We start from the raw sequence: 72,089 nt of genomic DNA on the forward strand, positions 1-72,089 counted from the left end.
CATTAATTGATTGCCCAATAAGTGTCTTCTTATCGCAGGTTAGGGCTCCCGAGGCCACAGAAACCTCCTGCCTGGGTTCAAGGATGGGCAGCGGGTCATTTTTGGTGGCACTGGTGTAGCCTATTCGGCCATAGGAGCAGAGGGCAGAAGTAGAGATCAGACCACTCGTGAGCTTATCTTCATAGTCCCTTGTTGGCGCATCCATGGTTTTAAGTCGATCTTCCTCCACGTACTCTGGGATTGAAAAAAGTTTACAGAGCTCTTTCTCCAAACTGTGGTAATGGTCTCGTATCGCCTGGGTTATTGAGTGTTCCCATTTGTCTAGAGCCTCCATTATCTCCGTGCAATTATATTATGCTGGTTTAGAGACAAAGTGCCTTCCCGTAGCTGCTTTGAGAGAGTAGATGATTCCTACGTGAGGATGAGAAAGGTTCTTACAGTGTCTTGCGGGATATCACTGTACCATAACGACAGGGGCACGCTGGGTCCCTGCCGGGGGGTTAAATTATAGGCCGCAACCCTTATTGTATTCCGGTAGACTGGAATGAGCTCCAAATCTGGAAAATAATGGTATCCTTCGAAAGGGCTTTCTCTGCTGTATAAGATAAAGGTACTAATAATACTCAATGGAGCGTTAAAATTTGACTTATGAGCAGATTGATGTGGTGAGATGGAGCAGCAAGCAATCTAACGACCTGTCATGGCCGCAACCCGGAAGTTCCCCCAAATTTGCTAAATATATCTCTGATAAAAAAGAGAAAAAAATTGATAGAGACCTTTCTGACTATGCTAAAGGTACATTGTATACATGGAGCCATAAACAAATTACTAACTCAGATTCAGATGTCTCTGAATGCGACATGACAGACACTGAATTTTCAGAAAGTGAAAGCACAGTAAGAACACCTATATCTATATTAAGCAATAAAAATAAAATTAAACCACATATCACCAAAGAGAGTATCCCTTTAGGAATACAACTCGGAGGGGAAGGGGCAAGCAAACCTTGCACGAGGTGTCAAGTTCAATTCAGCCAGAGATCCCAGTACAACAGGAAGAAACACTAGAGTCTGGCTTAAATATTATTAATCTATCAGATAAAACACTCACTTATACACACATCTCAGTGCTCCGTAAGGGACTGTCATTTGTACCCACCAACTAAATCAACAAATTTGAAGCCATTAAAGATACTCATTTATTTGCCAAAAAATTGTTACTTTAAAAATATTTTTCTAATAGTGCAGATATAGGTTCACTCAATCAAGCTGACCTGATAGCCTTAGATGACCTTATTACTCTGCTGGGGGATTCTGAACCAGTAGGGAAAACTTTGACTATTGATGATAATTGGCGAGATATCCTGCACACACAATAACATTTTGTTCCACCCAATAATATTTCACCACATACTGTCACATTTTTAAATTTGGTCTGCAATGACATTTTATCTATTAGACACTGCAAAAATATTCCAACCACCAATTTATATAAATTGGAAGTGGATGCTCTCAAGGAAATGTCTGAGTGAACAGATGTCCAAATTAATAATAGTGTCAAGGGAGGTAACATTGTGATATGGCCAACACCGATGTATATTGCAGAAGCCAACAAACAATTAAGTAATACTAAGAATTATAAACGCCTACTGGGGAATCCAACTGAAATGTTTTTGGAACAATATAATAAGTTAATCAAATATGCTTTTAAAGAAGGTTGCATTGACAAAAAAGAACATAAATTCCTCGAATTCAAAAATCCTAAGGTTGCCACCCTATATCTGTTACCCAAAATCCATAAGGACATTCAATGTCCGCCGGGGAGACAAATCGTGTCTGGGATTGTGTCTCTTACGGAACTGGCTAGCAGATATTTGGATGCGAGACTCAGGTATATGGTGGAAGTTCTCCCCTCACATACAAGGGATACCATGCACATATTAAACAAAATACAGAATATATCTGTTACACCTAACTCATTGTTGGTAACTTGCGATGTTGAGTCGCTTTATAAGAGTATAAAAACAGAATGGGGTTGTAAAGCAGTAGCTTATTTTCTTGAGAAAAACTCAGAGATAAACGTAGAAACGAAGGATTTTCTTATTAAACTGCTTAAATTTGTTTTAACCCATAATTATTTTGTATTTGATGACAAATTCTTTTTACAGATATGTGTCAAAGTTAAATGTATTACAAAATTGAATACAGGTATTTATTGATTGTATCCATAGGGAAGATATATTTTCCATGATTATGTTCATAGGAGAGATATTCAAGTATTTTGTTGATTCAATTTATATAGATCTCTTCAGAGTTGCAATTTATTACAAGAATTAACCAAAATTATTTTGTTCATTGAGTCCATGTGGTTGGAGAGTTTTTAATAAAAAGATCCACTTGCTTTCTGCACACAGTAGTGATTTTTTTAAATTTCCACCTCTGATTCCTAAAAATTATTTTTTGGATTTCACTTGTTTAGATTGATGTATCTGTAGAAAATGTCTTGCCTCTGAAGGAATCTTTTTTCCATCTTTGAGATCTTTTTTTAGCATTCTTTATATTCCTTAAGTATTCTTGGAGTCTTGTCCTGATCTTTCTTGTTGTCATACCAACATAAATGTTGTCAAATTTGCACTTGAAGGCATAGATCATTCCTTCAGTGTGACAGTCTATGTATGCATACATTTTATGGCGTTTGACAAATCTGTGATATCATTGGTTTTTAACATCAAACTGCATGTACTGCATGTGCCGCATTTGAAGGAGCCGTGTGCTAAGGAACTTCTGTTTTTTTGTCCTTGATAATGACTGGGGTTGATCATATCTTTTAGGTTTCTTGCTCTTCTATAGCCCACTTGAACTTTGTCTCCCAAGAATTTGGATAAGATTGGGTCAGATTTTAAAATATGTCAATTGTCATTTAGGATTTCCAAGATTTCCCTTGAATTGGGATTGTAAATTGTGATAAATCTTACTTGGTTTTCTGTTTTTTTTTCATCTTATTATCTAGCAGGGTTTGTCTGGGTGTGGATCTGGCTCTGAATTCAGCTTTTTTTTATGGATCTTTTACTGTAACCTCTTGCTATTAGTCTCTCTCTCTTAGTTCTTTGGCTCTCTGTTTGTAGTTTTGTTCTGTTGAACAATTTCTTCTCATGCGTAAAAACTCTCCAGTAGGTAACGCCTTGATGGTGTTTGGGGCATGGACACTTGAGCTTTATAAAAGACTGTTACTGGCTGTCTTTTTCTTATGGACGTCAGTATTTAGTTCTCCAATTAAATTTTTGGTGATTATGAAATCTAGGAAAGTTATTGAGTTCAAATAAACATCATAGGTTAGCTGAATATTCAATTTGTTGTTGTTTAGATGGTTTAAGAATTGGTCTAACTTTTCTTTTGGGCCCTCCCATAGGAACAGCACATCATCGATGTAGCGTTTAACCAGAGAAGTATGTGTTGCATGTAATCATCATTTGAGTGAGATAAAACTGTATTTTGTTCCCACCAACCTAGAAACAAATTGGCATAGGTGGGATCGCAAGAGGTGCCCATGTCTGTGCCAAAAATTTGTATGTAATATTGTGATAAAAAGTGAAAAAAATTATGTTTCAGGATAAAGTTTAAAAGTTGAAGAATAAAATCATTGTGTTCTGCATTTTCTTCAGATCACATTTTTAGAAAATATTTTGTTGCTTTGAGGCCTAGATCATGTTATATACTCGTATATAAGGATTCAACGTCAGCTTTTACTAACCAAGTGGAGGGGTTTATATGAAAATGTTCCAATTGTTTTAGTACATCCCTTGTGTTTTGTACATATGAACTTAGCGGAGGAATGTATTCTCTTAACCTAAAGTCCACATACTGACTCGCTTTTTCTGTTAGGCTGTTGATGCCTGATATTATTGGGTGGCCAGGTGGTTGATTAATATTTTTGTGGATTTTTGGAATTAAATAGAGGGTAGGTGTTGTTGGGTTGGGATTGTTGATAAACAGATGTTCTTTTGGTGTAATTATTTTTAGTTTTTTGGCTGAATCTATTAATATTGTATATTGTTATAGATATTCTTGCATAGGGTTACAGCTTAATTTCTTGTAGCAAGAACAGTCTTCTAGTTGTAGTTCTGCTTCTTTCAGATACGATTCAGTTTCTCAGATCACAACATTACCTCCTTTGTCCAAAGTTCAATGATTACATCATGCCAGTTTTTCATTTCTGCCAAGGCTTTATGTTCATGTTTGGTTACATTTTTTGGAGTGTTAATTTCTTCAAGTTTAGTTAGTTTGGTACACACCACCTGGTTAAACAACTCAAATTGAGGGCAGTTTTTTGTTTTTGGCATAAATTTGTATTTATTTTTAATTCCAACTCTCCAATGTGTCTCTTTAGGAGGTTCGTTTTTTTTTAACAGTTCTTCTAGGGTTTCTAAGGTTTCTCTTTCATCCTCTGACTAAGCTTCTTTATCATTAGTGTCTATGTTGTTTCTGTAAAGTCTTTTGAGCGCTATTTTTCTCAGAAAGAGTTGGAGATCTTTGATTATTTTGAATTTGTCCATTATTGGTGTGGGGCAAAACAACATTCCCTTAGATAGCACATTGTTGTGATGTACTGTTAATTTTTTATCTTATAGATTTATTATTCTCATTGTTTCACTCTTATTTGTGAAAAGGGGCTCGGGGACCCTGCACTATTGTTTGTGGCCTTGTTTGTTTTGTTTGTTCTGAGTCTGGTTTCTCATTTGTCTTTTTGTTTTTTCCCCCTGCCTCTTCTGGTACGTTTATTTCTGAAGAGGCACCCTCTTCTAAAAAATCCTTACGTTTCATGCCTTTTGACATTGTATTGGATACTGAGGTAGTTGCTTGTGGTTCTGTGTCAGTGTCTGGGTTGTCTAACTCTTCCCCTTCGGTGTCGGACACATCACTTTGTATGACATTGGCCCGCAAGGGTCTGTCTTTTTTGGGGTTAGTTTTCTTTTCCACTTGTAAACTTTTTTTATTTTCAAAATCAGACTTATCCCTGCTGAGTTTTCCTTGTTTAGTTTGTTTCTTATTCGTGTTTGTTATTTCTTGTTCGTATTTTTCTAATTCCTGCTGATATTTTTTATAGGCATTTTCAAAATCTTTGTATGATTCAAATTATTTTAATTGTACATTCAATTCTTAAATTTGTGTTTCTAGTAAATCATACTCTGATTTGTTGTGTTTGATTAGTATTTTCCTAAATTTTTCTGAGCACTCAGTGAGTGCTTCTTCCCATTCTGTGCTCAAATTGGGATTATGAAATTCAAATGCAGGAAATAGTTGTATACGTAGGCCTCTAGGTATAAGTTTTAGCTCAAGATATTTTTCAAAAAATTGTGGTTCCACCATAGTTTATCTTGCCTGTGCATGTTTTTGTGAATATTTCTAAGTGCTTGGTTCATTCTGTCTTGAATATTATCTACTGATGCTTGAGGATTTTTTAACACCTCATTTAGGTCAGCTTCTCTTTTTTTGCTGTCTTGACAGTCTATCTAATTCCCATTTAGATTACATTTTGTTCTGAGACTGCGTATTAGCGTAACAGTTCTGATAATTAGTATATCTTTATGTTACGTTTAGAGTTGTGTGCTCTATTGGTGTAGAAACCTGATAATCAGGCAAGAATAGTATTAATTCTGAAAAGAGAGAACGGGACCAATGGCACTACTAGTGGGATGTATAGACTCTTAGTAGCTTTGATCTATAAATGACTTCTGTATATAGAAGAATGTATCATTGAGCAAAGTGGTGCTGTGTATTAACTTAAAATTTGGAAAAACATAAGGGGTAAAGAAACCTCCTACGACAGAATACATGTGTAGCACTCAAAGAGTCACAAGACAATATGTATCATAGAGATATAATTTCTATAGAAAGGTAATACTGATTCTGAGTCTAGACTCAGAATCAGTATTACCTTTCTATAGATATGATATCTCTATGATACATATTGTCTTGTGACTCTTTGAGTGCTACACATGTATTCTGTCGTAGGAGGTTTCTTTACCCCTTATGTTTTTACTTATTTAAACATGTATATGTATGTATCTTTATGTTAAAGCAAATTATTGCGCTCCACTTGCATTCCGGCCCTTAGTCATTTGAAATTATGTTTTTGACTATTGTATCCTCGCTTATACTGAAAATTTCAATACTTAAAGGGACACTTAACCCAAAAGTTTTCTTTTGTGATTCAGGTAGAGCATGCAATTTTAAGCAACTTTCTAATTTACTCCTACTATCAAATTGTCTTCATTCTCTTAGTATCTTTTTTTGAAAAGCAAGAATGTAAGTTTAGATGCCAGCCCATTTTTGGTGAACAACTTGGGTTGTCTATGCTGATTGGCCAGCACCAATAAACAAGTGCTATCCAAGGTTCTGAACAAACAATTGGCTGGCTTCTTAGCATAGATGCCTTCTTTTTCAAATCAAGATAGCAAGAGAACGAAGAAAAAAATGATAATAGGAGTAAATTAGAAAGTTGCTTAAAACTGCATGCTCTATCTAAATCACGAAATAAAAAAAATTGGGTTCAGTGTCCCTTTAAGTAATGGTTATAGAAAAGTTATGCAACCAAGAAGGTTTAGAAAAAATTGCACATTGGGGTGGGATACATATTAGTATTTCATTGTTCTCTCTAAATATTGGTATTGATTCAGAAACAGATATTCCATATACAAAATAAATGAGCAACCTCTATACATTTTAAACTATATGGCTGGTATAACAATTTATTGAAAATATTAATAACTTAAAACAAAAAGAAATAAAACAAAAATATTTCACATAGCCTGATTAATTAAATAATAAATAAATATGTGGAGTGACATATGTAGATAAGCCCTATTGAGAATGGGGAAAACATGACAATGGCAAAGGAGCCCACCCCTATATCAGAAAGTTTCAACAGAAAAATCCCCTTATGTTAATTCTTTGTTTTTGCTGTCCCATCTCATAATTTTAATTTCTATTCCTATCATACTGTTCCAGTTGTCCAGTGATGATCAGCAAAAATTGTGTTAAATTAATAATAAAAATATAATTTATGCATACCTGATAAATTAATTTCTTTCATGGTGGTGAGAGTCCACAAACCCATGCTCCTGAGAATTACTATTCCCTACCACTAGGAGGAGTCAAAGATTCACAATCCCCAAGAACATTATAAAACCCCACCTCACCAGTACCTCAGTCTAATGTATAGCTGAGCACAAACAGGAAGGAATATTAATAAGAGTCAACACAAATAAGAGAAGAGAAAAAATAATTTGCACAAAAAAGGAGAAAAAAAGGAAAAAAATAACCCAGAAAACAACAGGGTGGGGTCTCATAGACTCTCACCACCATCAATTTATAAGGTAAGCATAAATGATCTTTTCTTTCATAGAAGTGGTGAGAGTCCACAATCCATTACTTCTGGGAACTAATAGCCAAGTTGTGGAGTCCAAGAGTAATATCAGAAAAAGGTGGGATCTAAAAAACATATTTTTTTCACTGAGAAACTAAACCTTTAACCCTAACAGAGCCTAAAAAAGGCAATAAAAATAACCAGCAGGCAAAATTACATCAACCTGAGACAACTGCCTGAAGGACACCCTACCAAAAGCTGCCTCAGAAGAAGCAAAAACATTAAAATGGTAGAAAAAATATGCCAAGAAGACCATATAGCTGACTAGCAAAAATTGATCCACAGATAAAACATTCTAAAAACACAAGAAGTGGTAACTACTCTGAAAAAAATTAGCAGAAAGCCATCTAGGTGGAGGCTGACCTGCATCAAAGAAAACGATATGAATCAAAAGCTTCAACCAAGAAGCCAATGAAACCGCCAAAATATCTAAAACCAGCAAAAGGAACAAAATAAAAAGTTTTCCTGAAAATTTTAGTAGTGTTCACCTAACACTACAAAGCTCTAACAGAATCCAAAACATGAAGAGAGCAGTCTGAATAATAAAGAAGGAACAATAATGTCCCAACGTATATAGACAGAAAACATAACCTTATCCTAAAGAAAAATAAGATAAGGAGGAATACAATAAAGAGTAGAGACTCTACTAACAGATGAAATAGCTAAATGAAACAAAACTTCATGAAAGAAGTTTAATATCCACCTGATGCCTAGGCCCAAAAGGAGAAACCTGCAAAATTCGCAAGACCAAATAAAGGTTCCCTGGAGGAATAATTAAATAAAAACGTAATTCTAGGCCAGGGTGGGTCTATCAAAGTGGGGAGGAGATATAAGAGCGCTAACAGCCAATACCCAATATGAAGGGAAATAAATAACTATTGAACACCAAATAATATTTGAAGAATTTATTAAAATAAATTTGAAAGGGAGGTAGTAAATTGGTTGTATAAGTATCTATCTTATTTAAACTGTGTGATTAATTCCCTTTTGATGGGCTAAATAAACAATCATAAATAATTTTATGGATAATTAAAGACAATTCTATTTATAAAATGCTATATATTGCAATGTTCGGTTGGCCAACCTTAATTTTTATGCTCTTACGGGCATAAAGAAAAAAATGCTAGGATTAAACCACAAATGTTAAAAAGATTAGCAATATTCTTAAAGAACATAACTAAAAAAGGACATAAAACTGACCCTTCAAAAAAAAAATGGCAGATAAACCCTTATCCAAACCATCCTGTAAAAATAGCAAGAAATCTGGAAATTCAAAAGGAATAACAAGAAAAACTTAATTTGAACCCTAAGAAATAAACTGTGAAATGTCAGCACAATCATTTTTTTTCAAAGTTTTGCAGCTATAGGAACTGAAATTTAAAAAGAATCTTTGTTCAATCTTTAATTTAAATCAAATTAAAAAAAAATAAAGGGGCATTAAACACTAAATAAATGATTGCTTGAATGATGTATGCAGGGCAAATATTAGCCTAAGAATAATTTGTACATGTATCATTTTAAAAATTATATTAGCTGTTCAAATATTGAAAAAAATTTAGGGTAAAGTTAATGCTCATAAAGCAATGGTTGAAGCTATATTTTAACTTAGGTGACCTTTTCTGCTGAGACCAATAAGGAATGGTTATAAACAGCTTACTAAAGTGTACAACCAATGACTGTGTTGAATATAGCTGTTTTTTAGCACTTCCATTTTTAACATGAATTGGAAAGCCCTCAATATTCAGAATTAAATTACAGGAAAAACATTTACTTAAACAGCTTATATTAATATATTGAGGTGTTTAATGTCCCTTTAATACATTTTATAACAGCCTTTTTTTAAATGAACATAAGACACACATTATAATGTCTGATTGAGCTGCAAAATCCTTGGGAAAATAGCTTATAAAATTATATTTAGCGCTCTCTCTCAAATGAACAGGAAGCTAATATTTTACAGTGTGATGTTTTGTTTAATCTCCTTTGTTATCCAGCAATAATGAGCTTCTATAGTGACACAATTAAATTTATATACCCAAGTAATTCTTAGCCATTTTAACTTTAATCTTTCTCTTTTATAATCTCTTAATTTTTCTGTGTTCAAGGATTAAATTAAAATATCAGTTCTTTGGGCATCATATGTCAGAGGAATTCATGCTGAATATTATTAAGTTACAAACTGGTAATCAGCTTGTCAGAATATGTTTTAATGAACTGAACTGCAGTAGTTAGATGAGTCATGTTAATATGTGGCATACCTCTCTATTGGAAAACACACACACACACACACACACATATATATATATATATATATACTTGGAACTCAGCATTCTTAATTCTGTATTTGGTAATTAGTAAATATGTGTTTATATGTGTATTTTCAGAGTTCTAATAATTTTTACAGACAGGTAAAGGTTCACATTAATGCTACAGTGGTGTTCTTGTCAGTTAACTGTCTGATTCATGAATCAACAAAGTGTTCTTGACCAATCCTGACCACACTTGAAAGGTTCCTGTCTATCATTTTTTTTTCTCTTTTTGTCTGCTATGCCTGTACTTGTACAAACAAAATTAGACATTATTTATTTTTGTGCTGCTCCTAGCTTGTAGCAGTAGCAATAGCTACTATAGCAAATGTATTTAAAGGGACGGTCTAGACCCAATACTTATTCTTTATTACTTTTTGTTACATACCAGACAAGTATCTTGTAACAGGTTCCACATCTATATGTTTGTAAGAAGTACATGAAACTTTTAAACAATCATTTGCCTAGATTTAGAGTTTTGTCGGTAAAGACCTGCGGTGCTAACGAGCCTTTTTTTCTAGCACACCCTTAAGACAACGCTGGTATTACGAGTTGTCTGAATGGCTGCGTTAGCCTCAGAAAAGTGAGCGTTGAGCATAATTTAGCTCCACTTCAACCCTCAATACCAGGGTTGCTTACGGTAGCGGTAAGATGGAAAAACGTGCTCGTGCACGATATCCCCATAGGAAACAATGGGGCTGAGCAAGCTGAAAAAAAAACCTAACACCTGCAAAAAAGCAGGGAAATGAATTTTATGTCTACACCTAACACCCTAACATGAACCCTGAGTCTAAACACCCCAAATCTTACACTTATTAACCCCTAATCTGCCGCCACTGCTATCGCTGACATCTGCATAATGTTATTAACCCCTAATCTGCCGACCGGACATCGCCGCCACCTACATTATCCCTATGAACCCCTAATCTGCTGCCCCTAACATCGCCGACACCTATATTATATTTATTACCCCCTAATCTTCCCCCCCCAACGTCGCCGCCACCTACCTACACTTATTAACCCCTAATCTGCTGACCGGACATCGCCGCCACTATAATAAATGTATTAACCCCTAAACCGCCACACTCCCACCTCGCAAACACTATAATACATTTTATTAACCCCTAATCTGTCCTCCCTAACATCGCCAACACCTACCTACAATTATTAACCCCTAATCTCCCGCCCCCAATGTCGCCGCTACTATAATAAAGTTATTAACCCCTAAACCTAAGTCTAACCCTAACCCTAACACCCCCCAAAATTAAATATAATTTAAATAAAACAAACTAAATTTACTATCATTAAATAAATTATTCCTATTTAAAACTAAATACTTACCTATAAAATAAACCCTAATATAGCTACAATATAACTAATAGTTACATTGTAGCTATTTTAGGATTTATATTTATTTTATAGGCAACTTTGTATTTATTTTAACTAGGTACAATAGCTATTAAATAGTTAATAACTATTTAATAGCTACCTATTTAAAATAATTACAAAATTACCTGTAAAATAAATCCTAACCTAAGTTACAAATACACCTAACACTACACTATCAATAAATTAATTAAATAAATTACCTACAATTATCTAAACTAAAATACAATTAAATAAACTATAATACAAAAAACCCCCCACTAAATAACAGAAAATAAAAAAATTACAAGAAGTTTAAACTAATTACACCTAATCTAAGCCCCCTAATAAAATAAAAAAGCCCCCCAAAATAATAAAATGCCCTACCCTATCCTAAATTACAAAGTAATCAGCTCTTTTACCAGCCCTTAAAAGGGCTTTTTGCTGGGCATTGCCCCAAAGTAATCAGCTCTTTTACCTTTAAAAAAAAAATACAATCCCCCCCCAACATTACATCCTACCACCCACACACCCCTACTCTAAAACTCACCCGATCACACCTTAAAAAAACCTAACACTACCCCCCTGAAGATTACCCTACCTTGAGTCGTCTTCAGCCAGCCGGCCACCGATGGGACAGAAGAGGACATCCGGAGCGGCAGAAGTCTTGATCCGATCGGGGCAGAAGAGGTCCTCCAAGCGGCAGATGTCTTCATCCAAGTGGCATCTTCTATCTTCAATCAATCACTTAAGCCCTATTTTGCGCTCCACTCGTAATCTGGCCCTATATGTAAGCAAATAAGATTTCATTGAAGAAATATTCATAAGAAAAAATACTTTGTTTCTTTAAATCTTAAAATTGGTACTATGAGAGCTCAAGATAATTTTTGGAAGATTATTGCCAATTTTGGCGAACACCTCAAACATTATTGCCACACCTGGAACATGACAAGTCCCTGAACAAACCCTTCCTGTTCCCAGGCTTTAGAATACTTACAGGAAATACCTACCCAAATGCTCCATGAAAGACCAAACTTAAGGTATGTATTTGTTTTAGTGTTCCATCAGAATATTTCTAAGATGTGTAGGTATTGCAAGGTTGTATCCTTTATGACTTTTTACATCATATGTAATATATAAAACTGCAGTCTATTAACATGCAACTCTGCATCTCAAATCTCAAGCTTACTTCCTTACTCTCTCAAACCCTACAAACTCTCCCACAATTTATATAACTTTTTATAACTATAATTTTATTAGAAAAAAATATCAGGTTCCTAAACTCTGCCACTTACTTTACCAATTAAATTAATGTTTACACTTTTCCCCATTAACAGATTATGCACATTTACAGGGGAAAAAAAAAGTTTCTCCATTAACAGATTATGCACATTTACAGGAAAAATGTAAGTTTCTTCACTTGTGTTCTTATATTATGTAATATGGAAAAAAATATAAAGACAGAGCTCCCCCAAGGGGATATATGTAGATATACAAATACTTTTACTTTACATGTAATATCATCTTTTTTTAAAAAAATATTTCTAAAAAAAAAATACCCAAATAGGACTATATCAATTACTTATGCCAGATATATTAAAACATAAAGCATTACTTATGTATTTTTTAATTTAAAGTTGTTTGAATCAGAACATAACAATAATTCTGGAAGTGCATATAGATACATACATCAATCTTTATGAAATTTTGTTTTAACTTTGATTGGTTTTACATTTGAAAAAAAAGAACCCAAAGGACAATTAAATACCGTAGAAATACATAATCAATAAATGTATAATAAAAAGACAATGCAATACATGTTCAAAGAATCGTCAGGTCCTTGTGAAATGTTCATTTCAGTCTTGCCAGTCTCACAATTTGTCCACTGGGTGAAATTTTATAAAAAAGAGGACTGACCCTCACTTTAAAGACTAGTGGCAATGTGCCTTCCATAGGATAGGGCTCACTGCCTTTTTCTAGCAATCTGAACACTCAGTAGTTTGGAGAAGGGCAAGTTTTGAAAGCATATTTACACATATAAATACTATGTGTTCAGTAAATATAAAAATAGTTTTTGTTTTGTAAGAGTTCAAATAATACATATGTAAACTACATTTCACTAAAACTACAGAAGATGTCTTAACCCCTTAAGGACCAAGGCCATTTTTCAATTTCTTTCCCTTAAGGACCAGGGCTATTTTTACATTTCTGTGGTGTTTGTGTTTAGCTGTAATTTTCCTCTTACTCATTTACTGTACCCACACATATTATATACCGTTTTTCTCGCCACTAAATGGACTTTCTAAAGATACCATTATTTTCATCATATCTTATAATTTATTATTAAAAATATTATAAAATATGAGGAAAAAATGAAAAAAAATCCCACTTTTTCTAACTTTGACCCCCAAAATCTGTTACACATCTACAACCACCAAAAACACCCCTGCTAAATAGTGTCTAAATTTTGTCCTGAGTTTAGAAATACCCAATGTTAACATGTTCTTTGCTTTTTTTGCAAGTTATAGGGAATATCCCTGACATGTATATATTTATTTTTAGAAGATATCCCAAAGTATTGATCTAGGCCCATTTTGGTATATTTCATGCCACCATTTCACCGCCAAATGCGATCAAATAAAAAAATTGCTCACTTTTTCACAAACTTTAGGTTTCTCACAGAAATTATTTACAAACAACTTATGCAATTATGGCATAAATGGTTGTAAATGCTTCTCTGGGATCCCCTTTGTTCAGGAATAGCAGACTTATATGGCTTTGGCGTTGCTTTTTGGTAATTAGAAGGCTGCTAAATGCCACTGCGCACCACACGTGTTTTATGCCCAGCAGTGAAGGGGTTAATTAGGGAGCATGTAGGGAGCTTGTAGAGTTAATTTTAGCTTAAGTGTAGTGTAGTAGACAACCCAAAGTATTGATCTAGGCCCATTTTGGTATATTTCATGCCACCATTTCACCGCCAAATGCGATCAAATTTAAAAAAAACTTAAATTTTTTCGCAATTTTAGGTTTCTCACTGAAATTATTTACAAACAACTTGTTGCAATTATGGCACAAATGGTTGTAAATGCTTCTCTGGGATCCCCTTTGTTCAGAAATAGCAGACCTATATGACTTTGGCGTTGCTTTCTGGTAATTAGAAGGCCGCTAAATGCTGCTGCGCATCACACGTGTATTATGGCTAGCAGTGAAGGGGTTAATTAGGTAGTTTGTAGGGAGCTTGCAGGGTTAATTTTAGCTTTAGTGTAGAGATCAGCCTCCCACTTGACACATCAGACCCCCTGATCCCTCCCAAACAGCTCCCTTCCCTCCCCCACCCCACAATTGTCCCCCCCATCTTAAGTACTGGCAGAAAGTCTGCCAGTACTAAAATAAAAGGTTTTTAATTTTTTTTCTTTTTAGCATATTTACATATGCTGTGGTGTAGCATCCCCCCTTAGCCCCCAACCTCTCTGATCCCCCCCAAACAGCTCTCTAACCCTCCCCATCTGCCTTATTAGGGGCCATCTTGGGTACTGGCAGCTGTCTGCCAGTACCCAGTTTGCAAAAAAAAGTAGTTTTTTCTGTTTTTATTTTTTTTTTCTGTAGTGTAGCTTCCCCCCCAACAGACCAACCCCCACCTGATCTTTTTTGTAAAAAAAAATTTATTCCTTTTTTTTTTTTAATTTTACACCAACTTTTTCTGTAGTGTAGCGGTTCCCACCTGCTCCCTCCCCGTGCACGCGCCCGCCCCCGCCCTCCCGTGCACGCGCGCACATCCGTGCATGCCCCCGGACATCCCCACCCATGATCCCGCCCCCCTCCACATCACCGATGGCCGCCACCCACCTCCCACACAGGCTCCCACCCACCAACGATACCGGCCATCGATGTCCGGTGCAGAGAGGGCCACAGAGTGGCTCTCTCTGGATCGGATGGCCAAAGGGTGTTATTGCAGGATGCCTCGATATCGAGGCATCACTGCAATAACCGGAAAGCGGCTGGAAGCGAGCAGGATCGCTTCCAGCCGCTTTTAACCCATAATGTCGTACAGGGTACGTCGTTGGTCTTTTAAGACCAGGTTGTGTGTGACGTACCCTATACGACACGCGTCGTTAAGGGGTTAAAATTAATTACTTCGCCCCTGAAAGGGTGGCAACATAGGTATGTGTGAAAAGGTTCACCTAAATGGTGTATATTGCTTAGTACATTAATATATAAACATGCTTGTGATATTAGAACTAAACAAGTTCAGTACAGTGTACTTATAAAAGAAAATAAGTCTGGGAGTCCAGATAATATTCATCCAAGGGTTCTAAGAGAACTTTGATCCGTGATAGCTACTCCATTTGCTTATTTATTTAATCAGTCACTGTTAACACAAGTTGTTCCAAAAGACTGGAAAATTGTTATGTAGTCCCTCTTCATAAAAAGGGTTGTAGGGAAGATTCTGCTAACTATAGGCTAATAAATTTGACAGTAATTTCAGGGAAATGAATTGAATCTATTTGAAAGGTGAACAACCTAGAAGTCAATGGACAGCATTGTTTTACTGCTGGAAGATCATGTAAAACTAATCTGATTGATTTCTTTGACCATGTTACTAAATTAATAAATCATGAACAAGTCCTGACACTATCCAACACAACAAAGTTGTTTAAATGAGGGATCAGTTACTTGTGGTGTTCCCCAAGAGTCAGTTGTTGGGCCTGTTATGTTTAACATGTTCAATCGTTATATTGGAAGTGGCTCCAGGGGAAGGTGTCCTTGTTGGCTGATGATGAAAATTTGTAACAGAGTTGATTTTCAAAACAAGTGGATTAAATAAGCAGTGATAGAGGACTGGGCTAATAAATGGGATCTAAAATTTAATAATATCAAGAGTAAAATTATGAATATAGGACCAAAAACCCAAAGGCCAATTATATTCTTAATGGTACATTACTTACTATAACTAAAGAGGAACGGGACTAGGGAATTATTATTTTAGATGATTTAAAATTCGGTATACAAAGCAGCAGTGCAGTTACTAAGGCCAGCTGAATACTTGGTTGCATTGGGAGAGGTATTAGTAGCAGAAATAGCAAGGTTCTTATGCCACTTTACAGATCACTAGTTAATCCTCATCTGGGATATTGTGTACAGTTCTGGATATTATATCTCCAAAAGGATATAAATAAAATAGAAATTATCCAAAGGAGGGCTACTAAATGGCACATGGAGGCCTATTTATCAAGCCATCAACTGTGCTGCATTCAACGGCACCAATACGCTCGCCTGACATTGCCTAACATTGTGGCCGCGGACCTGAATACGCTCTCCATATTTATTAAAAAGCTGTAAAAAAGCCACGCACCAAGTACGGGGCGACGAGCAGCGGACTGTTGTTAACTAAACAGTCATCGATCTTGCTGCTATTCGGCTTTTTCCCAGCTTTATTTATATACTGTCACTAAACACCACCACTATACTAAAATGTTTAACCCCTATCCCGCCGTTCCCGGACCCTCCCGCAACTAAATAAAGTTATTAACCCCTATCCTGCCGCTCCCGGAAGCCCACCGCAACTCTAATAAACATATTAACCCCTATTCCGCCGCTCCCACGACACCGCCGCAACTAACCCTAAATGTATTAACCCCTATCCCTCCGCTCCCAGATCCCACCGCAACTAAATAAATGTATTAACCCATAAAACCCTCTTACTAAACCTATTAACCCCTAAACTGCTAGCCCCCCACATCGCCATAAACTAAATTAAACTTTTAACCCCTAAACAACCCACTAACTGTACATTAAATATTAACACATCCCTATCTTATAATAAATTTAAACTTACCTTTACAATTAAATTAAACTATATTAAACTATTAATTAACCTACCCTAACTATTATACAAAAATTACATTAAACTATATTAAACTAATAATTAACCTACCCCAACTATTATACTAAAATTACATTAAACTATATTAAACTATAAATTAACCTACCCTAACTATTATACTAAAATTACATTAAACTATAGAAACATAGATATTGACGGCAGATAAGAGCCATAGGCCCAGCAAGTCTGCCCCACCTTACCTAACAGTATAAACTTATCTAGTTCGTAGGATAGCCCTATGCTTGTCCCATGCATTTTTAAAGTCCCCCACAGTGTTTGTTGCTACTACCTCTATATTAAAATATTAATTAACCTACCCTAACTATTATACTAAAATTACATTAAACTACAAATTAAATTAAATATATTATATAGTTAAAAACCTAAAACTACTCAAATATTTTAAATCTACTATAAAAAATTACAAAGTTACAAAAAACTAACAAATAAGCTACACAAAAAAACAAACACTAAGTTACAAAAAAAAAATACTAAGTTACACAAAATAAAAAATAAATTATCAAATATTTAAACTAATTACACCTAATCTAAGGGCTCTATGAAAATAACCCCCCAAAATAAAAAAAAACCCTAGCCTACAATAAACTACCAATGGCCCTTAAAAGGGCCTTTTGCGGGGCATTGCCTAAAAGAAATCAGCTCTTTTACCTGTAAAAAAAATACAAATACCCCCCCCCCCCAACAGTAAAACCCACCACCCATACAACCAACCCCCCCAAAAAAAAACTAATCTAAAAAACCTAAAATACCCATTGCCCTGAAAATAGCATTTGGATGGGCATTGCCCTTAAAGGCATTTAGCTCTTGTTCTGCCCAAATCCTAAGCTAAAATTAAAACCCACCCAATAAACCCTTAAAAAAGACCCTAACCCCCAAAGATCCACTTACAGTTTTGAAGACCGGACATCCATCCTCAACGAAGGTGGGAGAAGTCCTCATCGAAGCCATCAGAAGTCTTCATCCAGATGGCATCTTCTATCTTCATCAGCCCGGCGCGGAGCGGCTCCATCTTCAAGACATACGGCGTGGAGCATCCTCTTCAATCGAAGTCTTCTTCTGAATGAAGTTTCCCTTTAAATGACGTCATCCAAGATGGTGTCCCTTAGATTTCGATTGGCTGATAGATTTCCATCAGGCAATCGGAAATTAAGGTTAAAAAGATCCTATTGGCTGTTGCAATCAGCCAATAGGATTAAGCTTTCATCCTATTGGCTGATCAAATCAGCCAATCGAATTGTGCACGCATTCTATTGGCTATTCCAATCAGTAACTTTTTAACTTTGCAATTTTTAATAGTAGATTTAAATTATTTGAGTAGGGTTAGGTTTTTAACTATTTAATATATTTAATTTAATTTGTAGTTTAATGTAATTTTAGTATAATAGTTAGGGTAGATTAATTAATATATTTTAATATAGTTTAATGTAATTTTAGTATAATAGTTAGGGTAGGTTAATTAATAGATTAATATAGTTTAATGTAATTTTAGTATAATAGGGTAGATTAATTATTAGTTTAATATAGTTTAATGTAATTTTAGTATAATAGGTAGGGTAGGTTAATTAATAGTTTAATATAGTTTAATTCTATCAGCCAATCGGAATGTAAGGGACACCATCTTGGATGACGTACCTTAAAGGGAAACTTCATTCTTCGTTGACCATCGTAAGAAGAGGATGCTCCGCGTCAGATGTCTTGAAGATGGAGCTGCTCCGCGCCGGATGGATGAAGATAGAAGATGCCATCAGGATGAAGACTTCTGCCCGCTTGGATGAAGACTTCTGGCGGCTTCACTGAGGACTTCTGCCGCTTGGATGAGGATGGATGTCCGGTCTTCGAAAACTGTAAGTGGATTGTCATGGTTAGTGTTAGGTTTTTTAAGGGTTTATTGGGTGGGTTTTATTTTTAGGTTAGGGACTTTGGGCAGTAAAAGAGCTAAATGCCCTAAAGTAAAAGAGCTAAATACAAATGCCCTTTTCAGGGCAAGGGGAGCTTAGGTTTTTTAGATATTGTTTTATTTGGTGGTGTTGGTTGTGTGGTTGGTGGGTTTTACTGTTGGGGGGGTGTTTGTATTTTTTTTACAGGTAAAAGAGCTGATTTCTTTGGGGTAATGCCCCGCAAAAGATCCTTTTAAGGGCTATTGGTAGTTTATTGTAGGCTAGGTTTTTTTTATTTTGCGGGGTATTTTTTATTTTGATAGGGCTATTAGATTAGGTGTAATTATTTCTTATTTTTGATACTGTGTTTTTTTTTTTGTAACTTAGTGTTTTTTATTTTTTGTAACAGTGTTTATTTTTTTGTGATTTAGTCATTTTTAATTGTAGAGTTAAATAATTTGAGTAGGGTTAGGTTTTTAAATATGTAATATAGTTAATTTAATTGGTAGTTTAATGTAGTTTTAGTATAATAGTTAGGGTAGGTTAATTAATAGTTTAATATAGTTTAATGTTATTTTAGTATAATAGTTAGGGTAGATTAATTAATAGTTTAATATAGTTCAATTTAAATCTTAAGGTAAGTTTTAATTTATTATAAGATAGTGATGATGTAATTTTAATGTACAGTTAGCGGGTTGTTAGGTTTAGGGGTTAATAGGTTAATTTAGTTTATGGCGATGTGGAAGGCTGGTGGAATAGGGGTTAATAGGTTTAGTAAGTGGAAGTGATGTGGGAGGCCAGGGGTTTAGGGGTTAATACATTTATTTAGTTGTGGTGGGCTCTGGGAGCGCCAGGATAGGGGTTAATATATTTATTTGGTTGCGGCGGGGTCCGGGAGCGGCAGAATAGGGGTTAATAACATTATGTAGGTGGCGGCGGGATCCAGGAGCGGCGGGATAGGGGTTAATAACATTATGTAGTCGGCGACGGTGTCGGGACGGCAGATTAGGGGTGTTTAGACTCTGGGTTTATGTTAGGGTGTTAAGTGTAAACATAACTTTTATTCTCCCATAGAAATCACTCCGATATCTGGCAGCATCGAACATGAGCTTTCCCTGCTTTCAGACTCCCATTGATTCATATGGCATCCGCGGCCTACAGGGCGGCGGATTGAAAAGCAGGTACGCTGGGCCGGAAGTGTGGTGAGCGTACCTGTTAGCAGTTTGATAACTAGCAAAAGTAGTCAGATAGTGCTGAATTTGTATTTAAAACATCTGTAACGTAAGCATCGATCTGTGTCGGATGGGCGGATCGTATGTTACGTCACAGATTTCAACTTTTGCTGCTCTGTAGGCTTGGATAAATAAGGCGAATCAGGCTCACTACAATTGCGCTGCGGAATTCCAGCGTATTTGCGGTTGACAGCTTGATAAATAGGCCTCATGGTCTAAAATATAAAACAAAAAATAAAGACTGTTTGATCCAAATATATATAGTTTAGAGGAGAGAGGGAAAGAGGTAACATGATAGAAACCTTAACATATAGGGACATAATAAAGTGTTACGTTAAAGCATTTTCCACAAAAAAATAAATACCAAAACAAGGGGTCAAAATCTTAAGTTAGAGGGTAGCAGATTCAGGAGAAATGTGAGGAAGCATTTTTTTCCAGAAAGCATAGAATAAACTTCCAATAGAGGTGGTAAACACACGGACTGTAAAAAGAAAACCAAAAATTCCTGGTACATGCATAGGGCTATTCTAAGAAATAAGTAACATGAAATATGGGTAGACATGATGGGCCTTTTGTTTCTTAACTATCGTCAAATTCTATGTTTATATATGGCTATACAAAACATAAAGATTAGGGGTTTTTATGCTCATTAGCATAGCTTTTCATAATTAATTATACAGTATAAATCAGGAACGAAAGATGCCAAGTCTGTTTTTAAATGTTAGTTGGCTTATAATTAGATTTCAATACATGCAGAAGATGTTTCACCATGATAGCAGCTTTATTTCTATATTTAATCTTTATTTTTGTCTTTGAGCTGAACCTTAAAAATACTGGCCATGTTGCTAAAATACCGGCTGGGTGTTAACCCTAGTCTATATATGAATACACAGTTGAAGACGTCAGACATTTATCATGTGATGCACTGATATAGTTTGGGAGATTTAAGACATTTATAGATCTGAGTTTACACAATGAGGTTAATTTATCAAAGAGGGAACAGGGAAGTCACATAGAATTTCACTTCTAGATTCCTATAGAAAACTCAAAATTAAACTTTCATGATTCAGATAGAGCATGCAATTTTAAACAAATTTCCAGTTTCCTTCTATTATTTAATTTGATTTGTTCTCTTGGTAGCCACTGTTGAAAGGCATAACTAGGTATGCTCAAGGGCAGCAATGCACTACTGGGAGCTAGCTGCTGATTGGTGGTTACACATATATGTCTTGTCTGTCTCACCAGATGTGGTCAGCTAGCTCCCATTAGTACATTGCTTCTTCTTCAACAAAGAATATAAAAAAACAAAGCAAATGTGATAACGGTAGTAAATTGGAAGTTGTTTAAAATTGTATTTGCTATCTGAATCATGAGAGAAATAAAAAAAAAATTATATTGTGTTATGTTTTTAATACATCAGAATTGATTATCAATTATCATTCACATCAATTACATCTTGGAGAACCCTCAGACAGTTCTCATGTACTTCAAGAAGATCGCCTGGGTTGTAGTTTTATTGATTTGTATATGCCAACAAACTTGCATCTGCTTTTTTCAAATTAAAGAGTTAGAAAAACACATTGCAAAAACAATCTAGTGCCAGTTGCTGAACAGAGTTACCTATTTGAGCATTATAATACTAACTGTTCAGCTTATTTCTTAATTGATAAATTGGCACCACTCAGTATAGGTTTACCTACAACTTTAAGCACAAATATCCCTCTAAGGGTTTAGTCATTATCCTTTAGAAAAGATTATCAGATTATTAATCTACAAACATATCCATAGGCTTTAATGGTTAAAGGGACAGTAAACACCAGAATTTTTGTTGTTTAAAAAGGTAGATAATCCCTTTATTACCCATTCCCCAATTTTGCATAACCAGCACAGTTATAATAATATACTTTTTACCTCTGTGATTATCTTGTATCTATGCCTCTGCAAACTGCCCCCTTATTTCAGTTCTTTTGACAGACATGCATTTTTAGCCAATCAGTGCTTGCTCTTAGGAGCTTCATGTGCTGGAGCTCAATGTTATCTATATGAAACACATGAACTAACGCCCTCTAGTGGTGAAAAACTATCAAAATGCTTTCCGATTAGAGGCAGTCTTCAAGGTCTAAGAAATTAGCACATGAACCTCCTAGATTTAGCTTTCAACTAAGAATACCAAGAGAACAAAGCAAAATTTGTAATAAAAGTAAATTGGAAAGTTGTTTAAAATTACATTTTTTTTACTTTACTGTCCCTTTAATTCTGTATAAAAATCATTAAATAAACATTTCTAAATGATTGTAATCAACTCATAAATTGGAAATCTGTTATATAACTCCATTTTCTATTTTACTGTGACCCTCTTAATTCAAATATTAAAAGGTTCATTATAGTAAAAAATGGCATGTTTAAATCTGTTAGAGCATGTAATTTTAAGATTCACAGTACAGTCCAGCCCCGAAATACCAGGCAATCCCTCTCTAAACGAGACAAACAGCAAAACCGCAGACATACGTTTCAGACTATTGTGGGCCTCGTCAGTGAGGTGCAGCCATATCCCTCTAGGCACACTGAGCAACGGGTCCAGGTCTGGATTCCCGCATCACACTTAGGGAGACTTCCCTAAGTGTCATAATTTGCATAAATAAAAAGAGAAAAGCGCTCAACCTGGGAACGAACAATAGTATAATAGCTTGTTCTATGGCTAGTTACCACCCAAGAAGCAGCCTCTTTTTGCTCAACATGTGCCTTTCACAGAGAAGAACTTTCCTGAAGCATACTTCCCTAAGTGTCATAATTTACATAAATAAAAAGAGAAAAGCGCTCAACCTGGGAACGAACAATAGTATAATAGCTTGTTCTATGGCTAGTTACCACCCTAGAAGCAGCCTCTGTTTGCTCAACATGTGCCTTTCACAGAGAAGAACTTTTCTGAAGCGTAACAGTCTGATCCTGACTTCACAGTACAGTCCAGTCCTGAAATACCAGACAATCCCTCTCTGAACGAGAGAAACAGCAAAACTGCAGACGTACATTTCGGCCAATTGTGGGCCTCATCAGTGAGGTGCAGCTATATCCCTCTAGGCACACTGAGCAACGGGTCCAAGTCTGGATTCCCACATCACACTTAGGGAGACTTCCCTAAGTTTTATAATTTGCATAAATAAAAAGAGAGAAGCGCTCAACCTGGGAAAGAACAATAGCATAATAGCTTGTTCTATGGCTAGTTACCACCCAAAAAGCAGCCTCTTTTTGCTCAACATGTGCCTTTCACAGAGAAGAACTTTTCTGAAGCATATCAGTCTGATCCTGACTTCACAGTACAGTCCAGCTCCGAAATACCAGGCAATCCCTCTCTGAACGAGAGAAACAGCAAAACCCCAGACGTACGTTTTGGCCTATTGTGGGCCTCGTCAGTGAGGTGCAGCCATATCCCTTTAGGCACACTGAGCAACGGGTCCACGTCTGGATTCCCGCATCACACTTAGGGAGACTTCCTTTTTAGGTGCCGTTAGAGGAAGCCTAGCCGCCATCTTAGGGCTGACTTTTTATTGCACCTTATGACAGAAGTGGTGAATATGTACAGATGTACTTGCTGGTTTTTTACATCTGGATTGTGTGTTTTTGGTTAGCACCCACAATATAGAGTAGGATGATTATAATTTTGCAGTTCTTTAATAGAGTTTGATAGTTACATAACATGTAATAATATAGAGCAATAAAATAACTGCAACAATGTAAATCTATGTATTGGCTACCTAACTCAAAATAAACAATACAGCTGTCAAAAAGACAGCAGTGTCTCTGCACAACTTCTGTTAGAGTACATTAATACCTAAGCTCCAAGATGGGGATCCCTGTATGAACTGGCACCAGTAAGAGGGTAAAATATTTGAATGGATTTAAAAGAGAGCTGCAGGCACAGAAGATAAAACAATATCTTGGTTAGTAGTACCCCTGCTACTGTACTTGTAGGCAGTAATTTAATATGAAGCTACAGCCAATAAGGGAAGTTTAATAAAAAATACATTTAAAAAAATTAAACACATAAATGCCAGAGTTTTCCATTACAAAAAAAGCAGAGAAATTCCCGGTGTCAGCTACCCATTAATGAAACATTTTAAACTAAAACTTTGGTCTTTTCCTCAAAAATGTTGAGCTGTTCTTAGAGCTTATGGGCCGATTTATCATGTGTCTGGCAGACATGATCCGCTGTACTAAGGTGTAAATAATAAGCTAGTAAACATATTCAGACAATGAGGGATATTTATCAAGCCGTCAACCGCAAATACGCTGGAATTCCACAGCGTAATTGTGGCAAGCTTGATTTGACCCATTTATCAAAACCTACAGACCAGCAAAAGTTGAAATTTGTGACGTAACATACAATCCGCCGGTCTCAATCCGACACAGATTGATACTTATGTCATTACAGATGTTCCAAATACAACTTTTGCAAGTTATCAAATTTCTAACAGGTACACTCACCACTATTCTGGCCCAGAGTACCTGGTTTTCAATCCGCCACCCTGGAGGCCGCGGATGCCATAGGAATCAATGGGAGTCTGAAAGCAGCGAAAGCTCATGTTCGATGCTGCCAGATATCCCATTGATTTCTATGCTAGAATAAAAGTTATGTTTACACTTAACACCCTAACATAAGCCCCGGGTCTAAAAACCCCTAATTTTCTGCCCCGGCATCGCCGCCACCTACATAATGTTATTAACCCCTATCCCGCCGCTCCCGGAGCCCACTGCAACTAAATAAATATATTAACACGTATTCCGCCGCTCCTGGAGCCCACCGCAACTAAATAAATGTATTAACCCCTATCCCGCCGCTCCCGGACCCCACTGCAACTAAATAAATATATTAACCCCTATCCCACCACTCCCGGACCCCGCCGCAACTGTAATAAAATGATTAACCCCTAAACCCCTGGCCTCCCACATCACTACCACTAACTAAACCGATTAACCCCTAAATTGCCAGCCCCCACATCGCCATAAACTAAATTAAGCTATTAACCCCTAAACCTAACAACTCGCTAACTTTACATTAAAATTACCTCATCCCTATCTTAATAAATACATTAAAACTTACCTGTAGAATTAACATAAACTATAGTAAACTATTAATTAACCTACCCTAACTATTATACTAAAATTACATTAAACTAAAAATTAAATTAACTATATTACATATTTAAAAACCTAACCCTACTAAAATTATTTAAATCTACAATTAAAAATTACTAAGTTACAAAAAATAACAGTTACAAAAAAATAAAAAACAATAAATTACAGAAAATAAAAAAGAAAATATCAAATGTTTAAACTAATTACACCTAATCTAATAGCCCTATCAAAATAAAAAAAAAAAACCCAAAATAAAAAAACTCTAGCCTACAATAAACTACCAATGGCCCTTAAAAGGGCCTTTTGCGGGGCATTGTCCCAAAGAAATCAGCTCTTTTACCTGTAAAAAAAAATACAAACACCCCCTAACATTAAAAAGACATTTCGCTCTTTTACTGCCCAAAGTCTATAAACTAAAATTAAAACCCACCCAATAAACCCTTAAAAAAACCCTAACCCCCGAAGATCCACTTACGGTTTTCGAAGACCGGACATCCATCCTCATCCAAGCGGCAGAAGTCTTCATCGAAGCCGGCAGAAGTCTTCATCCAAGCGGGAAGAAGTTTTAATCTAGACGGCATATTCTATCTTCATCCATCCAGCGCGGAGCGGCTCCATCTTCAAGACATCCGGCGCGGAGCATCCTCTTCTTACGACAACTCTTGCAGAATGAAGTTTCCCTTTAAATGATGTCATCCAAGATGGCCTCCCTTACATTCCGATTGGCTGATAGAATTCTATCAGCCAATCGGAATTAAGGGGGAAAATCTTATTGGCTGTTGCAATCAGCCAATAGGATTGAGCTTTCATCCTATTGGCTGATCCAATCAGCCAATAGGATTGATCTTGCATTCTATTGGCTATTCCAATCAGCCAATAGAATGCAAGCTCAATACTATTGGCTCATTGGATCAGCCAATAGGATGAAAGCTCAATCCTATTGGCTGATTGCAGCAAATCGGAATGTAAGAGACGCCATCTTGGATGACGTAATTTAAAGGAAACTTAATTCCTCAAGAGATGTTGTAAGAAGAGGATGCTCTGCACCGGATGAAGACTTCTGCCCGCTTCGCTGAGGACTTCTGCCACTTGGATGATGATGGATCTCCGGTCTTTGAAAACTGTAAGTGGATCTTTGGGGGTTAGTGGTAGGTTTTTTAAGGGTTTATTGGGTAGGTTTTAATTTTAGGTTAGGGACTTTGGGCAGTAAAAGAGCTGAATGCCCTTTTAAAAGCAATGCCCATACAAATGCCCTTTTCAGGGAAATGGGGAGCTTAGGTTTTTTAGATAGGTTTTTATTTGGGGGGGTTGGTTGTGTGAGTGGTGGGTTTTACTGTTGGGGGGGTATTTGTATTTTTTTAACAGGTAAAAGAGCTGATTTCTTTGGGGCAATGCCCTTCAAAAGGTCCTTTTAAGGGCCATTGGTAGTTTAGTGTAGGCTAGGTTTTTCTTATTTTGGGGGGGGGGGGCTATTTTATTTTGATAGGGCTATTAGATTAAGTGTAATTAGTTTAAATATTTGATAATTTATTTTTTATTTTGTGTAACTTAGTGTTTTTTATTTTGTGTAACTTAGTTGTTATTTTTTTGTAACTTAGTAATTTTTAATAGTAGATTTCAATAACTTGAGTAGGGTTAAGTTTTTAGAAATGTAATATAGTTAATTTAATTTTTTGTTTAATGTAATTTTAGTATAATAGTTAGGGTAGGTTAATTAATAGTTTAATATAGTTTAATGTAACTGTAGGATAATAGTTAGGGTAGGTTAATTAGTATAGTATAGTATAGTTTATTTTAATTCTAAAGGTAAGTTTAAATTTATTATAAGCTAGGGATGAGTTAATTTTAAGTTTAGGGGTTAATAGCTTAATTTAGTTTATGGCGATGTGGGGGGCTGGCGGTTTAGGGGTTAATAGGTTTAGTAAGTGTTAGTGATGTGGGAGGCCAGGGGTTTAGGGGTTAATACAATTATTTAGTTGCGGAGGGGTCCCAGGAGTGGCGGGATAGGGGTTAATAACTATATTAGAGTTGCGGCGGGGTCCGGGAGCGTCGGGATAGGGGTTAAACATTTTAGTATAGTGGCGGTATTTAGTGTATAAATAAAGTTGGGAAAAATCCGAATAGCAGCGAGATCGATGACTGCTAGTTAACAACAGTCCGCTGCTCATTGCCCCGTACTTGGTGCACAGCTTTTTGACAGCTTTTTTTATAAATAAGGAGAGCGTATTCATGCAGCTGCGATTTTAGGCAATGTTAGGCGAGCGTATTGGTGCCGTCGAATGCAGCATAGTTGATGGCTTGATAATTCAGGCTCAATATATTCATAGAGCCTCCATTTTCAGTGTAAACCTCCTAAGGGATTGCATCTTTTTTGTTTCCCACCTGGGGAATTAATAATATTTGTATTTGCTAGAGTGAAAAATACTTGTGACATTAATTAAATAAAGTTAAATGAACTAAACTGAATAAAGTATAACAAGCTGAAAACAATTAAACTTTTATAAAAGTCATATTGGTATATACACCATTTGTATCTTGTAAGTCGCGGTAAGTACTGTAGATATTGTTCTTACTTAGATAAGTTAACCCCACTGTTTTGGTCTCAGTTTAGGTTGTGTCCCGTTAGTATTGTTGTAATTTCTTTGAGGTAAGTCATGGCAGTAGAGCGGTAGCCAATGATAGCTCCTATCAACCTTTTCTGATGACCCCTCATTTAATCTCAGGAGCCTTGCGTGATCAAGATGTTCACAGGAAATCTCTGGCTGTGAGTCAGCTTTTACATACTTGGTCTCTGGGTCAGTGATAAATGTTAGAGAGGGTGTCTGAATTATTGCTGTAGCTTACTGAGAGACCCCCACAAACTCCCATTTGACCACGCTTGATATGGTCCTCTCACAGAGGGTGTTTGAGTTATTGCAGTAGCATCCTGAGAGCCCTACACAAACTCCCATTTGGTCACGCTTGAGGGTGTATGCCCTCCTACATGTAGAAACATTCTTTGTGTGCCGAGTTGCTCCTCTAAGTGTTGATTGTGTCTTTAGTAAATTTTCTGGATCTAAATTTACCTCAGCAAGGCAGTGCTGTGTTCCCGGTTTCCCCTTTATGTACCTTTGCATAGCTGCTGAAACAGAAGGAGTCTCTGTGAGCTTGTAGTTCTCATGCTGGTAGTTTGAATCTGGTGGTTGCGCTATCAGCGCTTCATTGTTGGTTGCTTCTGCTGTATCTGTGTTAGTCAAGCGGCTCAATAAGTAGTCGTATGGGGAATGAGCTATAAGGTATTGACAACATTCTTCAAGCTTGGTCATAACTCACTCATTTTGTTTTGTGTGTTTGTTTTCTGTGTGGTGGCCATATTGGCTACTGAGTAGAATGATTCTGTTGCGCTGATTCCCCTCTGTGCAACTACGGTCATCTTCTTAGCTCCCTCTTCCCTTCTTGCTGTTCACAGTTGTAACTGGGTTCTGCGTCTGGATGTTTGGTGATGGCTGAGTACCTCGGAATACCGAGGGGGTTAAGTTTGCCTATCGTGAGCCCCTGCTCTAGGTCTCTCTTGTCTTATCCTGTGCACCAGTGTCAAAAATACAGCGTTAGTAAAAGTGTAGACCACACTACTATAAGCTGAAGCCCAGTAGCAGTCAAAGAATATGATTTTTGCTGTTGTTGGTCTCCTAAAAACAGTGTTTTTTCAGAGTCTCAGCTGGAGCTCAAGGAGTGTGCAGCCGACCTGGATCGCTGCTAAGACATGCCCCCCGAGGCCTTATAACTTTTTAATGCCATTTTTTTAAAAATAATTTTTATTAGACAGTGCTATTATGAGTATAGCAGTATAGTTAGAAGTATTTTTGATGTTTTTTCTGTTACTTTGCTGTATTGCGTAACAGTTAACCAGAGCTCTGAAGCCAAGATATCCCAGCACACGTTAAATCAAAATTTTGCTTAAGCAAACGTGTTTACATTCAATTCATAATATGCGCAAAATAATATGCAAAGATGCGCAAATTACCCTATATCACTCATGTGCTACAGTTAGCACAACACTCGTAATCTAGCCCACAATCTGGTTCAGTATTATAAATCCATGTTAGAACAGAATTACTAGAGAATACTAGAGCAGCCAACATCTCTTTAGTGCTCCCTATACTTTTAATGGATAGAGCATCTGAGCTAAACATTGCTCAATTGACAAGTTGTGAGTTACTTGCGAACACAACACATAACAAAGCTAAACAATTTAAAGTAAAGTGATAGGGCTACAATAAAAGTATAACAAAATACTTGTTGATGCAGAAAAAGGGCAGTTGCCCAGTGTATTTAAACAAAGTAAGAATCCTTTTGTAAGAAAATATCAAAAGTGATATACAGGTGACACTTTAATAGCTTACTGATAAATAAAATTGCAAGCTTTTAGGAGTTGCCTTCGCCAGGCTTTTTTTTTTTTAAGACTTAAAATAAAGTTTTTGCACTAATATATATATATATAAATAAATAAATATCTATATTTAAAGAAAAAAATATGTTTATTATTTGACAAGGTGCTTGACCGGATAAGGTATATATATATATTTATATATATATCAGCCAAAAAGAAGTGCACTCTCAGGTCTTTTACAACAAACGAGGTTACTTTATTTGTAACGTTTTTGGAGGTCTCGCCTCCTTCATCAGCATAATTCAAAAAAAGACAACAAACACATTTATATAGTGAAATACTCACACACACCACTTCAAACCATGCCCCCCTGTTTGGCGCCAAACACTCGATGCTGGAACGCATACTGCGAGCCGGAAGCAGTGCGCCAAACAGGGGGGCATGGTTTGAAGTGGGGCATTTGGCACCACAAGCCGGAAGCAGTTTGGCGCCAAACAGGGGGGCATGGTTTGAAGTGGTGTGTGTGAGTATTTCACTATATAAAGTAACCTCGTTTGTTGTGAAAGACCTGAGAGTGCACTTCTTTTTGGCTGATATATTACTACAAAGCTGCACCCAGGCGGTTTCCTTACTGAGGGCAAGATCTGGTATTTGGATATCTATATTTATATATATATATATATATATATATACCGTATATATATATATATATATATATATATATATATATATATATATGCATGAGTGTATATATGTGCACCATAGAAGTTCTTACTTTGAATTTTTAACATGACCAGGGAATAAAGGCTGTGACACACTGCAAGCGATGTGGCGTGAGGCGAAGCAGCTCAAATATTTCATCTCTGAGCGCTCAGCTACGCGACCTGATGCAGCAGAGTGCTCAGAGATGAAAAGGCAGGACACACTGAGCGCACACTGCCGCACGTACACACTGCTCGCCGCTCCGCTTGCAGTGTGTCACAGCCTTAAGAGTGCTATTGATTTAACGAGCAATATATGCACTCACTAGCACTAATACTTTTTGCGTTCCACTAATCTAGACCAATGTGTTTATAAATCACATTTACACCCCAGAAGTAAAGTACACAAAGTACACATAGGCAATTCGTTTTTAGTTTTTTTTTATTAATTATTTTTTATTGAGGAGAACCAAAGTACTGTTAACAGTTTTACAAAGGAATATACTGCAAATAAAAAAATACAAACAGAATATAGGCACATATTAGTATATCCCGCATAGCTGTCCTTATTTTAGTCCCATTTTATAGCAATGTGGACCACTCTTGGATTTATTGACTTGGTGTAGAACATAGAGATAGGAAATACATTAAAGTAAAACAAATAAAAAAAACAGGAAAAAAAACAATTATGCAACGTAAATGTTATGAAGTATGCTGGTTAATGACCGCAACTAATCTTTTCCATGTCAGTATAAAAAATGAGAATAAAAGATAGCCTGCATAGATCTATATCCTTTAAAAAGCGAAGCTGTATTATTACTGAATAGATGGTAAGTAAGGGTATTATTTGATATATTATATGTATTAAGAAGTACCCTAGGGAGAAAGTTGTATATATTGGGTGGAGTCTAGTGGCATAAGTAGAAGTGCAAAATTCACATTGATGTAAACAATTTCATAATCTCCTGTTATTAGAATATTAGGGGCTACTAAATGTATAAGATGTATCTTCACTTTCCTCCCTGCGGCCCTGGCCGCTGACCATCAGAGAGAAGCTGCTGTCAACCCCAATATTATTTAAATGTGTGTTGGAATTATTTTGGAGAACATGCAAATTAGTCTTCTTAAAACAAGTTGGGGCAATTGTGCCCCCATATCTTATACTGTATACTGATAATAATGGATATAGCTATAACAGTAAAACAAATCTTTCTAGTAAATAGCATCTTAAATAATAAACATATGTTAAAACATACCAATAACTATTTGAACTATTATATATATATATATATATATAACTCTTATTGTCCATGTCCCCATTGAAAAGAGGGACTATGATTTCCAGATTGTGGTATATAGTCATCCCCAAGATTTACTTTGTAGGAAAGGGTAATACACTTTTTGGGTCAAATTGTAGAAAGATGACATAAAGAGGCAGAATTGTGTGACAAGTTTGTTGGTTATCTCTCTATGAGTGTATATTAGGTGTGCATTGTGCTGCCGGCTCAACTGGTGGTGTTTTTATAGGCATCCGGAGCGGTAGTAATTCCGGATAGGAGGTGTTTTGATGTTTTGTCACGGCCTCACAGGAGCCCCCCCAAACTCCCGCACTGCCGCAGCTTGCAATGATTGTTTTTCCATCCATGAAGACCTGCCTGTCGCACCCCGAGGTGCACTGATCTGTTGCACTATGCCTGTCGCAAGAGGGTATTCTGGCTCCTCCGCTAGACTCTTAGTGTGATCTATGTAGAACGGTGATAGCTGTCTCTATGCAATGTGGCCCTCCTTGCTTGCGGTCTGTTACCGAGAGGGTGGTGTCCATCGGTCCACTCACAGCTGAGGTAGGAACTTGATTAGTGTTGAGTTTACCCATTAGGAAGTCAAAGGGAGCTTTGTCAACGAGTTTCTGGCAAAGTATTTCAAACTTGTGCCAATGAGAGATGGTGTTGTCTTGAAGCAGTATGTCTCCTGTGGCGGCCATCTTAATAGCAAGGTGATGTCAACGTTTTCTTTTTTTTTGAGTGTTTTTTTTTTATAGGGTCTTAGGTTCCTCTTTTCAATTGTAGATCTCTTGCAAGTAGAGTTGAGAGGGCCCCCAGCAGGCTCTCTTATGCAGTTAGTTGCAGCTGAGTACCTCGGATGACCAAGGGGGGAAGCACCACCTATAATGGGCCGCCGTGCTAGGCCTCAATTTTCTGCTTTGGGGCTCTGGTTTCAAGAATACAGCAGGCTTTATTATTTTTGTAAAGCCCCGACGTAGGGGAGTGCTTTAGGAAGGTAGCGATTTTCGCTGTAGTATTTCGCCTCTGAATGGCGGTTTAGTGGAGATTCAGCAGGAGCTCTGAAAAATGCAACTGTTCAGAGTAACAGTGTAAACACACACCCCCGGCAATAAGGGGTTTTATACTATGGGCTGGCTTTTGGCTGGTTAGTTCCACCAAGATGAGACAAGATCTTTCTAAAAACTACTAAGCACTAAACATTATATGGAATGCATTTACCACCTGAGAAACATGACTGTAAAAGATAGCATGTAAATCAAATGTAAAATATCACTTCACACCAGCAGAATAGTTTAATGCTTTGTATCTCACTGTCAACACAACCAAGGAAAACTGTATTGTTTTTTAATTGCTTTCTATCCTGCATGTGCAGAATTCATGTACAATTGATTATACGTATGAGGAAGGTGACGTAAAGGGCCAGATTACAAGTGGCGCACTAGTGATAAATGATATTGCTGGACCGCACTAACATTTAGAGCGAATCTTGATACTACAAGTCCATAGTAAACTTTGTAAACCAGAGAAGGGTTATCGCTGTTGAGTTCGCTTAAGTTCAATCTATTGTTTCGATGGATATTACTCACATAAAGTATTACATACATATATACACTTTTTTTAAAAATAGCATATTTAAATATTAATAAAAAAGTTTTTAAAGGGTTATTAGGGATATGGTCTATGGCAAGATGTTTGACTGGGAGGGGCTTCAATGTTTGTGTGTGTGTGTATATAAATATATATATATATATATATATATATATATATATATATATATATATACAAAACACAAAAAACCCAGCACTCACTAGCAGATTCACAGCAATGTTTAAAAGCAAAACTGGGGGAAGTCAGTTACATTTGGCGCCAAAGGATTAAGCCCAGGACCACGAAAAGGTCTCCCCCTTCCTGGGACCCTAACCAGCACCCACACAATGCATACTTCCAAACAAACCAACTGGGAACCTCCCAGGGTGACACAGGCTTTTGTAACCTCCCCTATGTAAATACAAAACACAGGAATGGACCGCACTCACAGACTGGACTGGGTACACATCCTAAGCCACTGTTAACTCCACAGCCCTGAACACTGACAGACAGCTGCAAAGTTCCCAGCAACCCAGGCAGTTAACCCCCGAGCAACCTGGGTGTCAGGTCCGCAGGGGGTTAACTGCCTGGGTTGCTGGGAACTTTGCAGCTGTCTGTCAGTGTTCAGGGCTGTGGAGTTAACAGTGGCTTAGGATGTGTACCCAGTCCAGTCTGTGAGTGCGGTCCATTCCTGTGTTTTATATATATATATATATATATATATATATATATATATATATATTTATATATATATATGTGTGTGTGTGTATGTAAATATAGATGTAGACTTGTGTATTTATGTGGTTATATGAGTAAATATATGTGTTTTTTCAATAATATTTAATATAATTGTATTTGTGTTTAAACTGATACACCTCCATATAACATATAAAGTGACCAGTGGTATTAATTACCCAGAACAAAATACAGTTGATAATATACATATGTGAACCACACAATATATAGCCATTTGATAGGCTAGAGTCAGCGTCTCTTGAAAAAGTTTGGCCGAGTCTAAATGAAATGCGTGGAAACACTTTGGTTCTTTGAGGCACCCATTCTCCTTACAGTGGCCACCAAACATGCATTGGGAATTCCTCGTGATCTGTTTAATGAGTGCTGAGGAAGTTCAGTTTGGGGCACTTTCACACCAAGGAGGAATCAGCATGCAGAGGTCTTTGATGTTTTATATGACATGCTGTTTTTATCTTTTTATTCTGCAATATTTTAGCCTTGCGCTAAGCTTTTTAATTAAAGCTTCTACTTTTAGATCTGACTGCTGTAAACGTCAGCCTGCCTGTTTGTACTTCTTTCAATCTCCTTGTGAGTATCATTCCACACGATAACCGATTGTATTACACAACTGTTCAGAGTTATCCACACCATGAGGCACTTTCTTTCTCTACCATCTAGATTGACTCACCTACCACAGGTTCTAAGAAAAGCAGCCTGCCTATTACTTCCTTTTGAAACTGACTTATTTGCCTGGTTCACAGTTTTTATTTAACCTTTTCCTTTTATTGCACAGTATTGTATCTATTGTGTGCACATATTTTGTCTCTATCATAAGTTTTATTTTGAACACCCGTCTAGATTGTAAGTTCCCACGGGAATAGGGCCCTCAGTTCCCCCTGTATTTGTCTGTAAAATGTTGTGTCTTATTGTATTGTTTCTCCACTGTACTGTTATCATTTTACCCACGGGCAGCGATGCGGAATCTGTCGGCGCTTTAAAAATAAAGAATAATAATAATAACAATTGTTCACTATATTTTATAAACTTATGTGATCTTTTTTGCACATACAGGTTTGTGTGTCACTTAACATATTTGCACATATCTGTGCACTTGTCACTTTATACTTTTTAGGCCAATTAATAATTGTTGGTCCCATATTTATTTATATTTGTTGATTTAAAGAAATAGCACCTTCCTTTTTTTACTTCAAATATTCACATATTTATTGTTCTCAGACCACACAACACAGGGAACTCAAATATATTATTTTTAAAGAAACAGCACTTCCCTTTTTTTACTTCAAATATTCACATATTTTTCTCAGACCACACAATACAGGGAACTCGAATATTTTCTTTTTGTTTTTTTATCACTTTTTTCAGTTTTTTTTGTGTTTTGGTTCAGCAACTTCTACGAGTCTCCAAAAAACATAAAACACATTTTATGATATACACTCTTGGCGCACACTATTCTCTATATTCCGTATATATAGGGGGGTAGTTATCAAGCCGTCAACCTCAAATACGCTGGAATTCCGCAGCGTATTTGTGGCGAGGCTGATTCGCCTTAGTTATCAAAGGCTACAGACCGGCAAAAGTAGAATTTTGTGACGTAAACTTCGATCCGCCGGACTCAGTCCGACACAGATCGATTCTTACGTCACTCCAGATGTTCCGCACACAAGTGCGGCACTATCTGACTACTTTTGCTAGTTATCAAAAAACTAGCAGGTACGCTCGGCACTTTTACGGCCCAGCGTACCTGGTTTTGAAACCGCCACCCTGGAGGCGGCGGATCCCATAGGAATCAATGGGAGTCTGACCATAGCGAAAGAACAAGTTCGCTGCTGCCAGACATCCCATTCATTCCTATGGGAGCTGTCTACACCTAACACCCTAACATGTACCCCGAGTCTAAACACCTCTAATCTGTCCCCCCTACACCGCCGCAACTAAATAAAATGATTAACCCCTAAACCGCTGCTCACGGAGCCCACCGCAAGCTACTCTATACATATTAACCCCTAAACCGCCGCTCCCGGAGCCCACCGCCACCTACATGATACCTAGTAACCCCTTATCCTGCCCCCCCTATAATAAAGTTATTAACCCCTATCCTGCCGATCCCGCACCTCGCAACAAATAAATAAATAGTTTAACCCCTAAACCGCCGCTCCCTGACCATGCCGCAACCTATATTACATTTATTAACCCCTAATCTGTCCCCCCTACACCGTCGCCACCTATAATACATTTATTAACCCCTATCCTGCCCCCCACTACACCGCCGCCACTGTAATAAATTTATTAACCCCTAAACCTAAGTCTAACACTAACCCTAACACCCCCCTAACTTAAATATTAATTAAATAAATCTAAATAATATTTCTATTATTAACTAAGTTAATCCCATTTAAAACTAAATACTTACCTATAAAATAAACCCTAATATAGCTACAATATAAATAATAATTATATTGTAGCTATCTTAGGATTTATTTTTATTTTACAGGTACCTTTCAATTTATTTTAACTAGGTACAATAGCTATTAAATAGTTATTAACTATTTAATAGCTTACCTAGCTAAAATAAAGAGAAATGTACCTGTAAACTTAAAACTAACCTAAGTTACAATTACACCTAACACTACACTATACTTTAATAAATTATTCCTATTTAAAACTAAATACTTACCTGTAAAATAAACCCTAAGATAGCTACAATATAATTAATAATTACATTGTAGCTATCTTAGGATTTATATTTATTTTACAGGTAACTTGGTATTTATTTTAGCTAGTTAGAATAGTTATTAAATAGTTATTAACTATTTAATAACTACCTAGCTAAAAGAAATACAAAATTACCTGTAAAATAAATCCTAACCTAAGTTACAATTAAACACTACACTATCATTAAATAAATTAAATAAATTACCTACAAATAACTACAATTAAATACAATTACATAAACTAACTAAAGTACAAAAAATAAAAAAAGCTAAGCTACAAAAAATAAAAAAAATAAGTTACAAACATTTAAAAAAATATTACAACAAATTTAAGCTACTTACACCTAATCTAAGCCCCCTAATAAAATAACAAACCCCCCCCAAAATAAAAAAATGCCCTACCCTATTCTACATTAAAAAAGTTCAAAGCTCTTTTACCTTACCAGCCCTTAAAAGGGCCTTTTGTGGGGGCATGCCCCAAAGAATTCAGCTCTTTTGCCTGTAAAAGAAAAATACAACCCCCCCCAACATTAAAACCCACCACCCACATACCCCTAATCTAACCCAAACCCCCCTTAAAATAACCTAACACCAATCCCCTGAAGATCATCCTACCTTTAGTCGTCTTCACTCAGCCGAGCCACCGATGGAACTGAAGAGGACATCCGGACCGGCAGAAGTGATCATCCAAGGGGCGCTGAAGAAATCTTCCATCCGATGAAGTGATCCTCCAAACGGCGCTGAAGAAATCTTCCATCCGGGCGAGGTCATCTTCCAAGAGGCGCTGAAGAAGTCTTCTATCCGGGCGAGGTCATCTTCGAAGCCGAGTCTTGAATCTTCATCCCGCCGTCGCGGAACATCCTTCTTTCCCGACGGACTACCAACGAATGAAGGCTCCTTTAAGGGACATCATCCAAAATGGCGTCCCTTCAATTCCGATTGGCTGATAGGATTCTATCAGCCAATCGGAATTAAGGTAGGAAAAATCTGATTGGCTGATGGAATCAGCCAATCAGATTCAAGTTCAATCCGATTGGCTGATCCAGTCAGCCAATCAGATTGAGCTCGCATTCTATTGGCTGATCGGAACAGCCAATAGAATGCGAGCTCAATCTGATTTAGGAAGGTAGCGATTTTCGCTGTAGTATTTCGCCTCTGAATGGCGGTTTAGTGGAGATTCAGCAGGAGCTCTGAAAAATGCAACTGTTCAGAGTAACAGTGTAAACACACACCCCCGGCAATAAGGGGTTTTATACTATGGGCTGGCTTTTGGCTGGTTAGTTCCACCAAGATGAGACAAGATCTTTCTAAAAACTACTAAGCACTAAACATTATATGGAATGCATTTACCACCTGAGAAACATGACTGTAAAAGATAGCATGTAAATCAAATGTAAAATATCACTTCACACCAGCAGAATAGTTTAATGCTTTGTATCTCACTGTCAACACAACCAAGGAAAACTGTATTGTTTTTTAATTGCTTTCTATCCTGCATGTGCAGAATTCATGTACAATTGATTATACGTATGAGGAAGGTGACGTAAAGGGCCAGATTACAAGTGGCGCACTAGTGATAAATGATATTGCTGGACCGCACTAACATTTAGAGCGAATCTTGATACTACAAGTCCATAGTAAACTTTGTAAACCAGAGAAGGGTTATCGCTGTTGAGTTCGCTTAAGTTCAATCTATTGTTTCGATGGATATTACTCACATAAAGTATTACATACATATATACACTTTTTTTAAAAATAGCATATTTAAATATTAATAAAAAAGTTTTTAAAGGGTTATTAGGGATATGGTCTATGGCAAGATGTTTGACTGGGAGGGGCTTCAATGTTTGTGTGTGTGTGTATATAAATATATATATATATATATATATATATATATATATATATATATATATATATATATATATATATATATATATATATATATACAAAACACAAAAAACCCAGCACTCACTAGCAGATTCACAGCAATGTTTAAAAGCAAAACTGGGGGAAGTCAGTTACATTTGGCGCCAAAGGATTAAGCCCAGGACCACGAAAAGGTCTCCCCCTTCCTGGGACCCTAACCAGCACCCACACAATGCATACTTCCAAACAAACCAACTGGGAACCTCCCAGGGTGACACAGGCTTTTGTAACCTCCCCTATGTAAATACAAAACACAGGAATGGACCGCACTCACAGACTGGACTGGGTACACATCCTAAGCCACTGTTAACTCCACAGCCCTGAACACTGACAGACAGCTGCAAAGTTCCCAGCAACCCAGGCAGTTAACCCCCGAGCAACCTGGGTGCTGGGAACTTTGCAGCTGTCTGTCAGTGTTCAGGGCTGTGGAGTTAACAGTGGCTTAGGATGTGTACCCAGTCCAGTCTGTGAGTGCGGTCCATTCCTGTGTTTTATATATATATATATATATATATATATTTATATATATATATGTGTGTGTGTGTATGTAAATATAGATGTAGACTTGTGTATTTATGTGGTTATATGAGTAAATATATGTGTTTTTTCAATAATATTTAATATAATTGTATTTGTGTTTAAACTGATACACCTCCATATAACATATAAAGTGACCAGTGGTATTAATTACCCAGAACAAAATACAGTTGATAATATACATATGTGAACCACACAATATATAGCCATTTGATAGGCTAGAGTCAGCGTCTCTTGAAAAAGTTTGGCCGAGTCTAAATGAAATGCGTGGAAACACTTTGGTTCTTTGAGGCACCCATTCTCCTTACAGTGGCCACCAAACATGCATTGGGAATTCCTCGTGATCTGTTTAATGAGTGCTGAGGAAGTTCAGTTTGGGGCACTTTCACACCAAGGAGGAATCAGCATGCAGAGGTCTTTGATGTTTTATATGACATGCTGTTTTTATCTTTTTATTCTGCAATATTTTAGCCTTGCGCTAAGCTTTTTAATTAAAGCTTCTACTTTTAGATCTGACTGCTGTAAACGTCAGCCTGCCTGTTTGTACTTCTTTCAATCTCCTTGTGAGTATCATTCCACACGATAACCGATTGTATTACACAACTGTTCAGAGTTATCCACACCATGAGGCACTTTCTTTCTCTACCATCTAGATTGACTCACCTACCACAGGTTCTAAGAAAAGCAGCCTGCCTATTACTTCCTTTTGAAACTGACTTATTTGCCTGGTTCACAGTTTTTATTTAACCTTTTCCTTTTATTGCACAGTATTGTATCTATTGTGTGCACATATTTTGTCTCTATCATAAGTTTTATTTTGAACACCCGTCTAGATTGTAAGTTCCCACGGGAATAGGGCCCTCAGTTCCCCCTGTATTTGTCTGTAAAATGTTGTGTCTTATTGTATTGTTTCTCCACTGTACTGTTATCATTTTACCCACGGGCAGCGATGCGGAATCTGTCGGCGCTTTAAAAATAAAGAATAATAATAATAACAATTGTTCACTATATTTTATAAACTTATGTGATCTTTTTTGCACATACAGGTTTGTGTGTCACTTAACATATTTGCACATATCTGTGCACTTGTCACTTTATACTTTTTAGGCCAATTAATAATTGTTGGTCCCATATTTATTTATATTTGTTGATTTAAAGAAATAGCACCTTCCTTTTTTTACTTCAAATATTCACATATTTATTGTTCTCAGACCACACAACACAGGGAACTCAAATATATTATTTTTAAAGAAACAGCACTTCCCTTTTTTTACTTCAAATATTCACATATTTTTCTCAGACCACACAATACAGGGAACTCGAATATTTTCTTTTTGTTTTTTTATCACTTTTTTCAGTTTTTTTTGTGTTTTGGTTCAGCAACTTCTACGAGTCTCCAAAAAACATAAAACACATTTTATGATATACACTCTTGGCGCACACTATTCTCTATATTCCGTATATATAGGGGGGTAGTTATCAAGCCGTCAACCTCAAATATGCTGGAATTCCGCAGCGTATTTGTGGCGAGGCTGATTCGCCTTAGTTATCAAAGGCTACAGACCGGCAAAAGTAGAATTTTGTGACGTAAACTTCGATCCGCCGGACTCAGTCCGACACAGATCGATTCTTACGTCACTCCAGATGTTCCGCACACAAGTGCGGCACTATCTGACTACTTTTGCTAGTTATCAAAAAACTAGCAGGTACGCTCGGCACTTTTACGGCCCAGCGTACCTGGTTTTGAAACCGCCACCCTGGAGGCGGCGGATCCCATAGGAATCAATGGGAGTCTGACCATAGCGAAAGAACAAGTTCGCTGCTGCCAGACATCCCATTCATTCCTATGGGAGCTGTCTACACCTAACACCCTAACATGTACCCCGAGTCTAAACACCTCTAATCTGTCCCCCCTACACCGCCGCAACTAAATAAAATGATTAACCCCTAAACCGCTGCTCACGGAGCCCACCGCAAGCTACTCTATACATATTAACCCCTAAACCGCCGCTCCCGGAGCCCACCGCCACCTACATGATACCTAGTAACCCCTTATCCTGCCCCCCCTATAATAAAGTTATTAACCCCTATCCTGCCGATCCCGCACCTCGCAACAAATAAATAAATAGTTTAACCCCTAAACCGCCGCTCCCTGACCATGCCGCAACCTATATTACATTTATTAACCCCTAATCTGTCCCCCCTACACCGTCGCCACCTATAATACATTTATTAACCCCTATCCTGCCCCCCACTACACCGCCGCCACTGTAATAAATTTATTAACCCCTAAACCTAAGTCTAACACTAACCCTAACACCCCCCTAACTTAAATATTAATTAAATAAATCTAAATAATATTTCTATTATTAACTAAGTTAATCCCATTTAAAACTAAATACTTACCTATAAAATAAACCCTAATATAGCTACAATATAAATAATAATTATATTGTAGCTATCTTAGGATTTATTTTTATTTTACAGGTACCTTTCAATTTATTTTAACTAGGTACAATAGCTATTAAATAGTTATTAACTATTTAATAGCTTACCTAGCTAAAATAAAGAGAAATGTACCTGTAAACTTAAAACTAACCTAAGTTACAATTACACCTAACACTACACTATACTTTAATAAATTATTCCTATTTAAAACTAAATACTTACCTGTAAAATAAACCCTAAGATAGCTACAATATAATTAATAATTACATTGTAGCTATCTTAGGATTTATATTTATTTTACAGGTAACTTGGTATTTATTTTAGCTAGTTAGAATAGTTATTAAATAGTTATTAACTATTTAATAACTACCTAGCTAAAAGAAATACAAAATTACCTGTAAAATAAATCCTAACCTAAGTTACAATTAAACACTACACTATCATTAAATAAATTAAATAAATTACCTACAAATAACTACAATTAAATACAATTACATAAACTAACTAAAGTACAAAAAATAAAAAAAGCTAAGCTACAAAAAATAAAAAAAATAAGTTACAAACATTTAAAAAAATATTACAACAAATTTAAGCTACTTACACCTAATCTAAGCCCCCTAATAAAATAACAAACCCCCCCAAAATAAAAAAATGCCCTACCCTATTCTACATTAAAAAAGTTCAAAGCTCTTTTACCTTACCAGCCCTTAAAAGGGCCTTTTGTGGGGGCATGCCCCAAAGAATTCAGCTCTTTTGCCTGTAAAAGAAAAATACAACCCCCCCAACATTAAAACCCACCACCCACATACCCCTAATCTAACCCAAACCCCCCTTAAAATAACCTAACACTAATCCCCTGAAGATCATCCTACCTTTAGTCTTCTTCACTCAGCCGAGCCACCGATGGAACTGAAGAGGACATCTGGACCGGCAGAAGTGATCATCCAAGGGGCGCTGAAGAAATCTTCCATCCGATGAAGTGATCCTCCAAGCGGCGCTGAAGAAATCTTCCATCCGGGCGAGGTCATCTTCCAAGAGGCGCTGAAGAAGTCTTCTATCCGGGCGAGGTCATCTTCGAAGCCGGGTCTTGAATCTTCATCCCGCCGACGCGGAACATCCTTCTTTCCCGACGGACTACCGACGAATAAAGGCTCCTTTAAGGGACGTCATCCAAGATGGCGTCCCTTCAATTCCGATTGGCTGATAGGATTCTATCAGACAATCGGAATTAAGGTGGGAAAAATCTGATTGGCTGATTGAATCAGCCAATCAGATTCAAGTTCAATCCGATTGGCTGATCCAGTCAGCCAATCAGATTGAGCTCGCATTCTATTGGCTGTTCCGATCAGCCAATAGAATGCGAGGATGATCTTCAGGGGATTAGTGTTAGGTTATTTTAAGGGGGGTTTGGGTTAGATTAGGGGTATGTGGGTGGTGGGTTTTAATGTTGGGGGGGTTGTATTTTTCTTTTACAGGCAAAAGAGCTGAATTCTTTGGGGCATGCCCCCACAAAAGGCCCTTTTAAGGGCTGGTAAGGTAAAAGAGCTTTGAACTTTTTTAATGTAGAATAGGGTAGGGCATTTTTTTATTTTTGGGCGGTTTGTTATTTTATTAGGGGGCTTAGATTAAGTTTAAGTAGCTTAAAATTGTTGTAATATTTTTTTAAATGTTTGTAACTTATTTTTTTATTTTTTTGTAACTTAGCTTTTTTTATTTTTTGTACTTTAGTTAGTTTATGTAATTGTATATAATTGTAGTTATTTGTAGGTAATTTATTTAATTTATTTAATGATAGTGTAGTGTTAGGTTTAATTGTAACTTAGGTTAGGATTTATTTTACAGGTAATTTTGTATTTCTTTTAGCTAGGTAGTTATTAAATAGTTAATAACTATTTAATAACTATTATAACTAGCTAAAATAAATACCAAGTTATCTGTAAAATAAATATAAATCCTAAGATAGCAACAATGTAATTATTAATTATATTGTAGCTATCTTAGGGTTTATTTTAGAGGTAAGTATTTAGTTTTAAATAGGAATAATTTATTAAAGTATAGTGTAGTGTTAGGTGTAATTGTAACTTAGGTTAGTTTTTAGTTTACAGGTACATTTCTCTTTATTTTATCTAGGTAAGCTATTAAATAGTTAATAACTATTTAATAGCTATTGTACCTAGTTAAAATAAATTGAAATTTGCCTGTAAAATAAAAATAAATCCTAAGATAGCTACAATATAATTATTATTTATATTGTAGCTATATTAGGGTTTATTTTATAGGTATTTAGTTTTAAATAGGATTAATTTAGTTCATAATAGAAATATGATTTAGATTTATTTAATTAATATTTAAGTTAGGGGGGTGTTAGGGTTAGTGTTAGACTTAGGTTTAGGGGTTAATAATTTTATTACAGTGGCAGCGGTGTAGTGGGGGGCAGGATAGGGGTTAATAAATTTATTATAGGTGGCGACGGTGTAGTGGGGGCAGCATAGGGGTTAATAAATTTAATATAGGTTGCGGCAGGTTCAGGGAGCGGAGGTTTAGGGGTTAAACTATTTATTTATTTGCGGCGAGGTGCAAGATCAGCAGGATAGGGGTTAATAACTTTATTATAGAGGGCGACGGTATAGGGGGGGCAGGATATGGGTTACTAGGTATAATGTAGGTGGCAGCGGTGTCAGGGAGCGGCGGTTTAGGGGTTAATACATATAGCAGAGTTGCGGCAGGGTCTAGGAGCGGCGGTTTAGGGGTTAATACATTTAGCAGAGTTGCGGCAGGGTCTAGGAGCGGCGGTTTAGGGGTTAATACATTTATCAGAGTTGCGGCAGGGTCTAGGAGCGGCGGTTTAGGGGTTAATACATTTATCAGAGTTGCGGCAGGGTCTAGGAGCGGCGGTTTAGGGGTTAATACATTTATCAGAGTTGCGGCAGGGTCTAGGAGCGGCGGTTTAGGGGTTAGTAACTTTATTTAGTTGCGGGATGCTCTGGGGTGCCGGTATAGGGGGTAGAACAGTGCAGTTTAGTGTGAGTGATTAGTGACAGGCTAGCAATAAAGCTGGGAAAAAGCCGAAGAGCAGCGAGATCGGATGAGTGATAACTCTCACAGTCCACTGCTCATCGCCCCGCGGCTTTTTGACAGCTTTATTTGATAACTTAGGCGTAATTTTTCAGGTCTGCGGCGGCTAAGGTAGGCGAGCTTAGGCGGGCGTATTGGGTCGGCGAAGGCAGGAAAGTTGACACGATGATAACTACCCCCCATAGTGTTTTGCATTTTTAAAATCCTAATCCATCATTGTTATTAGCATATTGTTTTATTCATTGAAAACATTTATAATAATCTAGTCTAAAAAGTTTAATGGAAGCCTTAAAATTTATATATATATCTATATATATTTTTTAAAACGCAACTTCTTTAAATCTATTTCTTCCCCTTTTTAGATATTTCCAAATGGATTTTATATTATGTTGCACATTGCAGTTATGTGAAATTCTGATGAAAATATAATGAAAATCATATCCTTCAGCTACCTCATACATGAAACTACAATAACATGAGACTTGATTACTACTGATAGCACACCATATAGATAGATGATAGATAGATAGATAGATAGATAGATAATGGATAAATAAATATATATATATATTTATCTATAAAATATATATATATATATATATATATATATATATATATATATATATATATGTATACACACACACTATATATATATATGTATTTATATATATATATATATATATATATATATATATATATATATATATATATATCAAAGTTTTAATGTCCATTCAAATTTATTTTTCAGTCTTATTTATTAAAATACAAACAGAAAATACAGTAAATATGTACACATATGTATAAAAAAAACAAACAGAACAAAATGGCTTCTTCAGGCAAAAGTCAGTATTTAGTGTGATCTCCCTTGGCACTAAGCACATTTTGAACTCATTTGGGGAGACTGCCATAAAGTTTTCTGAAGTAATCTGCTGCTGTATTATACCAGGCTTCTTTCAGCACTTCTTAGAGTTCTTCTTTAGATTTAGGTTGTCTTTTATTTATTTCTCTGTCCAGGTGATCCCATACTGCCTCTATAATATCCAGGTCTTGACACTGTGGAGGTCCATGACTTTCAGTGTTTTTTTCAGCTTTTATGATTTAATTGCATTAGTGTACTTTTGATTCATACTAAAACATAAAACCATTGCCAATAAGGCGCTTTTCAGAAGGAAATACATGATGAATTAAAACCGGACAATATCGCCAACACCACTGGCAGAAATGCAGCCACAAAACAGGACAGACCCTCCACCATGTTTCACTGAAGGCCACAAGCTCTCATTCTTCCTCACTCTCTCACTCTTCTCACATATTGTCGACGATTGGACTCAAAAAGTTCAAGCTTGGATTCATCACTCCATGATACTCTTTTCCACTGATCTTCTTTCCAATCTTTGTGACCTTTATCATTTCTTAACCTTTTCACCCTGTTCCCTTCCGAAAAAGTGATTTCTTGTCTGTTTCCACAAAGAAAATTCTTGATCAAGCTTCTTTGGACTGTAGTAGGGTCAATTTGGCACCCCGATGAAGCTGCCAGATGCTGAGCCAGGTCCTTGCTGGACTTCTTCTGGTCTCTCAAAGAAGAAACTCTCAGAAACTTCTCATCAGATTTTGAAACTTTTCTTGGCCTTCCAGTCCTTTTTTTGGTCCTTCACCTCTCCTGATTCTTCAAATTTCTTCGTAACAGATTGAAAACCACATCTTAAGTATCAAGTGTGGTTGCTTATTTCACTTTGAGAGGGGCCTTGCTGATGCAAAAGTATGATTTTATGTCTGTCAAATTCTGTGATCTTTGGCATTTTGAAGAAAATTATGTAATTGAAATTTGGTCTTATTAGCAAGCTTCCAATGCATTAAACTCATATCACATGTGTATGTAATGCTCAAGCATGTCTTGCACAAAACTGTTGCAATAGACTTATTTCACAGCAGTCATTTTGACATGAAATAGTAGGGCAAATACAGGTGTTAGCAATGACATTAATTAGGGTTCCAATCCATTTAGGTTTTCAAGAGCTGGGTTCCTGCTATTGCTCAAGTGTAAATGGAGGTCACACTAAATACTTGACAGCCTATAGAAGCTGTTTTTTTTCAGTTTTTTTAATACTGCACACAAATATCCTATATTTTCTGGTTGAATTCTAATAAAGAGACTGATAAATAATTTTATATGGTCATTATACCATTGCTTATACCAAATCTAGTACTGTATATATATATATATATATATATATATACACACATATATAAAACATTTTCTTCAAAGTGAAGATCAATGCTATTTGAAGAATTTCTAGGCGCACCTTTGGCTTTAGCTTAGTTGGTCTAGTGAACCTTCGGGTTAATGCATGAGTGAAAGAAAAAAGAGGGATTTTAAGCATGCCCCATAGAAGTTTATGGGAAAGGGGAGTCTGCACATCTAAACCATCTGAACTGCATGTTAGCACGCAAACTTTTTTCTTTCAACTTGTAATATGAGTGCAAGAATAAGAGATCTACTGATTAACTTGAGCTGTGTTATCACTAAATAGCGCTAATATTTTTGTGCTCTACTTGTAATCTAGCTCACATTTGGCTAACAGTTGTTTAGGAACTATTTGCTAATGATTAGCCAGTGCAATAGCCCCATTTGCAGACTGGGATGGGTTTTTTCTTTATCCAATTTGCAAGTTGATAAGATTTTATTTTGCTATATAAACCTTTAAAGTATTGGAGCTTTATATTTCTAGCAAAATATATTTTATATGAACACATTTAAGCTACATTCTATGGGCTAGAATATGAGTGGCGCACTATTTATTGCTCCCGTGCTAACTCCGCTAGAGGTACGCTTTTTGTGCATGTCTGGTAGCAAGTGTAAAATAAAACGTTTTTGCTTGTGCTCTAACCCGATGCATGCAAACATTCATTAAGATATTCCCACATAGAGTTCAACTGTGCTCAAAAAGAAGAAAAAAACACACTCACATGCAAATCCGATCGCATTTTCTCAAGTACACTAACCCGACATGACATTAATATTTCACATTGCAATGTTCTTCACATAGAAGATTACGTTCTATTTTTTCATAAACACATATTTCAATATATATTGAAGTTTTTTTTAATATATATATATATATATATATATATATATATATATATATATATATATATATATATATATATATATTTATAAAGGAATATGTTTTTAAAAATACTTAGAACATATTCCCCATGTGAAGAACATAGGAGTGTGAAATATTTACAATAAATACACAGTTAAACAATTTATTAAATATAAATATTGCATAGATATGATTTTACATGTTCTCAGCTACTTGACTGCAAATGGCTCCAATGTATATATATATATATATATATATATATATATATATATACACAGTATCCCACAAAAGTGAGTACACCCCTCACATTTTTGTAAATATTTTATTATATCTTTTCATGTGACAACACTGAAGAAATGACAATTTTCTACAATGTAAATGAGTGAGTGTATAGCCTGTATAACAGTGTACATTTGTTGCCCCCTCAACATAACTCAACTCACAGCCATTAATGTCTAAACCATTGGCAAGTACACCCCTAAGTGGAAAGGTTCAAATTGGGCCCAAAGCGTCAATATTTTGTGTGGCCACCATTAATTTTCCAGCACTGCCTTAGCCCTCTTGGGCATGGAGTTCACCCGAGCTTCACAGGTTGCCACTGGAGTCCTCTTCCACTCCTCCAAGACAACATCATGGAGCTGGTGGATGTTAGAGACCTTGCACTCCCCCACCTTCCGTTTGAGAATGCCCCACAGATGCTCAATAGGGTTTAGGTCTGGAGACATGCTTGGCCAGTCCATCACATTTACCCTCAACTTCTTTAGCAAGGCAGTGGTCATCTTGGAGGTTTGTTTGCGGTCGTTATCATGTTCGAATACTGCCCTGCGGCCCAGTCTCCGAAGGGAGGGGATCATGCTCTGCTTCAGTATGTCACAGTACATGTTGGCATTCATGGTTCCTTCAATGAACTGTAGCTCCCAAGTGCCAGCAGCACTCATGCAGGTCCAGACCATGACACTCCCACCACCATGCTTGCCTGTAGGCAAGACACACTTGTCTTTTTACTCCTCACCTGGTTGCCGCCGCACACGCTTGACACCATCTGAACTAAATAAGTTTATCCTGGTCTCATCGAACCACATGGAACCTGTCCTGTGAAACTGCTATATGGTCTTGCCCACTGTGCTGCAGCTCAGTTTAAGGGTCTTGGCAATCTTCTTATAGCCTAGGCCATCTTTATGTAGAGCAACAATTCTTTTTTTTTTCAGATCCTCAGAGAGTTTTTTGCCATGAGGTGCCATGTTGAACTTCCAGTGATCAGTATGAGAGAGTGTGACAGCGATACCATAAATTTTAACACACCTGCTCCCCATTCACACCTGAGACCTTGTAACACTAACGAGTCACATGACACCGGGGAGGGAAAATGGCTAATTGGCCCAATTTGCACTCACTTTTGTTGCCAATGGTTTAGACATTAATGGCTGTGTGTTGAGTTATTTTGAGGGGACAGCAAATTTACACTGTTATACAGGCTGTACACTCACTACTTTACATTGTAGCAAAGTGTCATTTCTTCAGTGTTGTCACATGAAAAGATATAATAAAATTTACAAAATTGTGAGGTGTGTACTCACTTCTGTGGGATACTGTGTATATATATATATATATATATATATATATATATATACAGTATATATACAATATATATATATACAGTATATATATATATATATATATATATATATATATATATATATATATATATATAAACAAAAAGATGAGAATACTGCGCTATCCTGATGTTATATAAGAAGACATAAATAAAATTAATAAAACAAAAATCATAAAATCATAAAATGCAGGCAAAAGTAATTGCGAGTAACAATAAATATATTTAAGACAATTGATGATAAGTCCATAGAATAGTTGAATTCTGAAGACAGGCAGCTGAACTAAATAATTGCGTGAAGGCTCCCACTATGCCTTCACTAGATGAACATGAAAAAAAGTATTTTGTTCTGCGCCAGTCTTCTATGGAAGTATAATAATTATTATAATTGCAGGGAAGAAGTCTCCCCTATATCTAAACACTTACTTTAAAAAACCTCAATCAATATGAGGTAAGTAATCACCCTTCAGAAAGAAATCCTCATAGGCATCTGCAGCTCTGTTCAACTGATTCGTTAAAGCAGCAGCCTGGAGTTGAATCACAAAGTGCTGTATGCTGAGGCAGTATATACGATCCTCACTGGAGAAGTTGATGGCTCATCATATGTGATAGGAGACAAAAACAAGGGTCCCAAAATAGTGAAGTATGTCTTTATTCAATACCCCCACATTACAGGACACCCAAAGTCAGCCCACTCATACTTAAAAACCTCAATCGTTATGAGGTAAGTAAAAGCCCAAAAGCAACAACAGTGACAATAGGATCAAACAAATGACCTCAGTAAAACCCAAATGTATCTGCACAGCGTCCCTGACGCGTTTCAAAGTCTCCTTCTTCCTCAGAGGGATAGAAGTACGGTATAACTTACATGAGTATGGATCCAATGTTTTAAAACCGGCGGTATGTTTGTTAGATCGTAATTCTCGCTTTCTGATTGGGCGACATTCCCGACCGGTCATTGGACGTTCATTCACTTGCGTGATTGGCCCAAACTTTTTATATTATATATGGCTGAGCGCCTCTTTTACAATATTGAATTTTGCTCTTTTTACATACATATTTAAACATGTATATGAATGTATCTCTATGTTAAAGCCCTCTTTTTTCTAACACCTGGGACCTCATATCTTTGAGCCAATATACATTTTTCATGCAATATTATTTTCAATCATTTTTATTAGATAGTGTTATTAAGAGTGTAACTGAGTAATGTATTTTTGATGTGTTTTGTGCAACGTTTTTATCCAAGCGTAACATTTAACTAGAGCGCTAACCAGACGCACGTTAAATTAAATTGCGCTCGAACAAACGTCTTTACTATCAATTTGTAATATGCGCTATTTCAGATGAGCGCAACCACCAACTGTTAGCGTGCCACTCGTAGTCTAACCCTGTAGAACACTTAAAATATAATTTTACATTACTATGTCTAGTAATCTTGACAACTAATGATTTGCATCCATATTTATACTCATTTTAAAGACAACATGCCTTTCTTGTCAGCATAGTTTATCATACAATAAGTGTGCTTAGGCTAGTTGCCTATGTAATTTAACACTTGTTAAACCCCAAATTTTTCTTTCACAATCCATATAGAACATATGATTTTAAACAACTTTCCGATTTACTTCTATTATCAAATTTGCTTCATTCTCTTGGAGCATCAATTCACTACTGGGAGCTAGCTGAACACATCAGGTAAGCCAATGACAAGAGGCAAGTATGTGAAGCCACTAATCAGCAACTAGCTCACAGTAGTGCATTGCTGCTCTTGAGCCTACCTAGGTATGCTTTTCATCAAATGATACCAAAAGAACAAAGCAAACTAGACAATATAAATACATTGAAAGTTGCCTAAAATTGCATGCTCTATCTAAATCATTAAAATGTTTAATGTTGACTTTACTGACCCTTTAAATGTGGTGATGTTGTATTTTACTAAAAGGATGTGTTTGCTTCTATTATTTGTGGTGGTTGTTTTTTTTTCGTGGGTTTTGATTCTATTTTTTTAAGTCATAAAGTATTTTTTGTCATAAATAGGAACATTGAGACATCAGACAACTTCTGGTCAGACTTTGCGGAAATGGTAGAAGATTGCTCATGGTGCTTCTAAATCAGTTTTCTTTATGGTACAGACATATTTGCAAGATAAAAATAAATCTTATCAGCAGGGCCAGACTGAACACATATCTGTTTGGAAAAATTGTATGGAATGTTCTTTTCCAAGTTGATCTGTTTTCTACCCACATTCCACAACTGTTCTAAAAATATTAAACACTGTAAAGATCTTTGTCAAAATATAGTTTTTAATAATGAACTATATATATATTATGATACCAGGTAAAATAGATGAATATCCTTATGGAGCTATTATTAAAACTTAAAGTGTAAATGTTTGAATAGGAAATAAAGTGTTTTTTTTACATGTGAGATGATGACTTTACCTATATTCTCTCAAGTACCAACGTAGCAATGAAAGGGACAGAATATTGCAATTCCTCCAGAAGTGACTACTTACTTTTGTTTAACAAGTTAGCTATAATAAAGGATATGAACACTAACCAACTAATGTTAAAAACTAGACCGAACAAAGCAGGATGTAGTTGTAACAGACATAATACAAGGGCCATGAAAGTGACTGAAATATTCTAAAAGGTGTAAAAAAGTTAATCGTTTGACATTTTAAAAATGTATGACTTTTTGTTAGATAAAAATTCCAACTCTATGAGCCTGATTATCGGACACCACAGAAAGTAAATCAGTCAAATGAACTAGTCACTCTCAAATTATAAGACCACTGCAACATACATTGACTTGGTATAGTTTATGGAGTATGAGAAATGATTAGGAATGTTGTAATTTGGCTGTGCAACTATTTTAGTTATTCTGTACTAGCTCTTTACTGTTTATTAACCCTTTGACTTCTGAGTCATTCCACACTCCTGTGCTGAGCTGTTTTAGAGATTTTAGATACTATTCATATTTTCGCACCACTGGAAGTATTTTTTATATTGTTTGTTGTTTTTTTAGCAGACCCATCAGATTTAAACTATATCATAATTCATAATATCATAATGTTTTATATATATCATGATATGTTGAAAAATGACAACAAACAGTGTGTAAAAATTGTATTTTTATTAAACAAAAGTAGAAGGGTTTACCCTCATATAAATAATGACTTTTGGGTAAATTTATATAACTTTGATCAGCACATAAGGGGCTCCCATGCATTTCTATTAAAAAAATGCACATTTATTTAGATAAGGTTATCACCATTATCACATTGATTACCTGGCTATTCCAACCTATATATGGGTTTTATTTTAAAGAGTGGCTTCTGGACTTTAAACAAGAGGTTTTTGGGGTTTTTGCCTTTTTTAATGAGCTGTTATAAGTGCCTAGAGACACCCAACTAAACAAAACACTTACATGGCGTTTGATAGAGCAGGCAATTATCTTCCAAATGGTTGGTCTTTGGGGTTTCTAGCCCTTAAAGGAACATTGCACACTAAATGAATCATGCTTAAATGATATATTCAGATCAAAGATTAGCCTGAGAATAAGTTGTGCTTGTATTGTTAAAAATTATATTAATTGTTTAAATTTTGAAAAAATAAAGGTAAAGTTAATGTCAATAAAGCAGTGGCCGTATTGTATGGTAGGGTACCTTTTCTGCTGAGGCCAATTAGGAATGGTTATAAATGGCTTAGTAGAGTGTGCCACCAATGACTGAGTGGAATATTGCTGTGATTGGTGGGGTCGGCAGGGGGGGGGGGTGCAGGTGCAGCTCCACCTACATCCAGTGCGAAGTTGCTGAAAATGAAATCAGACGGAGGCAGCAGGCAGGATAACGTGGCGTGGTGAGGGAGAAGCTATTTGAGAATGTGAGCAGCAGAAGGGAAGGATCAGACACAGACGTCATAAGGAATGGAAAGGAAGTAAGTTGGAGGTTGTATCTTGGAGTAATAGTTTCATGATGCAAGTAGTAAGCTGCAGCATGGTTGTAAGTAGAGCAGGCAATAAAACCTCAATGTGAGCTAATAGGTAATACTGCATTCTGTGATCTGATATAAAGCAGCTAGTTAATTACACTTGACTTATTGCTATGTGGCTATAGCTTATATTACTATTATTCTGTGAAGCTGTATTTTGATCACACAAACACCTCTTACAGTAAATGGATTATCACTATAAATTGTGGCTCATTTATGAACTAGGACAGAATAATGTCCATATTATTTGTTAACTGCTTAGTTATGACAGATAAATATAGCACTTTAGTGACATAAATCTGAGTACTAACTGGTCCAAGTTTAGTATTCAATGGGTCTGGTTACAAGAGCTATCAATAAATAACAGCATTTTCTATTAGTGAGGGAAATGTGTTACGTTTAAAAGTGATCTGCAATTTGCAAAAGGGACACAAAGGGAAATAAATGTTACAGTTTTAACATCACTTCTAGTATAGTAAATGTAAGAAGAAATTAGATATTGGAAGCATTTTACAAGGGACTCCTTGTTTAAGTAGTTCTCATACTACCAATAAGCACTTCCTAATAACTATATCTAGTAATTGAATTTTATAATGTGTGGTGCAAATAAATATTTTTTTTACTTACTATAAGTTGTGGGATGCGGTTGTTTTTTATGGTATAGAAATAGTAGTTTTATTATAAAAAGTACATTATTGCAATTCTTTTTCCTAGAGGCTTTATTTTAGCAGCTCTTGAGTAAGTTAGGTCACAGCATACAAATGCAAATAGACATATAGCTGAATATAACAAAGGGACAGCAAAAACACAAACTTTTGGTATAGGTGCAAAGCCAATTGAACCCATCAGGAATGCTTTGACCAATTTATCTGGGCGTTTCATATTATATCTGGTTAAAAAAAAACAAAAAAACAATATACTTTTATCCAGCTGTGCCCTCTCCTCTCCCCTACTTCTATTTATTCCTCTTAGCGTCTTCTCCTCTACCTTATCTTTTTGTTATACTATCTTCATATTTTCTTTTTTGTTCTTTGTCTAAAATACTTTGGTTCCCCACCACCACCTTTTGTTTCTCTTTTCTCTGTCTTCAATACTTTATTTGCTTTTCCTTACCCCTCCCTTCTCTGCAGGGGTCAAGTCCTACAAAAAAAAGCGTAGGAACTCACCAAGACTTCCACCCCCACAATTGATATTGTTTTATATGTATATATATATATATATATATATATATATATATATATATATATATATATATATATACACACACACACACACACACTGCATTTACATGTATATAATCTATACACTTTGGTTGATAAAAGCAAATTAAATACAATAAAGGGTTGAATGGTTGCCTTTGGGCCTGAGAATCCTCCTCGACTGTCACAAAGTCTCACCAACTTAAAGTGCAATAATCCTATTTCTGCTGAGGGGAGCTAAATAACCCCAGAGCAAGCTAAACAGAAATGTAAGCACCATGTGTTACACACAGTTCAAGGTGATCACTAAGCAGGACGACTGACAGGCTTGAATTAGTGTATTGTAGGAAGTGTTACTGCCCATTACTAGAGGATCTCTTTATCCCTCTAACCAGACTGTGCTCAAGCTCCTCCCATCATCAGCAGCAGTGCAGGAACTCCGTTCCTATGCGTTCCCGCTCGACTTGACCCCTGCTTCTCTGTCTCCCAACACACCCTCTCCTGTATAAGATGAAACCCCCTCACTTCAGTCTTGCACAAATCAATGCTATGGGCAGAGAGAAAAGTGTTTGTAGATATGGTGTGCGTGAGTGGAAATGAAAGTTGCATGGTTTAATATCCACTCTTTATGAGATGACCAATAGGTATAAATAATACTGCAGAAAATCAACAATAATGTAGCAGAGGTTACTTCTTATATGCAGGTTCATTCAATGTTCCCCTTTGTTGCAATGGCCTCTTTAGTACTCATTGATAGGTATAGTTGTGTTACATATTTTATAAATGTTATTCTTCTGCACCTTTAATCATTCTTTAGTGACAAACACACACAAATATGAAAATATTTTTCAAAAGACTTACAAGAAAAAAATAGTTTGCCTCCTTAATTTTGCTAAACATGTATAGAAATCATAATAAAGTTATGTATATGTAGGTATACAAATAAACATGTATAGAAATAATAATAAAGGTATGTATATGTAGGTATACAAATAAACATGTATAGAAATAATAATAAAGGTATGTATATGTAGGTATACAAATAAACATATAGAAATAATAATAAAGGTATGTATATACAGTATATAGGTATACAAATAATCCTGTATAGAACAAATAATAAAGGTATGTATATGTAGGTATACAAATAAATGTGGTGATCTAAATGAAATACTTCCCAAGTAAGTAAGTACAACTGTTTGTTGCTACTTGCTCCAAAGTAACTAAGAGAAAAGCAGCCAGCATCCATTATCTGAGTCTGACCGAGTAAAAATGCTACACTAAAGTGTTACTAGGTACTAGGAGACTGAGGTGTTACTAGGTACTAGGAGATTGAGGTGTTACTAGGTACTAGTAGACTGAGGTGTTATTAGGTACTAGGAGACTGAGGTGTTACTAGGTACTAGGAGACTGAGGTGTTACTAGGTACTAGGAGACTGAGGTGTTACTAGGTACAAGGAGACTGAGGTGTTACTAGGTACTAGAAGACTGATGTGTTACTAGGTACTAGGAAACTGAGGTGTTACTAGGTTTTAGGAGACGGGGTGTTATTAGGTACAAGGAGACTGAGGTGTTATTAGGTACTAGGAGAATGAGGTGTTACTAGGTACTGGGAGACTGAGGTGTTACTAGGTACTAGGAGACTGAGGTGTTACTAGGTACTGGGAGACTGAGGTGTTACTAGGTACGATGAGACTGAGGTGTTACTAGGTACTAGGAGACTGAGGTGTTATTAGGTACTAGGAGACTGAGGTGTTACTAGGTACTTGGAGACTGAGGTGTTACTAGGTATGAAGAGACTGAGGTGTTACTAGCTACTAGGAGACTGAGGTGTTACTAGGAGACTGGTGTTACTAGGTTCTAGGAGACTGAGGGGTTATTAGGTACTAGGAGACTGAGGTATTACTAGGTACTACGAAACTGAGGTGTTACTAGGTACTAGGAGACTGAGGTGTTACTAGGTACTAGGAGACTGAGGTGTTACTAGGTACTAGTAGACTGAGGTGTTACTAGTGATAACACTATGTGGATGTGGATAACTGTGGAAACAACATAAACACAGATGATCCCCTGCTTGGAGCATCTAAAGCTGTTTATACCCCCAATGCAGATCTCTCACCTAAGCTGATGAGAAATCTGCCTTGGGGGTATGTGACAGCTTAGACGCTTCAAGCAGGGGTCATCTGTTTGATTCCAATGCTGTTTTAGGCACTTTGCATTTCTATTACAATTATTACAGTTTATATTGACCCACAGTGCTCATTCAGTTATCCTCTCAGGCTTTACCACAGGAGGATGTTTGTTACATAGTCTGACTGGAGCCTGCTGAGTATCACTGTCTGCATTCATTACCTATGTATCTGGTGGGACACTTCTGTCACGGTGTGTCCATAGATAGCAGTGCTGCCACTGTTAGTAATGTGCCCTTAGTGGTCACCTAGTCCTTTCTTCCCTCACTCTCTTGATCACAATACAGGCACCAGTATTGTTTGTCTTCTCTGGCTTATTCAATGCCTCCCTTCAGGCCAATAGCTTTCAAAATTTTCTTTTTTTTTTCTAATTCTTTTTTTCTTTTCTTCATCAAAAATAAAGACAATACAATTCTTCAGATAAGCTAACACAACAGAAATGCATCAGACACATATTCAATCTGTATCAATAAATAAGAAGCAAACCTTTGCATTATAAGTCCTCAGTATAATTGATTTAACACACTTAACATAAAAAAAACAAAAAACAAAAGGGGAGAACCCCCCTAACTCCCCCCAAGCCCCCCCTCCCCGCCCCTCCAACAAGATAGTACCTTACCGCTACCTTCACGTCCAATACACAACTACAGATACACGCCCAATTACACAACCGTGTTTATCCAGGATACCGGGAATACCCCGGATACAACTAATTCAGCAAAGCAGACCGTGGATCGCACAGGGGCAAGAATCTGCCTTTGAATCCGGAGGGGATATGACAAAATAATTGGAAACCATCCCTGCAAGAACTCCTTGGTTCTCTTCTCAGAAGCCTCCGAGAGATGATATGACTCAAATACAATTTGGCCTTGGATTTCTTTAAAAGACCTCTCAAGGCTCGGTGCTCTCTTTGCTTTCCAATTTAACAGGACAAGATGACGTACTGCTAGAATAATCGTATTCAGCGTATATATCATTGCTGCCGAGTTTCTATGTGCTTCTGTAATTAGTAAAACCACATCTTGAAGTGTAAGAACAAAATTTGCCCCATATAATGTATTAAACCAATGAACCAATTTATGCCACAACTGGTTGATTTTGGGACAGAACCAAAACATATGAAATAAATCAGCCCTAGAGTTTGAGCATCTGGGACATTTATTTGATCCAGTGTCAGAAAATTTTTGTAATTTAAGCGGATGCAAATAAAAATTATTCAAGAGCTTCAAGTGCGATTCCTTCCAGGACATCGAAACCCTACACTTATGGACCATATTGCAACTCTGAATGATCCTCTCCTCTGTGATATCGGTAATAACCGGAAGCAACCAAGTACTTATGCTATGCAAATGCTTATCGCTTTGTTTAGAAAGCATAATATCATACATTAAGGAGATAGAGGAGCTTCCCATACTGAATTTCTTAATTAAGATTCTGATAACAGACCATTCCGGTAACATACTATTCTCCCAATTTTGCTCACGCATGAAATGGCGAATCTGGAAATAAGCAAACAAGTCAGACCTAGGAAGATCATAAATTTGAAACAGAGACTCAGCTGTCTGAATCAAATTGTCAGCCCCCAATAATTGCTTGACAAACATCAGCCCCTTGTTCCCCCATGATTTAAACACCTTATGATAAATACCCGGGATAAAATTAGGGTTTCCCTGAATAGGAAGGTATTCTGAAACAGAGGGATCCACTCCTAGACAAATACAGAACTTCTGCCACGCAACCACAACATTTTTAAAGGATACCATTTTACTGATGTTGGATGGCAGCTGTTTTGTGTTACAATGTAACAGAGCACTAAGCGCGAATGGGCGAGTATAAAAGGCTTCCTCTTGACTAACTGCTAACCAATTGGTTTCCGCCACCCAATCCAAGGCAAATTTCACCAACGCCACCGTATTATACAACCTGACATCAGGCAGAGCCAACCCGGCGCGATTTGTTTTTTGCATAAGCTTAGCTAGTGCAATCCTAGGTCTCTTATCTTTCCAGATAAATTTAGAAAAAAAACTGCATAAATTTCTAATATCTGAACTGAAAATAAAGAGAGGAAGATTCTGTAGCACATAGAGAAGACGAGGAAAAACAATCGTTTTTATTAGCTTTACCTTTGCTGAAATTGACAACGGAAATGAAGCCCATAACTGCAGATCTATTTTAATTTTTTTCAGTAATGGAACAAAATTCGCAACATACCATAATTTCGGATTTTTATGTAACTCGAGTCCCAAATAATTAATTGCATTAACGACTTTGAATGGGAATTTTTCCAAACCGGACGAGTTATTGCCCATATACATGAGTTCACTCTTTTCCAAATTCACCAGATAACCGGAGAAAGAACTAAACTGGGAGAGGAGTTGAAGAATAACTGGAATCGATTGAAAAGGCTTATCTACAAAAATCAGCATATCATCAGCATAGAGAAGAGTTTTTAAACGATGAGAGCCCAATGAAATTCCTGTCAAAACATCGCGAAATCTGACCGCTAAGGGTTCTAGAGCCACATTAAACAGGAGGGGAGATAATGGACACCCCTGCCTAGTACCTCGATGTAAAACAATCCCCTGTGAGCGAATCCCATTAACCAGGAGAAAAGAAATTGGTTTACAATAAATCTTATGAATAAAGAGAATAAAGTTGCCAGAAAAGCCAAATTTCTGTAATGAGCAAAATAAGTGCTCCCAGACAATGGAGTCAAATGCCTTGACTGCGTCGAGGGTTAAGACTGCTGAATCAAGAATTCCGTCGTTACAAGGCTCTGGCTCCAAACATATAATCCAAAAACGTAATAACCTTTTGTATATTCTGCGACGAGTTCCTAGTGGTCATAAAACCGGTCTGATCCTGATGGATCAAGTTCTGCAGACAGTGATTCAGTCTAGAAGCGATAATACCAGCCAGAAGCTTGTAATCAGTATTGAGTACTGATATTGGCCTGTATGAGGCCATATTCTCTGGATTTTTATTTTTTTTTCGCAATGAGTGAAATATTAGCCGCAGCAAAGTTTTCCGAAATCCCATTTTCAGAAAGATAATAATTGTTGAAAATGGCCTCTAGTGGAGACAGCAGTTCTTCCTTTAGCAATTTATAAAATTCGTCCGGGAGCCCATCAGGGCCCGCAGCCTTATTAAGCTTAAGATTATCAATGGTGGTACCAATCTCTTCACGCGATATCGGCTGATTCAGCAAAGCCAACTCTTCTGCTTGTATCTTAGGAATACTTATAGCCGACCAAAAGGACTCTTGGTTATTGTGGTCGGCAGCGACGGCCAAATATAATTCTTGATAGTACTTAAAAAATTCCTGGGAGATCTCTGCCGGCTTAAAAAATCTGTCCTCGCCATTTTTTATTACAGAGATATAATTTCTTTTTTTTCTATTCTTAATCAAGCGGGACAGATGCTTCGCCGAACACCTGTGAAAACTCCTATATTTAAGATTCAATCTTGCTTCTTCCTCCAACGATTTCTGCTTTATATAGATCTCTCTTTCCTTTCTAGCCTCAAGATACACTGCCCAGTTCAATGGGGAGGGATCCGACTGAATGTCCCTGTAGGCCGCTCTGGTTCTTGCAACAAGGGAACTCCCCTGTTCCTTCATTTTTTTTGCTCGCAAACTCGTATAAGCTATTATTTTACCTTGAATCACCGCTTTAGCCGCCTCCCAATAAACCTCTGTCTTATGACTGTAATTCGAGTTAAATGAAACATACTCGTACCAGATAGTCTTAATCCATGATGAAAAACTTGGGTTAGTATATAAAAAGCGAAGGAAGCCAAAGACCTGTGTTAGTGAACGTGCCTCATAAGTATCAAGAATAGTTAAAGAGATTATAGCGTGATCTGATATAAAAAATTCCCCAATTCCCATTTTAAGCTGGAAGACTGTCAGTGCTTCCGAAATTAAAAAGAGATCAATCCTCGAGAATGTCCTGAACGACTTGGATTCGCATGTGTAGGCTCTGATTAAAGGATTTTGCATACGCCAAATATCAGTCAATGTTAATTTAATAAAAAATTTTTTAAAGTATTTGGCGTGATACTTATATTTAGCGTAATTCTTTCTTGAAAAACGGTCTAGTTCTGGACTCATAGTAACATTAAAGTCCCCACAGATAATTAAATTCTCCCTTATAAAGGGAAAGATTATATTTTGGATCCGGTCCCAAAATTTTACTGAAAATTTATTGGGGGCATAAATATTACAAAATATATATTTGACGGATTTTATCAATACCTGTAACAACATATAACGGGCCGAAGAGTCAAACTCAACTTTAATAACTTGATAATCCAAATCTTTATGAAAAAGGACCGCAACTCCTCGCTTTTTAGTTGGAGAAGATGAGGCCAATACCTCGCCAACCCATTTCATTTTAAGCTTTGCAGCTTCTATTGCATCTAAATGAGTCTCTTGTAGAAAAACCACATCTGGCTTTTCTACAGCCAATGTTTTAATAACCAATTTGCGCTTAGCGGGAGAGGATATCCCCCCCACATTCCAAGAAAGAATTCTACAGCCCACCGCTAATCTCCATTCTCACTAGCACGCCAAACCCTGGAAAGGGTATGCAACTGGCAATAACATCCGAGGGGTGGGGGAGGGACGAGCAAGAGGGGGAGAGAAGAAGAGGAAAAAAAAAAAAAAAAAGAAAGAAAGAAAAAACCCAAAATATTTGTCAATGATCTCGCTTCCAGTAATTTTTGAGAGACAAATTTAGCATATGCATATTTCTCATACAATAACAAGATATCAGTACTACACATTGCAATTATAAAAACAGCAAATAAAAATCACAAAATAAACCAAAACCTGAAAAATCACAAAATAAACCAAGACCTGAACAGTCACACTTTCCAAGGAGAATATATAGACCTAGGCTGGCCTATCAAAAAAAAACCTGACTTAATAATGGACCTAAATCTAGGACTCTAAGGTTCTCAGAAATTCTTTAACCTCCAGAACTTCGCTAAAAATAAATTTGGCTCCCTTATTTTCCACTATAATTTTAGCAGGATAAAATAGACTAGCTTTAATACCCTTAGAAATCAACTGTGAACAATACGGTGCCATAAGTCTTCTGCGAGCGGAAGTTTCCGCCGAGAAGTCCTGGAACAGCAGAATCTTGCTGTTCCCAAATTCTAATGAACCAGCTTTCTTCGCTAACTTCAGGATCTCAAGCTTATCCTGAAATTTTAACAACTTAAAAATACACATCCTGGGTTTACCCAAACCACCAGCTGAGTCCCTTCTGGGACCCACTCTGTGGGCTCTCTCGATTGCTAGGGGGAGGAGCTGAGATTGAAAACCGATAGCAAGGGGGAGAGTAGAGGAAGTAAATTTAACCAGATCCTCAAATTCCAGTGTTTCAGGTAAACCTATAACCCTAATGTTGTTGCGCCTGGAGCGATCTTCAAGATCCTCCAGGCGTGACTGCATACTATTAAGTTTAACTTCCTGGGCCTGAATAATAGCCTCTTGAGCTGTCAGCCTATCTTCAGCGGCAGAAATTCTATTTTCTGCTTCCCCAATTCTCTGCGAAAAATGTTTAACTTCTGTCGAAAGTGTAACTAACTCAGAAGAAATACCTCCCAGGTCTTTTTTAATACCCTCAAACTGGGGAGAGAAAATTGCTGTTAGTTGAGTGATCAGAACCTGGGTATCAATTACTGTAGATACACCTTTTGAGTATATGTCTACACTCGTGTCGCCACATTTGGTATTTTTTTTATCCCTGGGTTTAGCAGGCATTTTGGGTGAAATATTATTACCGTGAGTTATAAATTTTTCCATGAATAGTGAAAAACACAAAATAATGACACAAATAGATACTGTGCTGAATAAATAAGGAATTGGTCCCCGCTATGGGGAAAAAACAACAGTGAAACCACAATTAGTGAAATAAAAATCAAACACACAAAAATTTGTTTAACTCTTTTTTTTTTTCTTTTTCCCCTTCCTCCCCTTTTCCTTACCTTCCCTTCCCCTTTGCCCCTTATCAACTCCCTACTTCTTACCCTTTTACTCCCTACTCACTCCTCTACCTCCTTACTTGCCTTAAGTGTACACTTACAATAGTGCTCGTGCGTGAATATGGTATATATAATCAAATTCAAAGGAAAATAACAAAAAAAGAACCATAGTACATAGACTTTTCAAAATAAAGCCTGAAAAAAAAAAAAAAACAGTGGTTGTATATTCTATAAAAGTGAGGTGACTTGGGCGAAAGCCCATAAACAAATGCCTGCGTTTTTATGCCTTAAGCAACCAACAAATGATAAGAATTTGGGGACGAGAACCCAAGCAACCCATTATAATCTTATGCAGACAGCAAAATAAACATATAAGTAGATGAACATTGTCCTGCTACATCCTCCAGGATAGCAAACAGAGTATAAAATGTTAAGTTAGAACAAGAACCTGGAAGACTAACCCCACTCTGGATGAACCCCAAGCTGAGTCCTTTAAAAGTTCAAAGAGCCCTTTGAAATTAGCGGCCTTATATCACTCACTCCCAAGTCAGCAGCTTCATTTCTGGGGTAATTAGAAAACACAGCTAGGGGAAATACTAGGTCTGGTACAGTCAGCTCTGTGCTCCTTATATCCAAAGGACTAGATAGCGTGAAAGAGTCTGAGTCCTGCGTTACTTACAGTGTGTCCAAGGAGGTAGGCTACACCTGGAAGAGACTGTCTACCGGCCGGGGGCACTCCTACCCGGAGGAGCAATGCAGACAAATCACAGGAAAATTGAATTGTGGAACCCCGGTACCATACATCTGATCAAACAGATAGCCAGTAGCTGCCGCTAGGCCGGTTATCACTGCGGCCTCCCCTCAAGTAACCAGGGGCGATGAACACTCTGCGGACTCTTGCTCATTCCATTGCGGCGCAACCGCAACCGGCAAAGAGCCCACCTCTACGTCCGGCACTACTTCCTCTGCAGTGGGGCGGGCTCTCCAGGGATATCCCTCCGAGACTGGCTACAGACAGGGCCGATTCACCTGTCACTCACGGAGCCCTACTTCGCCTCCTCTCACCTTCTACACCGCCACTCGTGAACCCCACCAAGGAGCCGCGGGTCTGGCAATTCGCTCCGTCACAGCAAAGGAAAGGCAGGTGAGAACAATCTCCTTGGAAATTCAGGGATTCGTATAAAAAAAAATGCAGATTTACCGCTGCGGGTACTGCAACAGAAGTTTCCCTTTAGCTTGCGACGTCAAGTCAAGCTGTAAGCCCAAGCCCAAGCAGGTACAACGGGCATAAAGTGAAGGCTGTGATAGCTGCTGTCGGCCAGAACGCCGAGTTGGAGCACCTGTCTTGTCGCTCCGCCTTCTCCCGGAAACTCCCCAGGAGTCCTTCGAGCTTTCAAAATTTTCTAAAGAAATAAAGGGGACATGAAACTTTTTTTTCCTTTCATGACATTCAGATATAACATACAATTTTAAACATCTTTTCAAATTACTTATATGATCAAACTTGTTTCATTTTTTTATATCATTTGTTGAGGAAGCAGCAATGTTCTACTGGGAGCTAGCTCACCATGTTGGGTAAGCCCATAACAAGAGGCATATATGTGCAGCCACCAATCTTTAGCTAAATCCCAGTAGTCCATTGCTGCCCCTGAACCTACCCAGGTATGCTTTTCAACAAATGATAGGAAGTAAATTAAGCAACTTAGATAATAGGAGTAAACTGTAATGAATGGTGTTTAAAATTGTATGTTTAATCTGAATCATTATAGTTTAATTTTGACTTTACTCTATCTTTAAAATTGATTTATCTAAACCTGCCCTAGTATCATTTAACATGGAGACAGTTTTCTCTTTATCTTTATATTTAGTATAGATGTATACTTATAGGATCATGCATCTCTTATTTAAGGGAAATATATTATCTTTAAAATTAGATAAAGTGCCCAGTTAGATAACAAATTGTCAAATTTATATCAGACAAGATATACATAAAGGGACCATAAAATCGAAATGAATCTTTTTATGATTCAAAGCACCGCAATGCCGTATTTACTTCTAATATTAAAATTTGCTTTTCCCTATTGATATCTTTTAAAACCATACCTAGGTAGGCTCAGGATTATCAATACACCACTGAAAGATAGCTGGTGATTGGTGGATACATATATATGCCTCTTGTCATTGACTCACCCAATATGTTCAGCTAACTCACAGTAGTGCATTGCTGTCCCTGAGCATACCAAGGGTTACTATTCAACAAAAGGATAACAGCAACATTAAGCAAATTTGATTACAGAAGTAAATTGGCATATTGTATGAAATGACATGCAGTATCTGTAATATGATTTGTCTTTTTGTCCCTTTAAAAGACCATATAACTCCCTTATTTAAAATGTTATTTTCAACCAAGGGGCTTTTTATTTGTATCCTTAAAACCAGACTCCAGCTGTCCTCCACCAATTTACTGGACAATCTGTGATGGGCACAATGATAGATGTCTCACACAATGTCCCACCTAACAGCACTATCTTAGCCCCGATGTTAATCCCATGATGTATATTTTTGATAACTAAGCAGTCATTTTACCCCTTGGTGGCAAGTAACATACACATTAATGATTTTACCTCTTTACCTGCCAGTAACAAGTAAATAGAAGTGATTTTAACCCTTTGTCTGCCCCTCACTACTTTCTGCTCCATTCAGTAGTGCATAAAGGCAGTGGGATTTATTTATTTTTGGGCACAAGCACACTTGTTATTTATTTCTTATTAAAAATATTTAAGGACATTTTTCTCTTTATATGGTAATTAAAAACATGGTGGGGGAGGGGAATATGTGGTAGGAGGGGCACAGGAGATGGGAAGGGCAATAGAGTGGAGGAGGGGCAGAGGAGGTAGATCGGTGGAGCAAAGAGGAGGTGGGGACCCTCCCACACATTTTCCTGGGGGCCCTGGTTGGTCTCAGTCCATCCTGGTAATGCTTTCAGTGTAAACTACCTTATCCTAAATATCTTTAAAAAAATTACTTTGTTTACCAGGTAATTTTTTTTATCATTTATTCTGCATAAATTCCTCCTTCATGAATGTTGGATTAATAAAATATGGGCTAGTTTACAAGTGGAGCAGTTCTTACCGCTAGGTTTTTTATTTTTTCACTAGTCGGGTTGTGCTGGTATTACAAGTTGAAAGTTTTTTCTCTAGCGGTAACCCAACTTGCGCAAAAAGTCGAAATATGAAAATCGCGATCACGTTCATGCATTCCTCCATAGAAGTCAATGGAGAAAAAAACCTAACACTCCACTCTCTTGAGCAAACACCATCACATATTCTCAATAGCGCTAACCCGACATGAAATTGTGAATATTTCATTTTCCAATGTTCTTTAGGTAACAGAATATGTTCTATTTATTCAAAAATAAATATTTCTACATATATCTGATGTGTTTTTTTTAGAAAAATATATACATACCTATATAAATAGATGGATATTTATTGGTATAGATATATACATATCTATATAGGAACAGGGCTTTTTGTGAGGTACTCACAAGAGGGGCTGCAAAATACATCATAAATTGTAAATAGTCTTGTCCCTTTGCTTTTCTCAGAGTTACTGAGCAGAATATATCAATCAATAATCAATAAGTACCGGCACCTTTTATTTCACAAAAAAGTACAGTATAAGAATATCTATTTACAAATACCAAGAACATATTCCCCTATATACAGAACATTAAAATGTGAAATGTTTACAGTAAATACATAGTTAAAACCTTCATTAAATATGAATATTACATAAATGTATGTTTACGTTTTCATCTATTTTACGGAAACCTCATATCTTTGACCCCTTATTGTGTGCAATATTTTTTGAGAATAATTTTTATTAGACAGTGTTAAACAGTGTTAGTCTTTCACAGTTTAGATAGAACATACAATTTTACACAACTTTCCAATTTAGTTCTATTATCTAATTTGCTTCATTCTCTTGGGGTTCTTTGTTGAAAAGCATACCTAGATAGGCTCAGGTTCTTGGAGCTAGCTGCTGATTGAAGGCTGAACTACCATTTTCATTGGCTTACAAATGTGTTCAGCTAGCTACCAGTAGTGCATTGCTGCTTCTTCAATAAAATATACCAAGAAAATGAAGCAAAATAACAGAAATAAATTGGAAAGTTGTTTAAAAATGTATTATCTATCTGAATCATGAAAGAAAACATTTGGTTTTCATCTCCCTTTAATATGAGTGTAACTGTACTTTGTAATGTATTTTTATACAAATATAACACAAAGAAACTTATTATATTAAACATTGTATTGAGTGACTATAATTTTGATAATACCAGTTTATAAAATGAAATTTCATCTATGATTTTAATCTGTACTCCTGTAGTGCTTCTGTAAGCAAGTAATATTTATAACCCAAGGCAGATTCATTTTCTACATAACTATAAGAAATCCTTTTGTGGCTTTAAGCATAAAAACATATGATATCACCAAATGTCTAAAATAGATGTTATGCTCTATTTACAATTGTTTGCTGATCCTGCCAAGCATGATTTAAGGGTAGATATACATGCTCTGTCTGGTCTCATAGTAAAAGTTTCATAATGTTTAACTAGATGTAACATGTATTTGTTTAAATGGTAAATCCATAACTTTTTGACAATTTGATTACTGTTTAAAGTATAATATTTCAGAAATGTAATTGTTGTTTAAAATGTAACATTACAAAAAAAAATAAACAATTTTATGTTTATTAGAAAAACTAAAGTCAAAATAGATCATATGGTAATGGTTCTTTTTATTCTGAAAACAAGGCCTGTATGATTCATGGTAAACTCTAACTTTGCTTTTTTTTAAGCATTGTAGAAGGTAAATTTCAGAATTTAAGAATAATGCAATGAAAAATATATTACTGGACAAACAAAACCACATTTAAAAAAAAAGAAAAAGAAAAAAGTATATATATATATATATATATATTTATATATATATATATATATATATATATATATATATATATATATATATATATATATATATTATATTAGAATAAATTATTTTTAATCTTACTTGGTATCTTATTTTCCTCCGCCCCCCATTATTTCCTCTTTTGGCTGGGCTGTGACATAGAGAGCAGTCCCACCCACTCTCTACATAGGTTTCCTAAGGACTTTCAAAGGGTTGGACTTCAAGAGAGTCATATGACACACACACTGGATGTTTATTGGAATTGTAATAAAAAATAGAGTTCATATATGGCATTTGATTAGCTAAAGTTTACCATCACTTTAAGTTTTCATTGATATATGAAAAAAATGGAAACCAATGGTTTCTGTACTTGATAAAAATGTTATATTTAAAGTCAAGTCCAAAAAAAACTTTCATGGTTCAGATAGGGCATGTAATTTTCCAATATACTTTTAGCACCAATTTTGCTTTGTTCTCTTGGTTTTCTTAGTTGAAAGCAAAACCTAGGAGGTTCATATGCTAATTTCTTAGATCTTGAAGGCCACCTCTAATCTAAATACATTTTGACAGTTTTTCACCACTAGAGGGCATTAGTTCATGTGTTTCATATAGATAACATTGAGCTCATGCACGTGAATTTACCGAGGAGTGAGCACTGATTGGCTAAAATGCAAGTCTGTCAAAATAACTGAAATAAGGGGGCAGTCTAGAGAGGCTAAGATACAAGTTATTACAGAGGTAAAATATGTATTATTATAACTATGTTGGTTATGCAAAACTGGGGAATGGGTAATTTAGGGATTATCTATATTTTAAAACAAACAAAAATTCTGGTGTTGACTGACCCTTTAACTTAAAATGCATACTTATTTCTCCTATAAAACTGGAGAAAAGTAAAGTTAGAAAATGTTTGCACTAATGTTACCTAGAAGCTATTTGCATAGTAAACACATTTTTACATTTTTTTTTTTAATAAAAAAACATGAAAAACTTAAACTATCTTGAGTGGGATTCAAACTATTGATGATCACTATAGTTTGCTTCATTTTTTAAGCTATCATAATGTTTGAAAGTATCAATGACACAAATAAGATCCATATACAAAATATATTTTCTAGAAATTTGTGTGCACAAACTATTTAAACACCTTCCATTTAGATTTGATAATAATGTAGAACACAGTCCATCGGATTTAATAAATATTTAGTTTATCATAGTTTACTCTCACCAGATACCTGTATGAGTCAAAGTCAGAACACCCAATCACTACTATAATCAAATTACAAATATCAAATTACAATATATAGTATATCCAAATCAAATTACCTATCATCTCAAATCACAAACGGCTAGATTTAGAGTTCTGCATTAGCCGTCAAAAGCAGCGTTAAGGGGTCCTAACGCTGGTTTTTGCCGGCCGCTGGTATTTAGAGTCAGGCAGGAAAGGGTCTAAGGCTCACTTTCAAGCCGCGACTTTTCCATACCGCAGATCCCCTTACGCCAATTGCGTATCCTATCTTTTCAATGGGATCTTCCTAACGCCGGTATTTAGAGTCTTGGCTGAAGTGAGCGGTAGACCCTCTACCGAAAAGACTCCAGCCGCAGAAAAAAGTCAGTAGTTAAGAGCTTTCTGGGCTAACGCCTGTTTATAAAGCTCTTAACTACTGTGCTCTAAAGTACACTAACACCCATAAACTACCTATGTACCCCTAAACTGAGGTCCCCCCACATTGCCGCCACTATCATTTTTTAACCCCTAATCTGCCGACCACACACCGCCGCCACCTACATTATCCCTATGAACCCCTAATCTGCTGGCCCTAACATCACCGACACCTACATAATATTTATTAACCCCTAATCTGCCCCCCCCAACGTCGCCGCTACCTACCTACACTTATTAACCCCTAATCTGCCAACCGGACCTCGCCGCTACTATAATAAATGTATTAACCCCTAAACCGCCGCACTCCCGCCTTGCAAACCCTAGAATAAATTGTATTAACCCCTAATATGCCCTCCCTAACATCGCCGCCAACTAACTTCAAGTATTAACCCCTAATCTACCGACCGGACCTCGCCGCTACTATAATAAATGTATTAACCCCTAAAGCTAAGTCTAACCCTAACCCTAACACCCCCCTAAATTAAATATAATTTTAATCTAGCGAAATAAATTAACTCTTATTAACTAAAGTATTCCTATTTAAAGCTAAATACTTACCTGTAAAATAAACCCTAATATAGCTACAATATAACAAATAATTATATTGTATCTATTTTAGGGTTTATATTTATTTTACAGGCAATTTTGTATTTATTTTAACTAGGTACAATAGCTATTAAATAGTTAATAACTATTTAATAGCTACCTAGTTAAAATAATTACCAAATTACCTGTAAAATAAATCCTAACCTAAGTTACAATTAAACCTAACACACACTATCAATAAATAAATTAAATTAATTAACTACAATTACCTACAATTACCTACAATTAAATAAACTAAACTAAATTACCAAAAAAAACAAACACTAAATTACAAAAAATAAAAAAAGATTACAAGAATTTTAAGCTAATTACACCTACTCTAAGCTCCCTAATAAAATAACAAAGCCCCCCAAAATAAAAAAAAATCCCTACCCTAATCTAAATTAAAAAAGTTAACAGCTCTATTACCAGCCCTTAAAAGGGCTTTTTGCGGGGCATGCCCCAAAGAAATCAGCTCTTTTGCCTGTAAAAAACCCACAATACCACCCCCCAACATTGCAACCCACCACCTACATTCCCCTACTCTAACCCAAACCCCCCTTAAATAAACCTAACACTACCCCCCTGAAGATCTCCCTACCTTGAGTCATGTTCACCCAGCCAGGCACCGATGGACCAAAAGATTAAATCTGGAGCGGCAGAAGTCTTCATCCTATCCGGGCAGAAGAGGACATCCGGACCGGCAGACATCTTCATCCAAGCTGCATCTTCTATCTTCATCCATCCGACGAGGAGCGGCTCCATCTTCAAGACCTCCGTCTCCATCTTCAAGACCTCCGGTGTGGAACATCCTCTTCCTTCCGACGACTACCCACGAATGAAGGCGTCCCTCGAATTCCGATTGGCTGAAAGGATTCTATCAGCTAATCGGAATTAAGGTAGGAAAATCTGATTGGCTGACTGAATCAGTCAATCAGATTCAAGTTCAATCGGATTGGCTGATTCAATCAGCCAATCAGATTGAGCTTGCATTCTATTGGCTGTTCCAATCAGCCAAAAGAATGCAAGCTCAATCTGATTGGCTGATTGGATCAGCCAATCGTATTGAACTTGAATCTGATTGGCTGATTCAATAAGCCAATCAGATTTTTCCTACCTTAATTCCGATTGGCTGATAGAATCCTATCAGCCAATAGGAATTCAAGGGACGCCATCTTGGATGACGTCACTTAAAGGAACCTTCATTCGTCGGTAGTCGTCGGTTGAAGAGGATGTTCTGCGCCGGAGGTCTTAAAGATGGAGCCGCTCCTAATTGGATGGATGAAGATAGAAGATGCCGCTTGGATGAAGATGTCTGCCGGTCCGAATGTTCTCTTCTGCCTGGATAGGATGAAAACTTCTGCCGCTCCGGATGTCCTCTTTTGGTCCATCGGTGCTCGGCTGGATGAACACGACTCAAGGTAGGGAGATCTTCAGGGGGGTAATGTTAGGTTTTTTTAAGTGGGGTTTGGGTTAGAGTAGGGGTATGTGGGTGGTGGGTTGTAATGTTGGGGGGTGGTATTGTGTTTTTTTTACAGGCAAAAGAGCTGATTTATTTGGGGCATGCCCCGCAAAAAGCCCTTTTAAGGGCTGGTAATAGAGCTGTTAACTTTTTTAATTTAGATTAGGGTAGGGAATTTTTTTTATTTTGGGGGGCTTTGTTATTTTATTAGGGGGCTTAGAGTAGGTGTAATTAGCTTAAAATTCTTGTAATCTTTTTTTATTTTTTGTAATTTAGTGTTTGTTTTTTTTGGTAATTTAGTTTAGTTTATTTAATTGTAGGTAATTGTAGGTACTTGTAGTTAATTAATTTAATTTATTTATTGATAGTGCAGTGTTAGGTTTAATTGTAACAGGTTAGGATTTATTTTACAGGTAATTTGGTAATTATTTTAACTAGGTAGCTATTAAATAGTTATTAACTATTTAATAGCTATTGTACCTAGTTAAAATAAATACAAAATTGCCTGTAAAATTAATATAAACCCTAAAATAGATACAATATAATTATTCGTTATATTGTAGCTATATTAGGGTTTATGTTACAGGTAAGTATTTAGCTTTAAATAGGAATACTTTAGTTAATAAGAGTTAATTTATTTTGTTAGATTAAAATTATATTTAATTTAGGGGGGT

The sequence above is a fragment of the Bombina bombina genome, chromosome 5, assembly GCF_027579735.1.
Source record: "Bombina bombina isolate aBomBom1 chromosome 5, aBomBom1.pri, whole genome shotgun sequence".
Classification (NCBI taxonomy): Eukaryota; Metazoa; Chordata; class Amphibia; order Anura; family Bombinatoridae; genus Bombina; species Bombina bombina.